The sequence below is a fragment of the Ziziphus jujuba genome, chromosome 9 (genome assembly GCF_031755915.1).
Source record: "Ziziphus jujuba cultivar Dongzao chromosome 9, ASM3175591v1".
Classification (NCBI taxonomy): domain Eukaryota; kingdom Viridiplantae; phylum Streptophyta; class Magnoliopsida; order Rosales; family Rhamnaceae; genus Ziziphus; species Ziziphus jujuba.
In genome coordinates, this window is record NC_083387.1 from 28,451,794 (window position 1) to 28,523,882 (window position 72,089).

The following is a 72,089-nucleotide window of genomic DNA, read 5'->3' on the forward strand; positions in this document are numbered from 1 at the left end:
CCATTTCCAATATGCCCAAACTATTGCTTCCTGAAACCAGAGATATCTCACTTTTCTGGTATATGTGTACAGCTTGGTTGACCTTGAAAACTTATCAAAATTGAATCTCCTCAGAGTACTCGGCATTTACCCCAAAAGTTTAACTTTGTAGAAAATAGACCCAACATTATATATCTTATATTTTTTCAATAACATAATTATGTTTGTCATCCTAAGTATTAAAGTGATTCCTAAAATAAAAGATCTGACGTAGGTGACGAATTAAAACTTCTCACTCTCATCGATATGTACAGTACAAATTCAGTTCTTAAAGTTGGTTTTTGTAGGGACATGTACAAAAACTTTTAAATCTTGACGTTTCTTGTTTCTTTTTAAATTATATATGTTTTCCATTGTAAACTATCTGATCAACAGTACTTGCTGGAAAGATCCAAAGTAGTAGAACTAAGACGTATATATATATATATATATATATACACATACTCCATCAAATTATGCTTAATTACTAATAATCATCACAAGTGAAGTTGGTTCAGTAGTTTGCCTCACATTCACTTCTTCTGGGTTGTGGTTAGAATCCCACCTCCTCATTTTGGATTATAAATTTATTATAATTCTGTCAAACAAGAAAAAAGAATTAACAAGTATAACTTTTAACTAATGGTTGATCACTAACAATGATCGTTGACGATAATTTTCAAGGTTCAAGATTTGTGTTAAAATCCCTGTACCTAATTTATTAAAGAAAAATAAAACTAATGGTTCACCAATCAAATTAATGAGAACCCATATGATGATGTACCATAACCATTCAATCTAGCCTTGCGGAACCACCAAAAAAAAAAAAAAAAAAAAAGAGAAAAAAGCTTAGCGTATTTTTTTTTTTTTTTAATCATCAAGGTTACTTAGACCTAGAATTTGATATATTAAAAAAAACAATATATATATATATATATATATATATATATATATGGATATTGACATAAGACTGTCCCACTAGAAACTTAATGGGTAATTAGGTTATGGAATTGTGTGTGTGTGTGTATATATATATATATATGTTTTTAAAAGAATTGTATAGTGTTTATTTTTTATTTTTCATAAATGTATACTGTTTTTATTTCAGTTAGATAGACTCACCATAATATTCTTGATAAATATATGGTCTGCATCTCTAATCGGTAATCATGAAACACAACAAAGGAGTATGTATTTACCCAAGAAAAGAAAAAAAGAAAAGAAAAGGGCATGTGTCAATCTATATAAAATTAAAAATTGAAAAATCAAAAACCAAATTAACAGTTAGGGTCTTGTTTGATGCATACTTCTAATTAAGTGTTTTGTTTTGGTCAAGTTGTTATGTATTACTTGAATATATACTTCTAATTTTTTTGATTAGACAAAAGACTTATTGATATAAAGAAGTTTTTTTTTTTTTTTTTCATTATATCGGTAAAGTTTACCACCATGATGTTAAAAAAGATAATATTACGGCCAAAATAAAAATTTTCAAATTTAGAAAACAATAGGTTGGAATGTAGTTTGACATATATAAATGTCAATGTTATTTTGATTTTTTTTTTTTGGTAAATCATTTTGAGATTCCTTTTAAAAAATACTATTTGGATTTGTAAAACAAAAATTTAACCTTAATTTCTATAAGAAAACTTAATTTAATTACCTTAAAGTTCTAAAATTCCTAGACCCAAAGAAAAAAAAAAAAAAGACTGAAATTCCAATTATAAATTTTTAAAAAAAATATTCTAAAATTTTTATTTTCTATCAAAAATCTAACTTCCAGTCCCTTAAAACTTTGGCATTTTCTAAGTAGATCCTTAATTAATTAATTTCTCAAGCAATGTCTATCACATAAATTGTCATGTAGCCTCAAGTATTTATAACGAATAATGAAACAACATTGCTTTTCATTGAATTACTCTCTCTCTCTCTCTCTCTCTCTCTCTCTCTCTCTCTCTCTCTCTCTCTATAGATATATATATTATCTCTATATGTAATAGGTCCCACCTCTCCAAATTACCGATAAGCAGAAAAACAGAAGATGGATTTATCCACACGAGCAGAAGAGTTTCCTGGTCAAACTCTGCATGCTAATATGGCAAGACATTTCAAAAGCATGTGGGAAATATAGGAGTACTAGGTTCTAGTACTACTGCTTCCATTACTGATAAAACTCTGTTTCTGCCATGAATGGCGGCGATGTTGAAGCTGCAGGATGTCATGACGACGAGAGGAAAGCTCTTTTGGAGTTCAAACATGGAGTCATGGATCTATCAGGCAGGCTTTCATCTTGGGTTGGACAAGATTGCTGTAAATGGAAAGGAGTAAGCTGTCACAACAGAACCGGACGCGTGGTTCACCTCGAACTTCGCAACCCCTGTCCGAACTGCGAATGGTATTGCAAGGGACATGAACTGCACATCTTGGGAGGTGACAAGATCAGTCCTTTGATTGTATTGAAAGATTTAAATTACTTGGACTTGAGCTGGAATGCATTCTTCGAAACCGAAATTCCTGCCTTCCTTGGTTCTCTGCGAAAACTGAGATATCTCAATCTTTCTAATTCAGGTCTTGATGGACCAATTCCTCACAATTTTGGAAACCTCTCGAGGTTGACTTATCTCGATCTCAGTACCCTTCAAGATGCCCTTCAAGATCCCCTCGTTATCATGGGAGATCGACATGACGTTGAATGGCTTTCCCGTCTTTCTTTTTTAAAGTATATTAACTTGGGTGGTTTGGGGTTTCCCTATAGGGCTGTGACCCAAACTCTTAATAACCTCCCATCACTAGAGGAATTGCACTTGCCTGAATGTGGCCTTTCAAGTGCCGATCTTAATCTTTCTTTTGTTAATTTCACATCTCTTAGGGTGCTTGACCTCTCAGGCAATAACTTGAACTCCACATTACCTCACTGGGTTTTCAATCTCAAAAATCTAGTTCACCTTGATCTAAGTGGCTCCAATCTCTCTGGACAATTTCCTGATGGAATTGTTGATTCTCTTGAACACCTGGATTTTTCAGACAATGGAATTGGAGGTCGTCTCTCAAGTAATTTGGGAAAGTTATGCAATCTGCGGACTTTGAAACTAAGTCATAACGCCATTAGTGGTGAAATAACAGATTTTGTCAACAAATTGTCTGCATGCTCCAACTACAGCTTAGAGACACTGGACTTGAGATTCAATGCATTCATGGGAAATCTGCCAGAAACTTTGGGATATATTAAGAGTCTAAAAGTTCTTCAGCTGCAGAATAACTCATTCCAAGGTAAAATTCCTGAATCCATTGGAAATTTATCGTCGTTGGAACAAGTTTCCCTGCGGAATAATCGAATAAGTTTCATCCCAAAAAGTCTCGGACAGCTCTGCAAGCTTGTTGTGTTGGATATCTCAAACAACCCATGGGAAGGCGTCATAACCGAAGCTCATCTCGTGAATCTTTCCAGCCTGGAGGAGTTTTCTATCGGTAATGAATCCCATAACATTTCAATGGTCTTCAGTATAAGCTCTAATTGGATACCTTCTTTTAACCTCCGACAACTCGACATCCAATCATGCCAATTGGGTCCTAAATTCCCAACTTGGCTTCAAAATCAAAATCAGCTCAACATACTGGAACTCAAGAATGCAAGCATTTCTGACACCATACCTGATTGGTTTTTCCAATTGGATTTGCAGCTTGATACACTAGATTTGGCTCATAATAACATTAGTGGCAGGCTGCCAAACAAATTAAGGTTTTTTGCTGATTCGACCATCAATTTGGGTTCAAACCAATTTGATGGCCCTCTCACACTGTTTTCATCAAACATTTCCTCATTGTTGTTAAATAACAATATGCTTTCTGGATCAATCCCTTCTGACATTGGCAAAGCAATGCCCATGTTGACACATTTAGATTTCTCTTGGAACTCACTCAATGGAGGCATTCCATTGTCCATAGGTAATCTAACTCAATTGGAATTCTTTATAATCTCTGATAATCATTTATCCGGTCAAGTTCCTGATGTGTGGAAAGATGTGATGGGGTTGAGAGCTTTGGATGTGTCAAACAACATGCTTTCTGGAACAATCCCCAAATCAATTAGTTTTCATCTAATGCTCAATCTTTTGCTTCTATCTAACAACAATTTTTCTGGAGAACTTCCTTCTTCCTTGCAATATTGCTCATTCCTTGTTAGTCTAGATCTTGGTGATAACAAATTTTCGGGGAAACTTCCGCCCTGGATAGGAGAAAACATGGGTCACTTGATGAATTTGCGATTAACGGCCAACTTCTTCAGTGGAAACATTCCTCCAGAATTTTGTGGCCTTTCCATGCTTCACATCTTAGATATTTCACGCAATAATTTGTCAGGTCATATTCCACATTGCCTTGGTAATTTGAATGAGATGAAATCTGGTCGGATAGATGTTGAAGAATTTCTAGCGTCATTAACTAATGGAAGTTTGAAGATAGTGACAAAAGGAAGGGAGATGGAATATAGCTACTCCAAACTCTACCTTGTTGATAGTATTGATCTATCCGACAATAACTTATCAGGGGAGATTCCTGCGGAGTTAACAAGTCTCATAGGACTGCAAACTTTGAATTTATCAGCAAATCGTTTGACAGGGAAGATCCCATCAAGCATAGGTAACTTGACATTGCTAGAAACTCTTGATCTCTCAAGAAACAAACTTTTTGGTCCAATTCCAGTCAGCATGACTTCTTTGACATTCCTGAATCATTTGAACCTCTCGTACAACAACTTGACAGGAAAAATCCCAACTGCTAACCAGTTCTTAACCTTTGATGATCCATCAATCTATCAAGGCAATGTCGGCCTATGTGGAAAGCCTTTGGACAATGATTGTTTGGGCAGCAGCCAATTTGGTACTCCAAGAGGAGAGAAAGAAGAGAAAGATGGTGACCTTGGGGATAAGACTGAGAAGGTCGGCTTCTACATCAGCATTGCACTAGGCTTCATTGTGGGGTTTTGGGGTGTTTTTGGCAGCTTGATCATTAACAAGTCTTGGAGATATACCTATTTTGGGTTTGTTCAGAGGGTGAGTGATACTTGTTTTGTACTGTTTCATAGAATGTTTAGAGGAAGAAATGTAGCGGAGTGAGTGATGCAGTGGCATCCGAGCTGTCATCCTAGATGGCATCAATAATCTGGTTTTACTTTTATTTTTATTTAGCTTTGTTATTTTTAAATTGCAATAATTGCCAAACGGTGTGTTTTGGCTTAGACACTTAGTTTTGCTGTTTTGCCCGTTTGTGGAATGTAAAGGTTATGAGCATATAGCTCAGCCTAGCATGGTTTCGATTTCAGACTGTTATTTTGCAATTTTCAGATGTGTAATCTCTGTGAGAGGATTTTACTCAATAGAATAAGGGCCTAGAAGTCCCCTGACTTCAGGTATCTTTAATTTTCCGGTCTTTCTTCATCATTGAGATTTGGAAACAAGCTCATTCACTTGCATTTTTCATGAATAATAATTTTTAGTGCAAGCGAGTCTTTTCTAGTAGAGTATAGAAAAATTCAATCCGGTACCAGAAAAATAGCACAGCAACTAATTAATCCCATGCACATGTGAGTAAATTGGATTTCAGTAGTTCGGGTATATTCTTATTTACATTAAATTTCCAAAATGCGCAATGTACAGTTCCCTTGTAGTAGACAATATTTTAAAAATTTTCTCTTTTTTTTTTTTCTACTTTATTCTTTTTATTAAAAGCCTCCGAGAAGTTGGTATATAGTTAACTTTAGAGTGCCTTGTTTTCTTCCACATGCAGAGTGAAGAAAACAGAGTATGTTAGATAGGTGAGAGTTTAGGGAAGTAAGAAACAACTCTTGTTATTTTAGTTTAATAAAACAGGGCACTCTCAAGTCTTGATGGGTCCATTGGCAAGAAATTAGGAAACAAACAAAGAAAACAAGAACATGGGGAAAAAAAGAAGGAAAATTCTTAAAGCGGAAAGACAAAAGTCTTCTTACCGCAACAAATCACTAGAAGATGCTTGGAAACAGAGGTCTAACAATGAATCTGTGGTCAAAGAAGTAGAAACCACAATGCTAGGATTTTCAAACACCATGCCTAATTGGTTTTGGCAGTTGAATTTGGAACTAGATGAACTAGAAGTTGATCATGCTAACATAAGTGCAGGGTGCCAATTAACTCATTATTAAGGTTCAACTAAGCGTGATTCTATTGTCAATTCAGCTCAAACTGCTTCGGTGGACCATGTCCTGTTTGAAAAATGATCGATTTTCTGTGCCAGTTCCTAATGAATTTGGCGAAATGATGCCATCGTTATCAATGTTAGACATCTTTTGGAACTCTCTAAAATGGAAGCATTCCATTGTTCACAAGTAAACTAACTCAGATGCCAACCTTGATTATCTCCAATAATGAATTCTATTTAGCAACGAAGTCTATTTTAATCTCAACTATAAAGTAAAGGAGGAAAAGTACAGATGTGACTAGTTGCATTACAACTCATCGATATTGCATTGACTTAGAAAGTCTTCTTAACACCGAAGGAAATACAATAGTCTTCTAAACACCAACAGAAGATCAATAGGAGATCGGTGGATAATAAACATACATTTCCGAGTATCAAGGCTGATTATCTGGTGTAATAACAAAAATAAAAGCAATAATGATTTTATTTTCCGTTTTCGGTTTCAAAGAAGAACCTTATTTAAATTTATCAAAGGTCCCGTTTATTTGGTTATTGGGTTTTGGGTGGAAACGCTTCCCACATTTTATTTTTTTTGGGTGTAATTCTTAGTGGAATTCTGTCCCTTAGTAAACTCTTATTTTGCACTCTCCCTCCCCAGTTATCAAAAACAAAAAAAAAAAACAAAAAAAAAAAAGGGATAAGAAAAGAAAAGTATTAATAGATGGTTTATGTGTTTGGAAGATATTACAAAGGTCCTTTCTTCTTTTTAGTTAGGATGAGTTAAATCTTGAATATAGCATTTAATTTTGTAAGGAAATAAGAACAGTCTGGACTTAAATTGTTAATCTTCTGGACATTTCATGATATATTATTACCATTATTTGTCAAGTATCGTAACTAATATCATTAAAATACCCAGCACAAAACGCTAAGAAAAAAAAATCAGTAAAAGAACTAAAAAGAAATAAAAATAAAACTAATACCCCTCATTTGATTGTAACATATACGTTTTCAGTTTTATGTTTTCGGCTTTCTGTGTTTGATTTTTGATTTTATTTTTTTTCCCTAAAACGTTTTCCTTCAATTGTGTTTAATTGGTTCAAGCTACAAGGTTTTAAGCTATAATTGTTTGGCTTTTTTTTTTTTTTTTTGGGTAAATTAAAAAAGGATCTCTTAGTGGTATCATAGATCCAAATCAAAAGTTTTGTATTATGCCAGATCTTAAGCATGAGACCATCCCATACAATAATGGAATTTGCCAAAACTTAAACCGTAACTCTGTGACTCAGACTCACAAGAGTAATGGTCAATCGGCTAACTTCCACTGGTACTAAGGTATAATTGGTTTGTGATCAAATGAATTGTCTATTGCAGGCAAAAAATAAAAATAAAAAAAGAATTGTATATTATTTACGATAAATATCAGATTTTATCATAAAACTTTTGATCTAAAAATAAAAAATAATCATAAAAGGTTGCTAAAAGTCATGTCTTCAGTGTTGCATGGGAGCAAATCAATAACTAGACAATTACAATAGAATTTATTCATAATTTTCCAACTATTGATAAAGAGTCATAATTAGATCATGCCATTAAAAAAAAAATATATATATATATATATATATATATATAAAAGAATAATTAAGACAATGTGACATCAATTATGGGTCTGAGACTGAGTCAAGCATTATAGTCACCATTTACCATTTTTGAGAATAACGTAATATCTTAGAAACTCGATGATGGGTCCCATAGTACGGAAATGTTTGAGCATCTAAGCTTCTAATATACTCCAATTTCTTCAATATATATTTATACAGTCCAATTTCCAAAACCAAATGCTTAGAGCAGCTTAATTATAAGTACTCTCTTCTGTCAATTGTTGATAGCCTTTATCTCTCTAACAATAACTTATCCGGAGAGATGCCAACAGAGCTAACAAATCTCATAAAATTGATCGCGCTGAATTTGTGGATGAATCATTTGACAGCAAAGATCCCAATGGATATTGGCTTGGAAAGGCTAGAAATTCTTGACCCTTCCATGAACAATTTTTCATTGTTCAATTCCACTGAGCATGCCTTCTTTAACGTTTCTGAATCATTACAATGTGTCATATCCCAACCGCTCCATCAATCTATCAAGGCAATCTTGGAGAGGTGCATATTTTCGTTTTGTTTAAAGGGTGAATAATACATTTTATTTTTTTCATAGAATGGTTGCACGTAGAAACGAACGGGGGTGACTTGGAAAACAAGTCAATGTTATTCTCTGCTCTCATCACACTTTAGCTTGCATTTTTAATTGGTAATAGTTTGCATTATGTATATATACATTGTAATTAATGGTCTATGCAATAAATTAAATATACCATGAAAGCTTTGCTTGTGTAACAAGCAACTCCTAATCAATTTTTGTCCGGGATGCCTACACGTAATCCCAGACAAAATTTGTCCGGAATTTCGGTATGAGAGATTGACTATAGCTACATGGGGTTAATTTTTTTTTCTTTGATTATTAACAATTTTTTAATCAAATTAGAAATATCAAATAAAATGAAAGGTGTATTAGGAATTAGAATTATATATCAAATAAAAGAAACTTAATGATGTTATAGAAAGGGTGAAATATTGAGATATATACAACTTTTGTGGATTTGGAAATAAGGAATTAATTGTATATGTAGATCTAAATAATAAATTTTATAGCAAGTATTTTGGTTTTTAATTGGAAAAAAGAAAAGACAAAATTGAAAAAAAAAAACTCAAATTTGAGGGATAATGTATGTCACCTGTGTAGCACATAACCATTTTTAACGGGGTTCTGTAGAGTGACATATATTTGGACTAAAGTGTTAAATTTTTTAAACTTACAGGCATCGGATGTTAAAATAATTTCACTGACCCCTAAACAAGAAATAGCAAATATATAATGTATTAAAGTGTAATTTTTCCATTATAATTACTATATATATTTTGGATTCTTTAAACCTCAATGTTGCACTATTTTTCCTACTTTTTTTCTTTAAATATATATATATAATATATATAGAAATTTTACGGTGTAGTCCGTTTGCATGTGGATCTGCATCAAAACTGATATTTTTTTTAAAAAAAAAATCGACTTTGCTATATATGTATATACAATAAAAATCTGTATTTTTTTTTCAATTTTGATACGGATCCACATGCGAATGTGCCATATCGTATCATTTTTCATATATATATATATATATATACATAAAATCTTTTTTCCTATTTTAAGAATAATGCAAGCTTTAACTAATCAATTCCCTCAGTTTCTTTTATTATTACTATTACTTTTTTTTTTTTCTTTCTTCGGAGTCAATCAAATTTAATTATTTAAGTTGAGATAAATATCCAAATAAATAATAAATGGGAAAAAAAAAATCAAATGAGGTTTGACTTTTACTACCTATTGGTTATCGCTTGCCAATTGAGGCTTAGCTAATAAGGACAAGCAGATATCCCCAACTTTGTGGCCATGAAAAAACAAATCGCTTTGCCTCTGACTCTCTCTGTTCTCTTTCAGTGGTTATTTCCCGTATCTCTCTCTCTCTCTCTCTCTCTCTCTGCGAACAAAAATGGATATCAGCGAAGAAGTTAGGACAGCTCACAAGCAAGACCTCATCAGATTCCTTGAAGAAACTGTATGTGTTTCCTACACTCTGAATCTGCATTTCTGTTTCTCTCTCACACACAGACACACTCTCACAATCACGCACTCTGAATCTGTGACTCTGAAAATGAAAAGGTGTAAAAGAATAAGATCAAGGACGTGATCGATCACAAGCGCCGACGACTCATTGTCAAAATGTCCGATCTCTACGCTTTCCAAGGCTTATGCCCGAGGTTTTAGTTATCTCTTATATATAGATATATATGCCTCCTTTTATAACCTCTGTATTTCTTTTCAAAGCCCTGATCAATTTTTAATTTAGTTTAATTTATTTTATTTTATATAGGAGTGTAAAGAATCCGAGGGAATAGATGCAGTCATTTTGTGATGCGGTTACAGCAGTGGCTTTGGAAATGGCTAAGGCAAATTCGATTACGACTCTAAATTACTTGAAGAAGGCAATTTCTTGTGGGATTTTTGAAAACCTTTTTGCTCGTCATTGTGTTGCTCCTACAGATTTGCTCTCGGAGTTCATAGCTCAATGGTACAAGTCCAGGGCATCGTCACCAAATGTATATATATATATATATGTATATATTCTCTCTCATATGGTCTTCTGTTTATTATTATTATTATTATTATTTTTTAAAAAAATTGATATTTGTTCTGGTTATTTTTGTTTTAAAAAATATGCATCAATATAATGTTGATGGTTTCCTTGAGTTGAAAAAATTTCACAAAGCTCTGGTGTTTTTTCCCCATACTTTCATAAATCGGCATGGTGAATGAGTTAGAATCATAGTAATTTGCATTTCTATAGGCCATTTGATTTTTTTTTTTTTTCCCTTCTTGGATAATTAGAATAAACTAGTTTACATGATCTACTTTAATAAGTTGATAGAACTGCATTATCTAGAGAGAAATATTTTTCCATTATATATTAATTAGTGCCCATATTATAAAAGCAAGTTGTATCAATATCCATGCCAGCTTGTTTCATTGCTTGTATTTTTAAATTTTATCAGCCAAATTTACATTTCTACGTGAGTGCATGATTGCTTGATTATTGCCTCATCACAGGAGTTTATATCGGAAATATTTCGTTGATTTTCTTATGCCAGGAACTAATTTGGTTTAAGTGAAAATTATTGATTCTCTTGTAAGGCCAAAAGTTGTTAAAAGTGTTCACTTCTGTCCTACCACTGGAAACTTCCTCACTCGTGAATACCGTGACATTTGTAAAAAGTAAGGGAGTCCTTGTAAAATAGGCTAGAGCGCCCATTAGCTTGCAAATCCGCTATAGATCGTCGTGGCATGAACTCATTTCCACGTTTTCCCCACCCCTGCCCAAAATCCAACTTTAATGGGCTTCCCTTACCCCTTTTTTTCTTCGACTTTTTATTAGTGCTGGTTCTCTGGTAAGACATGAAATCTTTCTATTTCCTTTATGTTCTCTGTCTTTTATAGCTTGATTCGATCCTACATTCAATATGGGTTTACCCACAGGAACCATATATCCCAAAAGGTTAATTTCAGTTTTTCCCTCCCCCACACCCCCGACACACCCCCATCCCCCCCCCAAAAAAAAAAAAAAAAAACTTTTAGACTATTATTGTATAAGTATTATCATGAAGAAAAAACAATACCATTTCAGGATGAAAATGGCAACTTATTGGTTACTGAATACGGGTTGTGCATGTACAAAAATCAACAAACCTTATCAATGCAAGAAAGTACCAGAGAATTCTGCTCCTGGTCAGCTTCCACAAACGGTGGATGTCATTGTTGAAGATGACCTGGTTGATGAGTGCAAATCTGGAGACCGTGTAGCTATTGTAGGGATTTACAAAGCTCTTCCAGGGAAAAGCAAAGGCATTGTGAATAGAATTTTTAGGTAGTTTCAATCTTGTAGATCCATTACGGTATTTACGGGTGAATCCTCTTATACTATGATGTTTTCCATTTTAAATGCTGAATTTGGTAAAAATTGTCATGCAGGATTGTTCTCATAGCTAACATTATCAACTCAAAAATAAGGCAATTACAGCAAATTGGACAGATGGTGACTGAAAGAAAATGGAGAGTTTTGTTAAGAGAGATGATGCATTTGATGTGCTCGGTAATTCACTTGCGCCTTCCATACATGGGTACTCATGAAAGCATTGATACTATTAATGCTTGGTGGAGTGGAAAAGAACCTAAAGAATGGCACCCATTTACGAGGGTGAGTTATGATGGCTCCATCTTTTTCCTTCTGGTATTGGCATATGATGTTACTGATCCACGTTGAATTGATCAAACCGTCATCCTCTTCTTCGTGGCGCTTACTTGCCTCCCTGCTTTCTTTTTATACTTCCCTTAAAAGCCAGGTCATTCCCAATGTCCGGTCATGAGATTAAACTTTTTCTTTAAAGACATTCCCAATTGTTGTGTCATTAGAACAACGATTTGAGTTACTCTGTTTTGTTCTGTTAGTGACATTAACATGATGATGGTTGGTGATCCTTCTGTTGCCAACTGTCACCTTCCAAGAGCAATTATGAATATTGCTCCCTTGGCAATATCAACCACCGGTCGAGGTTCTTCTGGTATTGGTTGGACAGCTGCTTTTAATTCAGATCTAGAAACAGGTATGTGCCTCGCCTGCAGGCTATAGGAGTTCAGCTTTATGATATTGTCTGACAAATTACAAATCTATCAGCAATCAGGAGAAAGAAGGCTAGAAGCAGGTGCAATGGTTCTTGCGGATTCTGGTATTGTGTGCAACGATGAATGCTTGGTGTAGTATGGTGGCTACAGTAAATCCTACTTATGGAACTGTAAGTGGCATAGTTAAATGGTTATCAATATCATAGGTTGCTGTTCTAAACTAACACTAAGTGCTTTCAGTTTGATGCTTTGGTTGCTTTATTTTGTTTACTTAGATTTCTTGATGTGTATTTTGAACAGTATGATCGTTCATTGACAACAACAAAGAATATTGGACTTCCAGACTCATTGCTTTCTCATTTTGATTTACTATTTATTGTATTGGATCAAATGGATCCTAATACTGACCTTCAAATATCACAATACGTTCTGTTAATGCATGGATATCAATCTGCGTTCTAGTATTTTACCTTTTCTCACACTCTAAAATGACCGAACAAAAAAGTTACTACTCCCCAGGTTCATCTCCCGGGATTGTCCAGTCGTCTATTGGTTTGGTCTGGTCTCCCTGATTCGTAGTCAACAGGAATACTTGAGAAGCAACCGATTGCTTCTTCTGTGACCGTCCCCTTCCCCTCACTTACTTCACTGCCTTCAGTCAATCTTTTTTGACCAACCAATAATTTTTACTTTGTCAACGCTTTGGACCTGTTTTTTTCATTCCCCTCCACAATGATACTTTTATGCACCTTATAGCATTCCAATGGATTTTTTTATATGTTTAATTTGAAAAATTGATATATAAAATCACTTTCCAATTTATTCTATATTTTAACTTTTTAAAATATAATTTGAAGAGCCAAAAACACTTTTCATTATTTAATGATGATCAAATTCCAAAACAACTCTAATATATTTTACTTGCTAAAAAACCAAAAAAATTGAAGGAAAAAAAACATAATAATAAATGTTTATTGAAAAAAAAAATAATAAATGAAAATAAAAAATATTGTTAGAGAAAATTTTAAAACTTAACTCTTTAAATATAAAAATGCTCTCTATTTGGCAAAAGATGCTCTTTACTTTTAGAGAATCCTTTGAGGATGCTCTGAATAACCTTATATTCCCTAGACAAAAGGAAATTTACAAAAAAAAAAAAAAAAAAAGAGTTTTCCTGTTTTAATTAGTAGGTAATATAGTTGTGCAATTTTTATTTGTTATATCATATTAGTAAGAGTTTTACATCTGTTTAGCATGGCTTTTAAATTTGAAAACATCTTTTGAAAGCATTCCAACAATCTCTATAAGAGTTTTTCATTAAAATCAGCAAAGTATGAAAATATTAAAGTTTTGAAAAAGTAAAAATAAAAGTTATCCCATATTTCTATTTATATTAGCATTAATAATGTGACCAACAATTTAGTTCATTATTAACATGATAATTACTAATTAAATACGATTGATTATGTTTTATTCTTAATTGAAAATCTATATGGTAAAAAAAAAATTATTTTGAATAGATAATTAAATTATCATATAACATATGATTCAAACTAACAATAATTATCATAATGGAGCATTTGGATAATAACAAAATTAGTGGAAATTTAAAATTTTCTCAGAAATTGTTTTTTGTTTGGATGATTTTTAAAAAGAAAAATTTATAGCCCCTAACAGAAAATAAATCTCACAACATAGGAAAGTAAAAAAAAAAAAAATTGTCCAAAAAATATATCATTCTAAAATTTTTTGAAAAGTTGATTTTACTAATTTTTTTAATACAATTTTACCTTTAATTTTAATTTATAAATTTATTTAATTATTTTTAAGTTCTATTTTCTTTTATAATTAACCAAACATTATAAAAAAAACTCAAAAAAACATATTTTTTAAAAACTGAATGCAAAAAAATTGATTTTTTCAATACTTTTCATTTTATCAAGCATCCCATAAGTAATAAATAATATTTTTTTATTAATAAATGATGGAAGTCACATTTTATACATATCAAATAATTGGTTAAAGCATTATAATATCAAGATTTTTTTGGTAATAATATCAAAATTTTAATACAAAATCTAATATTTCACCAAAAAAACAAAGTACAAAATCACACAAGTTATCAGATTTCTATTATATGTTGAATTACTATTCATCTGACAAATTTAAGAGGTTAGATAATGGACCCCATTATGCATAATATCAAAATGGTACCAAACACATATGAAAACGCATGCACATTTTTGGAACTTTCGATTTTAATATAGTGAGTAATATTAAATTATCAAATAATACACGTAACTTTTCTTGGTTCAAGCGCTGGCTCTGCCTCTTTTTGATAATGAATATATATATATATATATATATATTTTGGATATATATATATATATATATATTTTTGGAGGCAACTGGTCTTTACAGCGACCCATCTTTGGGTGCTTTAACATATGTAGTAGGCCGGCTACGGTCAGGTACGCTGACGTACTCCCCGTTTATTGTCACAATTAAAAGCATCACAATCGGTATTACTATACACGTGTCAATTGTCACCGGATGGGGAAAAAAAAAAAAATATATCAAATCCAATGGCTGATATAAAATACAGTACAAAACCAGTACGCATAGGATATCCAGTAGATCATATTGGCCCACCGATTCGAGCCCCGAACGCAGAGCCATCTAATTCTTTTGAGCTAACAATGAAGGAGCGGATTCCACGTCACGTCCTACGTGGCAGAAGGAAGTAGTTCTTACGGTACACGTGGAGGGCAATGGGAAATGTCGCGGCTGCATATAGACCGCCTCTGAAATTGTATGCTCACATTGTAACTTTCCCTTTTTCAGCTGTAGACGACAAAGTGAGGGGTTGATAAAGTAACATAGGGTTGATGGAAGATATTTCTAGAAGCTTTATTGGGAAGCCGGCACGTCGACATGAGGGAGAAAAAAAAAAAAAAAGGGGTATGACTTGCGTGGCTGTCAGGAATTTTGCCGGAATGTATGGACTGCTGCGCACCTATCTCTTACTTTAATTATTATTATTATTTTTCACAATGAGCAAGAGTTTCTTCCACTGATGAATCCAACAATGTCCTTGAAATTGATGACTTTTGCAAACTACCAACTAAACAAAACTAAAAGCTGGATTTTCAGGGGAAAAAAACTATTGAATCTGGAAGAAGGTGAGGCTCAGTTTTTTTTTATTTTTTCTTTAAAAAAATGATTAATTTTGATTACATCGGCGATAGCTTCAGTTTTTAGCATTAAAAGCACATACACATTTCCTTATTAGGTGGCAAGTTTAAAGGATCTCATTTTCAACTGTTTCTCGTATTTCCTTTTTCTTTTTTTTCTTTTTTCCTTAAGATTTTTGGCATCGATAAATTTTTAGCAGATTCGTAATTTGTATTTAATATTTAATATTTAATATTTATATTCTTTAAGATTTTCTTTTTTAAACAATAATATCTTCTTAATTTGATGGTGCTAAAATTGTTAAAAAAAAAAAAAACTATTTAGAGGATATTGCTATTAAAAAATTGCAAATTCAAAAACATAGATAATAAATATAATATATAGTTCATAAATTGCAAATCTATGTAAAGTTTAAGGGGCAACAATCTCGAATTTTTTTTTTTTTAACTATTTTACCATCAAGCTGGTTTTCCTTTGTGCGCATGATTTTTTTTTTTATTTTAATAAAACTTTTTTTACTGTGTATTGAGTTAGACAAAACGAAATATATCACAATGATACTGCAGTCTTTTGTTTATTATTTTTCTTTTTGCAATTATGCTTCTGTTATCTCATATAATTATTTGTTGGATTGATATATATTGAACTATATTTTTATTATATTACAACAATTAAAATACCTTTTTCTTTAAAAAAAAAAAAAATTCCTCTTGTATTGATAATGGTAGTAAGGTTCACAGTACAGATAAAAAGGAATGGGTGAGTGTAATTGACTCCCATGGCAAAAATTGAAACAAGCTCATATAGTGTGAATAAATAAAGAATAGACATTTTAAAAAAATATCTGTTTTTATTTTTATTTTTTATTTTTTTTTTTGTTTTTTAAATTATAAAACATTAAATAGGACAGAGGCGGTGTCTCCAAATATGCAACAGTTTGACCATATGATTCGATCCAGAATCCATTGCAACAATGGAGCAAACAAATAAATTAATTAATTAATAAAAGAAATAAAAAAAAATGAATAGTATGTGAAAAACGCTAAAACTGTGTTTGGGGGTGATGTGAAGGAAATAGACATGGAAGTTTTTTGGTGGGTTTTATTAAATGATATGCATGGGATGGGATGTTCATATGAACCTCTTTAATGCTCTCGTGGAACAAATTTGGACCATTTGACCACGTGCAACATCTCTCCCCGCTCTCTTCAGGTACCTCTCAGGTTTGTACAGACATGATTCATGCTTGCTTAATTTAATTCCCCATTTTTTTAAATACGAATTTAACTTCCATTTTACCTTTTTTTAAAATTTAGTTTGTTTGTATATTTGAAAAAAAAATGGAAAACAAAGGGGGATTAAAACTATCAGTCGGTTATCGCTAATCATTACCATCTAAGTATTTAAATAAACTTTATTCATACTAATTTATTCTAATATTATATGATATAATTATTTAAAATGTTAAAAATCAATCACCATCTATACTATTTAAATAAACTTTATTCATATCTATTTACTATAATGATATATGATATAATCATCTTATATATTGAAATCCAAAACAATACAACTGTATATAAAAGAGGGTAAAAAATTTGTATATGAACAATATTATCGATAAATGCATATAAGTTGACCACTTTTTTTTGGTTTTTTTTCCCCTAACTTCAATCAATTTGGCTTTTACATAGTTTGACGTGAGCATGCCATCGTGGCATGAAGCTTTTGTACTTTCAATAAAAGCTTTTGCAAACGGCAAATGAAGTATTTGTTGACTTCCAATTTGTTTTTAACTTTTTATTCAATAAAAGATTTCTGTTTTTTCTTCTTTTTTTTTTTTTTTTTTTTTTTTTTTTTTGTTGTTAGTGAATGAGATTTGAACCGAACAAACTTACTGAAATGGTCCCTATAATATATATCTTGTATTGCAAAGTGTTTAAATTTTGAATCGAAAATATTAAAAAATTTTTTTTTTGGGGTAAAATATTAAAGTTGTTTTGTTTAAACTATTTTCAAGAGGTTTTAACTTGTGAATTCAATTGGACCTGATACGGTGTTGGTCCACTGTCCTTCATGACAGGAAAAGGTTCATTCAAGCTGACTTCGGCTATTAGAACAAAATTGCATGTCACCCTTTGTGGAAACCCCTTTACTTGTTTACCAATTCAAGATATTTTTTTATTCCCTAATAAACAAACCGAAAAATTCAAATTGGTATTTGGTAGAGCCTAACAACCTTATGAAATCAGCCTCAAATTAAAACTAAGTTGGTCAAAAACCTTGGTCAAAAACCATGAATATATATATATATATATATACATTTTCTTTTTCTTTTTCAGAGTTTATTAGCCTCAGCATAACCAAAACCCAACCATCAGAATTTAAGTTGGATTCCCCCCAAGGTTTTCTACCCAAATGTGGTTTTTTTTTTTTTTTTTTTTTTTTTTTTTGGTTCGTAGGACCAATTTGTTATGCATCTTCATTTTGCCTACAAACACAAGCAAAATCTTCTTCACTTTTTGTGGACCTCATATCAATTTCCCCATCTTTCCGATACTCAATTTGCAACTTTCTCTTTTTTTTTTTTTTTTTTGGGTTGTTTTTTCAACCAAGACACATTTATAATCCTTATCCAAATGGCATCCCATAAGTGGTTCATTTTCTCCATCTCTAGCTCCTCTTGGAAGTAAGAGTTGTCTTGAAAGCATATTCGTTATTATTTAAACACGAACTAACTCAAATTCAAATTTTTTGCTTGTCCCTCAAAGTTCCCAAACCCAAGCATATTTGATTTATGTCTAATGGACTAATTAATAATTAGGAACATCTATTTCTTTCCTTTGATTGTATTCCCCTTTTTTTTTTTGTTTTTTTTTTTTTTGAGCCATTTGGTTTTACTTTAGTGAGAAAAAAGAGAAAGATGAATGCAACACTCAAATGTCATTTTGGCTCTCGACGTTAAGAAGGGGATGATTGAAGGAGCCAAAAATTGTTAATTATCCAAAGCATGGACAACATCAAAAGAGAAAGGGCTTGGCTTTGTGGAAACCTATGTTTGATAAAGAGACTGTGCAGTCCCTAAACAATTCCTTTGGTAGGGTTTGATTTTGTTCATATGAAACAGTAGCTTTTTCATATATGAATAATCATTCAATAAAGCTTAACGTGTAAAATTGAATTACATTTTGTTCTTATTTTATTTTATTTTTTAATTTTTTTTCTTTTAAATATTGTTGACAATTAATCTATACTATATATGCAATTTTGCACTTATATTTCCAAACTGTCAATATCATTAGAAGTTTAGCAATGATGACGACAAGAACGATAAACATCCCAACGACAAGACAATTCGTTGTGTTAAGTTTTGGTATCTTTTATTGCATTGAGAATAAGAAACAAATAATTATGTTTGTTAGTTTTTGGGGACAATTATTACCAATATTATAGTAATTGTAAGCATGAATACAAAAATAATATATCAACCATTTAAAAATTAACTATTCAATAAAAAGGTTATATATATTAATCTGTAATTATAACAATTACTGGTAAAAATCAACCATAATATATAGCTTTTGTGTAAATGAAAACTTTATTGTCTAAACTTATTATTATCATACTTGATTTTTATCTTCTAAGTAATAGATATCTTATCAATCTCTCTTATAACATCTAATATGCAATCTTTTCTTTTCCCTTCTTTTAGATAAAAATATGATTAATATTATAAAAAAATCTATTAACTTATTACAACTGACCTAAAAATAATTGAACGAAAATAGAGTGAAAAAATAAGATGAGTGTATAAAGTTGTTCAGGATGAGTGTACACAAAAGCTATCCTGGAATATTTTGATAGCAAATGAAGGCCCAAGCCAACTTACCCGGTCCGGTCTTTTTTCACATCTGCACAGGTAACAATCAGATACTCATTAGTTTTGCGGACCAAAAAAGGGGAATTTGGCCCAATACCCTCATAGGACCGAGGTTAATGATTTTTGCCCCCTCACTTGATATCTTTTTTGTTCTACCCCTCAATATCCATTGTAACCTTCAAATAAAAAAAAATTACTTACATATCCTATTATATTTTAAACCAAACAAAAATCAACTTTTTCTAAACGTTTTTACACGAACACACAAATACAAAAAACCAAACAAACGGCTTTACACGAACACACAAATACACGAAAATCCCAAAATTTCATAAAAATGTCTCAATTTTTGCAAAAAAATTGGATGACTGTTCACCCTCGGTAATTCCCGAGGAAATTGTCGGTAACCAACACATACTCTCTGGAAAAATTACCGACGGTTTCGTCGGTAATTCCCGAGGGTGTACAGTCTATAACATTTTACCAATTTTTTGGGCCCCACAAGTCCCATAACGTGTGTTGAATGCAAAAACATGGCAAATAGGGATTCTAAAATTATGCTAAGTAGAGAAAATCCCAAAATTTCATAAAAGTGTATCAAATTTTGCAAAAAATTTGGATGACTGTTCACCATCGGTAATTTCCGAGGAAATCGTCGGTAACCAACACATACCCTCTGGAAAAATTACCGACGATTTCGTCGGTAATTCCCGAGGGTGTACAGTCCATAACATTTTACCAATTTTTTGGGCCCCACAAGTCCCATAACGTGTGTTGAATGCAAAAACATGCAAAATAGGGATTCTAAAATTATACTAAGGAGATAAAATCCCAAAATTTCATAAAAGTGTCAAATTTTGCAAAAAAATTGGATGACTGTTCACCCTCGGTAATTCCCGAGAAAATCGTCGGTAACCAACAAATACCCTCTGGAAAAATTACCGACGGTTTCGTTGGTAATTCCCGAGGGTGTACAGTCTATAACATTTTACCAATTTTTTGGGCCCCACAAGTCCCATAACGTGTGTTGAATGCAAAAACATGACAAATAGGGATTCTAAAATTATGCTAAGTAGAGAAAATCCCAAAATTTCATAAAAGTGTATCAAATTTTGCAAAAAATTTGGATGACTGTTCACCCTCGGTAATTCCCGAGGAAATCATCGGTAACCAACACATACCCTCTGGAAGAATTACCGACGGTTTCGTCGGTAATTCCCGAGAGTGTACAGTCCATAACATTTTACCAATTTTTTGGGCCCCACAAGTCCCATAACGTGTGTTGAATGCAAAAACATGCAAAATAAGGATTCTAAAATTATACTAAGGAGAGAAAATTCCAAAATTTCATAAAAGTGTCTCAAATTTTGCAAAAAAATTGGATGACTGTTCACCCTCGGTAATTCCCGAGGAAATCGTCGATAACCAACAAATACTCTCTGGAAAAATTATCGACGGTTTCGTTGGTAATTCCCGACAAATGTTTGTGCCAATTTGAGAATTTTTTCTGAACTTTTGGGGTTTTTTCTCCTTATGATCATTGAAAAATGTATATTTTGCATATTGTTGAATTTAACACACATTAGGGGACTTGTCGAGGCCAAAAAATTGGTAAAATGTGATAACCATAGGGGTTTTGGTAATTATCGATGGAACCTACGGTAATTTTTCCAGCAATTGCAAATTGATTACCGCAGGTTTCATCGGTAATTACCGAAGGCCCTACGGTAATCAAATTTTTGTGTCAATTTGAGAACTTTTTGGGTTTTTTCTACTTAGGATCATTAAAAAATATATATTTTGCATGTTGTTGCATTTAACACACATTAGGGGACTTATAGGGGCAAAAAAATTGATAAAATATGATCATCATAAGGGTTTTGGTAATTACCAATGAAACCTATAGTAATTTTCAAGCAAGGACAAATTGTAATATCAATAGGGTTTCGGTAATTACCGATAAAACCGTTGGCATCAGTGATTACTGATGCATCATCGATAATCAACTTTATTTGAAATTTTTCCACTTTTTTTCATTTTTTTGTGGATTCTTTTGTTGAGGATCATTAATAAAGTTATATTTAATATCTCTGTAATAGTAAAAAACATACAAAATACTGAACACACAATGCTATTTTACCAAAACAATACGACAAATGACTTTTTCAACAAAACAATACATGAAACCAACGACTTTTTTACCAAATCACACATTAAGCACTTGAGCTATTAATTACATTCTTACAACATTGCATAACACACGCATACAACAACTAAAAGGATAACAAAATGTTCCTTTCAGCACTAAACAGAAATCTTTCAAAATTCTATTGGTAGTTACTTTCAGTTTTTGTACAAATTGAATGGGAAGATACAATAATAGTGGTTTTTCTTTGTTTCAAAGGCCAAAACAATGTCGTTTAAGACGGGTCCTCCAAGTAATGTTATTCTGTTCCCGTGCAGGATTCACAGGAGCTCGAGCAATTAAGTATTAACGCTGTAATGATCAATTGGTTAGGCACTTATTACTATTGTATGCTCCACGATAATTACAAATATAACTGCAACCATCTTCATTGGCTTCAAAATTTGGCCAATACCTTCCAAGGCTCTGACATTTATCCAAGCTTCTTCTTTTCCCAATCCCATCAAATCAACCACAACTGGATCAGTACCAAGAGAAGCTGAGAATGTTGACTGAAACAAATGCAAAAGAGAATGTTCTAAAATAATATTGAAATTTTGAAGTCACATTCTAGTTGGGAAAGAAAATTGATCTTGTTAATGAATATCAATATAATATACCTTGTACCAAACAAGCATCCTACTTGTTGGAAGACCAATGTCGTGCCATACATAACTAGCTGATTCAGAGGTTTGTGCATAAAGCTGCTTTACATAACTTGCCAACTCAACCTTATATATCCATTGATTCTTGGACAAGTACTCTGGATCTAAAGAAAATTTCCATTAAAAAAAAAAAAAATACTAAATATCACTGGTTAAAAAATATATATAGCAAAGAAAGGTCTCAATTTTTTATATATGAAGAATTTTAATGTGCTCACATGAATAGCATAAAATATATATATATATATATATATATACCTATATCTGATATAGAATCATGCTGATACAAACCAACAACACTAGCAAATAAATTCTCAGCGAACCAGTGGAAAGCACTCCTGCATGATCTGGTTAGATAAGCTCAGACTTGGCTACACGTATATTTAAATACATATATATAAATCATTCACTTTTTATTTATAATATGTATATTTTTTCTTCTGCAGTTCTAGAAGTCAATTTCAAGAACAACCAAATCAATTTATAGAAATATAATGAAGCAATAAAAATAAATGAAATACCCAAATAAACATCACCAGATTATGTATCATGTGATAATAAATTATGATTTTAACAATGTTTTCTAGTCTAAAATGAAATTGAGTATACATACACGGTTTTGTTTAATGGCACAAATTAGTGTCTTTCACTTCTAAGCTAGAACCGTTATTTGGCCTGGAGACAAAAGGGTGTAGAAAGTTGCTGAATTTGGGAGTTAAAACTTAGTATTCTCTCGTATTCAGGAACAGGATTCTTATCATGGGACTTTTTTAACTTCTATCATAACAGCTATTAATTGGTTTTCTCGAATTATCACAATTGTTGGAATATCTGTTGGATGTAGATGGTTTATCAAACAAGAAATGCTTCAACCAGCTCAAGTACTATTTCAATCATGTTCAACTGAGATCAAAGAATTAAGACCAACCTTCAAGAATTTGATGAGTTCCCACTCTGTCTCAGCTAGAACCACAAAAGCTGCAATCAAAACCTCATAACACCGAAATATCCCATCGAAAACCTATACTAAACAATCACAAAGATTAATTCCATAGCTACACGTTTATTTTTGTAAAAATATAACAAAGTGAGGAAAGAGAGAGAAAGAGAGAGAGTTACATCATATCCGTCCTTGAAAGATCGAATGGCGGAGAGAACAGTAACAGCAATACAGAGAACGACTGTAGAGGAGGTCAAGATGCTGAAGCACTTACACAACACCAAGAAAAGGTTCGACCTCCTTCTCAATCTGGTGGAGCCACCCGAATTCAAAGACACTCTCGTCACGCTCTCTCTTCGTCCTCGTCCTCCTCTTCCCCTTCTCTCGGTACACTGAAAAAATTTTCCTGCACTTTCTGGACCTCCCAAGAAAATCCTCTCAGCTTCGAGAAAATTTCCTTCTTTTGCAGCTATTAATGAAATCCATAAGTCCTTTGATAATGCAGCTAAGGGAACAATGTGAAGAAGAAGAAGAAGAAGAATAAGGCAGATTGAAGGAGAAGAAGAAAAACAAGTGCATCGAAGAAGAAGAACAGTAGACTTTGAATATAACTCACTGGGATTTTCAAATTGGAGAGCTGCGAAGAGATGATGTTCTGACGGGAGACCACGTTCCAGCGAGAGGAAGAGAGCTGCTTCGAAGGGAAAGAGAAAGAGCTGTCCTGGGACCGAAAGGGATAAATCGGGGAAAAACAAAAGAAACATAGAGAAATTGCAAGAAAATACCTCGAATCCATGAGATAATAGAGGTCGAATGCAAAATCTGATAGAAAATGAGAGAAAAATTTCTGTCAAGGTTTGAGCTTGGATGTGGGAGATTGAAGAAAAACAAATGGGGGTTTTTATGGAGCTGATTAAAAAAAAAAAATTAGAAAGGGCATGAATACCCACCGAAGCAGAGTCTCCATGGGAACAAAAGAGGAAGCTTCAACTGCTGTTTGCTGCAATGGAGTGTATATGGCCTCTGTTAGACTTTGTGTTCTGGGATAATTTAGGAGATAAGGGTATAGTTGGAATTATGTAAAAACGGTGGGTAGATGTAAAAAGTTTAAAAGGAAAGGGGTAGATTTCCTTAGGCTCTTTAAAAAAGGGGTATTGGATCAAATTCCCCACCAAAAAATTAATTAAAAAAAAAGAAAAAGAAAAAAATAGTCACAGAATTTGAAGAAGATTGACTCAGAGAGCACAGCAAGCCAAGAGCACACAGAAAATGGCCTCTGCCAAAACACAAGATGAGTCAAGTAATCCTTTTTCTCTCAGAAACTCCGAAAAAAGGTATTAGTTTTGGAACAATTAAACATTGCAAAATTATGGAGAAAAATTCTTTATCTTTTGAATGTCAATTTTGAGAACATTCAAATGCTTGATGGTTTTGAAAACCACTCACAATATATTGCATTGAAGGAAATTTTCAGTGAAACTAGGTTTTTTTTTTTTTTTTAATTCGAATTTCGTACTGAGTTTCGGCTATATATATATATATATATATATTTGTCATTTTTCAGGCTCTGCTAAAAGAGTAGCTGTTGTTGGTGCCGGTGTTAGGTAATGCTGGTTACTTTTGGGCATTTTAGCTTTTGCTGGGTTTTTGAGTGTTGGGTTTAAATATAGAAGTGTTCTGAATTATATGTGTGTCAAACACGGTGTTTGATCTCCATCAACTTTGTAAATTATCCTGTTCTGCTTTTTCTAAGTGATATTACTTGTGTGCGTGTGTGTGTATTTTTCTTCCTTTTTTTTTTTTTTTTTTTTTTTTTTTTTTTTTTTGGGCTTTGGTTAAAAAAATGGACTGAAAATACCCATCTACTATGTAAATGTCAATATTAAATTTATATATACAGAGTAATAATATTTTTAAAAAATTGTCGCATATTAAGAGAATTTGAAACTTTACATATCTTGATTTGCTCCTATGGTGTTCAAATTCAATGTTGTAGATTCTATTTAGTTAACCCCAGTAGTTGTCTGTTTAATATGCTTATAAGATGCTTAGTTGCTTGTTTCCCGTCAAATTTCTGATTGAAATTGTTGAACGTGTCATGCTATTGAAAAATATTGTTTTTTCGCATTATTATTTATTTTGTTATTCGGATAGTTAGTGTTTACCTTTCCAAAATTTTTCTGCCTTTATTTTTTGGTGGTTAAGCAGGCTCGCAGCGGCCTACAAATTGAAATCGCATGGTTTGAATGTCATGGTGTTTGAAACTGAGGGAAGAACTGGGGGGAAGTTGAGAAGTGTTTCTCATGATGGTCTAATTTGGGATGAAGGAGCCAATACAATGGCATATGTTGACAGTAAATATATCGTGAAAGAACCTTCAAGTTGAATTCATTCTGGGTACCATGAATCTTTTATTGTGATCTTTAAACTATTGCAGTGGTGCCTATGCTGATATCAAAAGTTGTGCCTTTTCCAGACTCAGAGTGAAATAGAAGTCCGAAATCTGCTTGATGATTCTTGGGCTTAGAGAAAAACAGCAATTTGTAAGGATTTATTCTTTTTTTATCTGGAAATATGAAAGATTGGAGATGTGGCTTGAGTCTCATCAGCCAGAGAGTGGGATTGTATCATTAGCTTATTTCACTCTAACTGAACTGCTAGATGGTGAACTATAAGCAATATGTTTTTTTACTGCGTGTTAGTTTACAAATTTATGCAGGCCAGTCTTTGTTATCTTGTAGTACTTCCATGAATTAATTAGTTTTTTTCTCCTTTTGTTATAGCCAATTTCACAGAATAAACGGTATATCGTAAGAGATGGATCACCGGTGCTGGTATGTCCTTTTGCTGCTGTTATATTAGTACTTGAGTTTGCATTTTGTAGCATTAATTTAGACGCATAAAATAGTTTCTCGTGTTTATGTTTGATTTCCTTGCTGTCTACGTCTGACTGTGACTTCTACCTATTTTCAATTTTTCACTTTAAATACCTACAAATGCGCTTGCATTGATCAAGAGCAACATTCTTTCCACAAAATCCAAGGTTGTTCTTAATATATCAGGGCATTATGGCTATTATACTTTTCAATGTTCTTTTATTATATTTTGTTGTTTTCTTAATTTTGTTTTATAATTTTTTTTTATACCTTGTGAATATTATCCAAATGGACTTCATATCTGGGTTTGCAGTTTCAGATCATTCTGGAGCCATTTTTGTGGAAGAAAAGGAGCTCCTCAGATGTTTCTGATCATAGTCAAGAAAGGTGGTAAGCATGATTTTTGTAGTTCTTCACAATTTACAATCTTTGCACTTTTGGTTTTTCTTTTTCTGTTATTTGTTGAAAACTTGTTTTCCTTAACTTGCTAGCTTTCTACTTGATTTTATGCAGCGTGGGTGGGTTCTTTCAACATCATTTTGGGAAAGAGGTATGCACGGCTTCAGATTAGCTTGACCATAAAAATATGCATGCTAATTTTTTGGATGTTTCTGATGACTTGATTATGCACATCTATGGGCAAAATCATTGGAATTGTTGATGACAAAGTACCTGCCTGTTTATTCTCACTGTATTATCATCGCTGTTGACATGTTGTTGTTATTAATATTATTCTTCATGTGTAAGGTTGTTGATTATCTCATTGACCCTTTTGTTGAGGGCACAAACACTGGAGATCCTGAATCTCTCTCTGTGAGTAATTTTTCAATCTTTGGATGTTAAATTTAAACTTAGTTGTAAGCAACAGTTTTTCAGTTCATCAATGTTAACTGACACTGGCAATGGTACCTTATGCTTATGCATACGTCTTTTCTTTTCATCTGGTTGAGGTTGAGATGAATGAAAACCTAAATTATGCTTTGACAAACTGTTATGTTAGCTATGGAAGTGTCAAGGCACTTTGGTGCTAATTTTTATCTTTGTATGTCCTGCAATAATTTATTTTTATTTTTTATGTGTTACCATCTTTTGTAACAGATGCGTTATTCTTTTCCCGATTTATGGAATCTAGAGGAAAGGTATGTTACCAAAGTTTCCTTTTCATGTTTGTGCTTTTCTTTTCTACGTACAAAATATTGTATTGTTACGTCCCTCAATTGCTTGCATGTTGTTCTATAGTCATTGAATAGGGTGTTGCTAGTGTCAGTTGTTCTGTCCAAAATTTACCCTTTTTCCAATCCTACGTTTAGAATATCATGGACAAAATAGCAGTGTTTCCTGTATTAGCTTGTTGGAAGATCAGGACTGAAACATTATGTTTCATTTAACTTCAATATCTTTTTATTTATCTGAACTAGTTGTGCGTTGTGAACATATTTGGTGTTGCTGAAATGTTAAAGGTCAGCAGCAACTCTTGTAAAGCTTTTGTTGTTGCATTATCAGTTGTCTTTATTCGATAAATTTTCAGCAGTTTGAACCCCTTAAATCTCTTAACATTTCTCACGTTAAATAATAAGTCATTTGGTATTTCTCATAGGTTTCCTTTTGTTTAAAACTTACATGAATGCCACTTTCATTATATCTGTTCCTCACTAATTCCTGCTTGTAACCACTTTATATATTTATAATAGAGAAGGAAATTTGTTTTCTCCTACAATTGCTGCTATTTGTGGTGATGTAATTAACAGTGAATGAGCTGTGAGCTGTTCTAGTTTTCTATGTGTAGCCCGTTGATGGTTGTGTCATAATTGGCATTAGTTGATAATTTCCAAATCATCTACTCTTTCAGGTTCGGTTCTTTTATTGCTGGGGCAATTCAATCGAAGTTATCTTCCAGAAAGGAGAAAAGTGGAGAAAAAAGGGGTTCCTTGAAAAAAACAAAGCATCAACGTGGTTTATTTTTTCCTTCAAGGGTGGAATGCAGGTAGCCGGTTTTAGGTTATAATTGTTCCTCACTATGTAATGTGCTCCTCTTATTTGTTGAATATGGATATATTTTTCCATTTTGATATTAATTACTTGCTGTTTTTGTTATCCTTGTTTTCTGGTCTATCTTTTGCAGACACTTGCTGATACATTGAGCAAAGGAATTGGTGTGGATGAGATTAAGTTAAACTCGTAGGTTTTATCATTATCTTATTGTCCTGATGGGAAGTCTGCAAGGGAAAACTGGTCAGTTTCTTTTGCTGCAAAACATGTCAACCACTCACAAGCTTTATCTGTAGATGCTGTAAATCTCTTAACATGCCTGCTGTTCAACAGATTCTGAATTCATTAAAAGAAAATGAGACAAGAAAGAAAGAAAGTACCAGCTAGACTATCTTATCTCTCTTCCATAATCAATTAGCATATAAAGAAAGAAGTAATCTTTTGGGGCAGGTTTGCCCCGCGACACTTTAATCTGTTCAGAAATTTGGAATACTCCTGGACACACAATTGTATCTTTCCTAACATGTACCATTTACATATGTTGGATTGCATAGTGCATACCCTTTGTCGCTTGTAACTCAGTAAATAGTAAATACCATCCTTACAATATTTTCTATTTACTAATTACAATTGTGAAGGAAACTTGTATTAATTTGGATGAATTTGTCTACCATAGGCTCCACTATGTAATGTCAAAGAAATGAAGATTGCGAAAAGAGGAAACCCCTTCCTACTCAATTTTCTTCCTGTGGTACTATTATTTTATTTCACCTGAATATCTATGGCATTTCTTATATACTGATTTTTGCATACTATATAAATTTTCCTTTTTGTCTATGGTTGGAATGCTATGACAATATTCCATTGTAATGTTTTATAAGGTGTCACATCCTTTAGTCCTTATACCTTTATGAACTTTGGAAGTGAGCCTTGTATGGTTGTTAAAAAATTCACCTCAAAAACGAAGGATTTTTGTGTGTGGATAATTTCTCAATTTATACTAAGCCTGAAGCATTATTGTTTGTCCATATTGCAGTTGAGTTATATGCCACTATCAGTTATAATCACCACCTTCAAGAAGGAGAATGTTAAGAGACCCCTTGAGGGATTTGGAGTTCTTGTTCCTTCTAAAGAGCAGAATAATGGCTCAAAGACCCTTGGTAATGCTTGCTATCGTCTTTATGATGGAAAAACTTGTTTAATATTACGTATATACTCTACTCATTCTGCTGCACAGGTACTCTCTTTTCCTCCATGATGTTTCCGGATCGTGCACCTAATGACCTATACCTCTATACAACCTTTGTTGGGGGAAGTCGAAACAAGGAACTAGCTAATTCTTCAACGTATGGAAGCTCCAATGCTTTTTGCTTTGATTAAGCTTTTATTAGTAGTTATTTTCTTTCCTATTAAAATTGTCAGGTTCTATATTTGTATGTCTTATGCAACTCATTTCTTTACTTCTAATTGCTATTGATATAGTGACGAGTTGAAGCAAGTTGTCATCTCTGACCTTATGCAGTTATTAGGAGCAGAGGGAGAACCCAAGTTTGTGAAGTACTTTTTCTTTCCCTTCTGGCTATTAATACTGGAAACAAATACATTAGAAGCGATATATCTAGAATATTTGAATAGTTATCGTTTCAAGTATATGAATGCAGTCATTTTTATTGGAAGAAAGCATTTCCTCTGTACGGGTATAATTATGATTCAGTGATAGCAGGAATCGAGAAAATGGAGAAAACCTTCCTGGGTTCTTCTATGCAGGTATGTTCTTACCGACTTAACGTATGGGATATATTCTTGTAATGGCGATTAGTGGTAGTTTTTAAATCTTGAGATCTAAGGGTTGGTAGATCATTTAACTAAGAATATAATAAAATTTCAAAGAACTTCGGCTAAAAGTATCCTGTTTGGCATATCAACAGCTAACCAAAGGGGTGGACTGCCTGTTGGCAAAGCAATAGCATCCGAGTGCAAGGCAGCTGAACTTGTAATCTCATATTTGGAATCTTCTTCAGACGGCAAGTAACTTGGGGAAGGAGCCTTTGTGCAGAGGTAACCAGTGCTCCTACTTATCTTGTATCATGTCTCGTAGTTACTCTCCTTTTATTATTATTATTATTATTATTCTAAAGAAAAAAGTATATTTATTCTGGTTGGTTTATTGGACTTGAGGAGGGATGTAGAATAGATTTATACCAGAAAAATCTAAAATGTTCATCTTTCTAGAAGAGTAAGCTAAAAAATCAAAATTTTTAGAGAAAATAAAATCAGAAACTGTTCTCTAATCACATGGTATCCAATGAAATAACTTACTTCCATAATTAATTAAACATGAATCCTAATAAATATTTCTCTATGCAGACTACACATAACCTTAATTTATCCCTTTAGTTTTTTGCTATGCAAATATATATATATATATATATATATATATATATTTATATCATATATAGCTATAAATCCATATTAATATTCTAAAGTTGAAGGAATTAAAACAAAGTTACCTTCACAAGTTTAAAGCTGATAAAAAAATTTAAAAATAGTAAAAATTTTATAGCATTGTCCTGTTTGATTTGAAGTAAATGCCTTATATTTATAAAACTATAGTTTCCTTAATACAAAAACTTAATATTTGTCAAACATCAGAATTTGATTCAAACACACTTTTAAAGTACATGGAAGCAAAAATGGAACCAAAAAAAAAAAAAAAAAGTATAAATTACTAGAGTCAACTGCTCGTAAAAAACTACATACTCCCATAATACCAGAAATTTACTCCAAGTGCTCTATCTCTTCATTATTGGACCAAGGGACACCTTCCATCTGAAACGTATATACCTGCAAAGGATGTACAATCCACCGTGGACAATTCATTATTTTCTCTTATAATTTGATATTTGGCAAATGATGCGCTAATATAAGTTTGGCATATACATTAATAAGAACAAATTGACTATTATTAATTAATTTCCTAGCTATAACTAATTATAATATTATGTTAATAGATGCTTTTTTAAATAGAAAACAGTAAATATATATATATATATATTTAGTTATTTATTTTGTAATGAGGAAATAATTATATTAGTTTGATATATAAATATTTTAAGGCAGTGAAGGTGTGTTAAGATGAGGAAAACACTAGACAGGTACATATTGTCATGCATCATAGAGAATTGAAGGTGATAAAATAGCTCCCATTAATTATATTTTTATTTTTGAACATTGCAATTATTCCCTGCATATTTTTATTTATTTCATTTAATCCCAATGTCAAGACAAGAAGTAATAAAAGAGTGAAATTATCAAAGAGTATAAGTTCCTAAGCAAATGAATAACATTCTAAAGACATAATGTTAGAAGCAATACCTTATAGAAGATGACACAATTCATTGATTGTTGTAACAACTTGTTATCGTTTCACGGAACCATCTCAGCTTTAGGACTGAAGCCACATAGATCTGGTCTTTGATGCAGTCGAGAATCCTGAAATAACTATGTCTCCATGTCCGATTGAAAATAAGGGAACCACAAACTCCCCAAAAACCTACAATGAATCCAACAGCCATGCCAATGTAAAACCATGACATTTCATGGTCGTCTTCTTTTCTATTCTTTTCAACAACAGTGACTTCACCATTTGTGCTGCAGTTTGGAGTGAGCGGAGGACCACATAGTTTGTTGCCGACAAAGCTGGATGAATTGAAGCTTTGAAGTTGAGTGCCTGTTGGGATCTTTCCACTGAGGTTGTTGTAGGACAAATTCAAATAGCTCAAGAAATTCAAACTCGACATACTTTGAGGGATTTCACCAGAAAGTTTGTTCTTAGAAAAATCAATGGACTCCAGTTCTCGCATATTACCTATTTTCACAAGAATCTCTCCATCTAAAAGGTTGTTTGACAAATTCAATGAGAGCAGATTTGAGAGATTTGTAATTTCTAAAGGAATGTGTCCTGACAAAGAGTTACCAGACAAGTCCATGATATTTACAAATGCTAGTGTCTTATTGTATTCAATCGACTTGCCTTTAATCAGGAGTAATGCAGCCTCTACATAAGAAGTGATTCTACCGTCAGACACATTGTACAAAAAGTTAGGAGATTTAGCCCTTTTTATTGCCATAATAGAGAAATTGTTAAAACATTTTGGTATTGGGCCGAACAGATTGTTGTTTGAAAGGTCCAAGATTTGAAGGGAATTGAGAGCACATAATTGCTCAGGTATATGACCATGGAACTCATTGAAGCCAGCAATAAGAAACCTCAGACTTGTTCTAAGCCAAGTAGGAATGTTTCCCTCAAATTTATTCTGCCTAAGATCCAGAGTAACTAAATTAGTACAATTCTGTAAAGAAGAAAGAGATAATATTCCAGATAGGTTGTTACTACGGAGATGCAATGATTGAAGGAAAATCAACGAGCCAAAGGATGAAGGAATACCACCATTAAAGCCATTGTTATTTAAATTTAAGACCTGTGTATTGTTCCACTTACTCCAACAGTTGGGTAATTTTCCTGACAATTGATTATTGGCAAGATAGAGAGCGGCCATATTCATTGGCTCACTTGGTGAGCTACACAAGAATTGAGAAATGGATCCTGAAAGTCGATTATCAGAAAGATCTAGTTTACTCACCTTGGAAGATACGAAAGGCAATGGCCCCTCGAAGTGGTTTTGGCTCAGGTCGATTGTTGAGTACCGCTGCGTCCCCACATTCATCAGATTAGGAATCCTTCCATGCATTTGATTTTGAGAAAGATCTAAGTATTGTAATTCTAAAGAGAAGTTGAAAATCCAAGCAGGAAGAACATCTGCAAGACTTGTGTTGGATAAACCCAAAGAAGAAAGGCTCTTTTGTGACCGTACCCACATTGGAAATTTTGGGCCCAAATGGCAGGAGCCCATAGATAAATCTTCAAGTTGAAAAGGAGGAACCCAATCCTGACCTAATTTCAAAGTGAGTGGGTTATCCGATATAAAAAGAAATTTCAGTCTTGTTGTATTAGCAAAGTGAGCCTCCGAAATTATACCTTCCATCTGATTATTGCTAATGTCTAACGATTGCAAATTAACAAGCTGCCGCAAAGATTCAGGTATTAGACCAGAAATTGAATTATTGCATAGATCAAGATCGATCAGAGATCTGAACTGCCCAATTTTAGTGGTTAAATGACCATATATTTTACCATCCCTGATATTCAGGACTTGTAGGCTATCAGAAAGACATCCTGAACAAATATCTAGGATTTGGGATATGGATCGATTCCATGTGTTGCCTGACAGATCAATTTCTTTTAATTTGCAAAGTTGAGCCATGGATGATGTGGGCAAGTCTCCTTGTAACTCATTCCATGACAGGTCAAGTGTAATGATAGATGTCATATTTTTTATTTCACTTGATATTGTACCTGTCAATTGATTATCAGCAAGGTTGAGAACCTCCAAATGGCTTAAACTATATAACCAGCTGGGTATTGAGGTATTAAAAGAGTTCTCAGAAAGATCAAGTTGCACAAGGGAAGTTAAGTTTTGAATATCTTCAGGGATGGGACCTGTAAATCCATTACTGCCAAGGTCGAGAACCTCCAAATGGCTTAAACTATATAACCAGCTGGGTATTGAGGTATTAAAAGAGTTCCAAGAAAGATCAAGGTGCACAAGGGAAGTTAAGTTTTGAATATCTTCAGGGATGGGACCTCCATTTCCAAACGTAATATTACGTAGGGAAAGAGAAGTCAAGCTTCTCAAATTGGAAACCCATAGTGGAATATTGTTCCCTAAATAGTTTCCCGAAAGATCAAGAAGGGATAGAGATGAAAAATTGACATGAGATATTGGACGAAAAATGAAGTTCAAATTGCAGTAGCTTAAGCGCAGGACTTCCAAAGAAGGGAGAGAATTTGTTACCTCCAACCAATCAGATGCTTTTTTAAGATCAGCCCAACCCATGTCTAGGTACCGCAACGAAGAAAGTTGAGAAAGCCATTGAAGATTCTTAGCATATGGACTGTTGTAAGTGCCATTGAATTCTCCGTAAATAGAGTGAAGATCAAGAGAGTGTAAATTTGTGAGATTACCAAGTTGATGAGGAATCATTCCATTGAAACTAGTATAAGAGAGATTAAGATATCTTAAACTCCCTAAAGATCCAAGGAATTTTGGAATTCGAGCGCCTCCAATATCACTGTAGCTAAGATCCAAGTGTCGTAGATGCTTCAAATCCACCAAAGAAGGGTTTATCTCACCACTCAACGGCTTCTCAACAAATTGTTCGCCAGGATCACCAAGAAGGAGCTTGTGAACATGATGAGGAGTGAGTTTGGAGCAGACAACGCCAGACCAGTCACAACAGTCGTCACCAACCCAGGAGGCCAAGCGGAGGGAAGGATCATGGAGATCATGCTTGAAGCTGAGAAGAGCTTGTCTCTCGCTTGGGATGCAACTGAAATTAGAAGAGGTGGCATTGCAGAATATAGAATGATTATGGAGGATGAAAAATCCAAAGAAAATAATAAAAGCAGGAGCAGCAGCAGCAGGAGGAGGTATTGTGAAGAAATGCATGGCTTGCAAGAACTAACAAAAAAGCAGGGGAATGGAAATGGAAATGATAATGGAATGGATGATGGGATTGTGGGTTGTTTTTGATAATAAATATATCATCAAATTACACTGCTCTGTCCCCACACGGAAAATATTCACGGCACGTATTTGGCACGCCTTACAAAGGGGGGACAGGACTGAATACTGATGCATGTTATTATTTTTCCTTTTCTCTTTTTTTATTTTTATTTTTATTTTTCGTCTGCCAGCGTGGACATGGAGAATATTGAAAAGTCTTTGTGAAAATTCAAAGCATGTGCAATTGGGACGCCTGAGTAAGGGAGAGTGGACATATAAGTTAGTCATAGCTTCTGTGTTTTGTGTTTGATGTGGCATTCTGCTTTTTTGAAAATATATCATTACACTCCTCTGCGGGCACACCGAGAATGTTCACGCCACGTGTTCGGCACGCCTCACAAAAGGGGGACTGGACTGATGCTTTGCTATTCCTTTTCTCTTTTTTTATTTTTATTTTTTCTTATCCCTAAAATCTTTTTTTTTTTTTTAATTTTTCAACAAAATTCTGAATTCTATTTATTTAAATAAATAAAAATAATAATAAATATGCTCATACCTGGGCGTTCTTTTTTTTTTTTTTTTTTTTTAATTTTTTCAACAAAATATTCACGGCACGCATTTGGCACGCCTTACAAAGGGGGGACATGACTGAATAATGATGCATGTTTTAGTTCTCCTTTTCTCTTTTTTTTTTTTAATTTTTTATATCCGTAAAATCTTTTATTTCTCTTTATTGTTATTTTTATTTTTTTAAATTTTATAACAAAATTCTGAATCCTATTTCTTTGAAAAAATAATAATAAACATGTTCATAGCTGTTTTTTTTTTCCCTAAATAATTATATTTTTATTTTATCTTTGTCTTCCTCCTTTTTGCAGCATGAGTTTTCTGACTTTTTTTTCTCCCTTTTGTTTTTTTTTTTTTTTTTTTTTTGTGTTCGTTCATTTTCTTTTCTTTTCTGGTTTTTTAGTCTTTCTTATCTTCCTTTATTTTATTTTTTTGGGTGTCATTTTTTAGTTTTAGATTTTTTTTTCTCTTCTTCTTTTCATTTTCTTTCTTTCGTTTTTTTCATTTCTTTTTTCTTATCTTTTTTAATTTATTTTTCTTTATTTATTTTTATCTTTTTGTTTCCCTCTAAATTATTGTTTTCTTTTTTTCCCTTTATATTTGTTTTTTCTCCTCTTTTAATTTCTTTTTATTTTTTCCCCTTTTTTTGTCTCATTTATTTATTTTTATCTTTCTGATGCGACTATTGCTTTTTGCTACTTCAATATCATGTGTTACATGTTTAGTCCAGTGTGTTGCTCTAGATTTTTAGTCATATTATTTTTTTCAATATACATAAATCAAAATGGATTAAAAAACAAAAAAGGAAATTTCACTCTGAATGATTTTTTCATTGTATATATATATATATATATTTTTTAACTATACAATATATGTTTTTTCATTGTTAAGTCATATCAGAGCAAAGCAAATGGGTTTTTGATTAGTCTTATGAATATTATTCAGCACTCTTTTGTTGCTTGATTTTAATCTGAAAATATGAGTTTTAATCCAATATCAAGTCCCCACTACTCTGAATGTTCTTTGAATTAAAAAAAAAAAAAAAAAACAAGGAGGAAAACAGAGCAAAATGAATATATAAAAAGTTTTGTGAACATGTAATTTATTTTTTAATTTGCAACGAAAAAGATGTATGGAACTGTGATAGTTAATTTGTTATCTATATAAAAGTAAATACTGAAAAATTCATGCATAACATACTAAAATATTATAGACTTTTTAGTTTAATTGAAAGTTTTTTTACTTATAATATAAGTGTTTTAAACAATTAATTAAAGTTGCAATCAAAATTCATTATATAAACTGATTGTTAAATTTAATATTTAAATCTAAAATTTTGTGGAACAGATTAATTGTTTATATAGTTTTTCAATTTAATACTTCTTCAGATGCCATGCCTCTAATTTCTATATAGTTTTTCAATTTAGTTTACATTAATATATGCTAGACCACCTTTTATTTCTTATAACAAGTACCAAAAAAAAAAAAATTATATGGGTGGTCAAAATCTATAACTTATAAAGGGCATTGCCAATCAAGAAGTGAAAAAATAAAAAATCTTCAAATATATTCCTATATGCATACGTTGTAGGCTAAAATCATCATGATCAATGCAAATCAATTTAGCATCATGCTAGTCAAACAAAGTTAATTTTTATATAGCACACACAAAATTTTCAGCGCCTCTTATTTTCTACTTTACATGCCATATGAAAGGCATATACAGCTATATATTCAAATTATTAAGCTAAATCAAATTAGATTTGAACTAAATCAAAATTATATACCTTCAGAAAGCATGATAAACATAAAAGAACGTAAAACTATTTTAGCTAGTAAGTAGCTCTCTTATCCAACTTAAACCAACTCTATATAATACTTTTTTGTTTTTAGATCATTTACAACCTATAGGAGTGATAAATATACCAATTGAGCTAACTTTACTTGACAACCAATCAAATATGATACTATATTCAACAATATTAATCTGTCTGGTTACTTAGCTCATTTTATGATGCATGATAATGATATAGTGCAAACTGAAGAGTAATGCTAAACAAACCAAGTTTGTTAATCAAAATTTGGTAAATAATGGTCTGATAGTGTATAAGTGATTGATAAATTATTGATGTCCTACTATTATAGGAGGAAAAACTAGTTATATAATACCAACTCATTGTTTATCAAAATTTTAATTAATAAATTTGATAAGTGTAGAATTACTGTATGGGCAAAAAAATGCATAAAAAGTTTCATTTATTTTTCTAGTAATTGACTTGTTCAAGCTGAAGGAACTGCCTTATATTTACAAATATAAAGTTCCCTAACTAATTTATTTGGTATAATAATTTTCCAAAAATAAGAATTTGATCCCAATACACTTTTGAAGAAGAAGCAAAGAAAAAACATAGAAAATTCTTCAATCATAGACCAAAGGTAAGCTTCCATCCGAAGTATACATAGATTTACTCATAACCTGCAAGGAAAATATCATCTACATTATCAACTTTTAAGTGCTGAACAATTAATCAAAGTTTGATGCTTCAAGTGGACATGAATGGTCCATGAATTAATCCAAGTCCTTTTAGGAAGAAATTTCCTCTGATGCTGACGTCGCAGTACCTTTCATGACTTGATATGTTATGAATATACATGATTCTCAATTTTTATATGGTTGTAAGTTCATTTTTTTTTTCATATTATTTTTCCAATAAAACTCATGGTGATTTTGTTTCGATAAACTTTTTATGTACATCTGATTTTAAATAACTTTGTCAAAGTAGTTGGGTTGTTTCTTAATGATATCTCTATTATAGATACATGTTTTCTTCTTCTCAAATGAAATCAAAGCACACTTCCCAAAGTAGGAAAAAAACAAAGAAAACTATGCTATCATGACAGAGCTCGTAACCACAAATGTAAAATCTTCTATATGCACTTGTGATAAAAAAAATTTATGGCATTAAATTTTGTAGCTAATTAAAAAAAAAACGTAATTACTTTTGTTTTATTTTTGACGAATCAAGTCAATGAGTACTTGTGCAATAAATATAGTGACAAATAGCTACAAACATATTTTATTATCAAAATTATATTGTTGCCACTAAAATAAGTCTATAAGGAATTTGAGTGATCTGAATTAAGTTATACGGTTATAAATATATTATGGATGATTATGACAATTGGAAGGAATCCAAGTCTTTGATGCTTAATGTGGACATGAATGGTCCACCCATGGATCTGTCATGGGCACAAATGTGTGTTGTCCGTTCATAAACTTGCATGAAGAAGTTATCTTTTTTTTTTTTTTTAACATAATTTTCAAAAATTTCTTAAGGTCATATTTCCATGTTACATTAAGTATAGGATCATTAATTTTATCAAAATCTTCACAAATTTTGGAGTTGTTATACTGCTATAAAATTTTCAATTCACATTACAGCTGCCATTGCTGAACATATGGAACTATTAATGGATAGGAGCATGAAAACACCAAGAAAAAGATAGGTAAACGTGCACATTGTGTTTGCTTTTGAAGAGTGTTGTCCATTTCCCAACTCCAAAGTCTTCTGAATTAAGTTATACGTTAGAAATTTGTATACACATTTTGGATGATTATGAAGATTTATAGAGAATTTGACCAAGTCTTTGATGGTTAAGACAATTTATAAAGAATCTAACCAAATCTTTCACGGTTAAATTGTGGACATAAACGTTTGATGGATTTGTCTTGGTCATGCATATTGTCCAATATCTAACAACTTAATGTTAGATTCTAAAGCACAAATTAATTAATTTTGTTGGACTATTGACCATTCCATACCTTTCAAACTTTGCAATTGTATTGATTGTCAGATCACGTTAAGTTTATTGTCTTTTTTAATTTATGTTCTATGTTTATGTTGTGTGTTTTTATGCTTGCAATTGAAATCTCTGATTTTATTACATCTCAAGATCTTAAACGAATTAGGAGAAGTGCATAATTCAACGCTCGAATCAAGAAGTTTTCATTTTTTTTTTTTGGTGCATCTTGAAATAATGATTTTGGTTGTGGCAGTTGCTTCTCATTTCTTTGATATATCATGAGTTCCATTTATCAATATTTAGATTGACATCATTTTAATGATTGGGATGATATGGAAAAATTAACCATTTTATGACCAGTGTGTTATTTAATTCAATATGGATGATGAAAAATCCAAAGAAACTAATGGCAGCAGCAAATATTGTAAAATCCATAGCTTGCAACAAAAAGGAGGGGAATGGGAATTATGGAATGGATCGCATTCTGCTTTTTTGGGAAGGGAGACAGGACATAAATCAGTCATAGCTTGTGTTTTTGATTGTTAGCTTGTGTTTGATGTAGCATTTTCATGGGATATATGTAGAAAAATCTCATTTATTTTAGCAAATAAAATAAAATAAAATCCCATTTGAATTGATTGCGCCAAACAGACCGGAAAACATTTTCTTCCTTTCATTTTTTCAATTTCTTTTTTGTTTTTTTAATTAATTAATTATTTTTTATTTTCCTCTAAATTTTTTTTCTTTTTTCCCTTTATATTTGTTTTTTCTCCTTTTTTTAATTTCTATTTTTTTCCCCTTCTTTATTTTGTCTTTATGATGCGACTATTGCTTTTTACTACTTTGATATCATGTGTTACATGTTTAGTCAAATGTGTCACTCTAGTTTTTTGATCATATTATTTTTTCCAACATACATAAATCAAAATGAATTTAAAAAGAAAATTCACTCTGAATGATTAGTTTTTTTTTTTTTTTTTTTTGGGTAACTTTGCAGTATATGTTTTCTTACTGTTAAGTCACATCAAAGTAAAGCAAGTGGGCTTTTAGTTAATCTTATGAATATTATTCAGCATCTTTTGGTGCTTGATTTTAATATGAAAATATGAGTTTTCCCTCATTGAGTCCCCACAACTTTGAATATTCCCTTGGGGAAAAAAAAAAAAAAACAAAAAAACACCAAGATGAATATATGAAAAGTTTTGTGAATATGTGATTTATTTTTTAATTTGTCGAATAATAGCTTTGTAATGTGTGAATGAAATATGCATCGAGTTGCAATAGTTAATTCGTTATTAATATAAAAAAAAATCATGATAAATTCCTGCATACATACTAAAATATGATAGACTTTTTAGCTTATTGAAAGTTTTTTTGTTATAAATATAAGAATTTTTAAAAATTAATTAAAGTTGTAATAAAAAATTTATTATATAAAGTGGTTGTCAAATTCAATATTTAAAACTAAAATTTTGTGAAACAAATTAATTGTTTATAAACTTCTTCAGATGCCCTGCCTCTAATTCTATATAGTTTTTCAATTTAGTTTAGATTCATATATGCTAGACCACCTTTTATTTCGTATAACAAGTACTCCCAAAAAAAAAAAAAAAATCAAATACTTTATATAGGTGGTCAAAATCTATAACTTATAAAGAGCATCAGCCAATCAAAAAGTGAACAAACAAAAACTTGTAAAATATATTTGTTTACGCATACGTAGTAGGCTAAAATCATCATGATCAATGCAAATCAATTTAGCATCATGCTACTTAAACAAAGTTAATTTATATGTACATATATATAGCATATATAAAATATTTAGTTCCTCTAATTTTCTATTTCACATGCCATATGAAGGGCAAACATAGCTATAGTAAGTAGTTGTCTTGTCCAACTTAAACCAATTATACATTATGCTTTTTTGGTTTCAGATCATTTACAACCTTATACGCAAGAGTGGGAGCTATACCAACTGAGCCAACTTTATTTCGGCAATTAACTATATATGATACAATATTTAACAATGTTGATCTAGCATGTTGCTTAGCTTATCTTATTGTGCATGATAATAATATGACACTATATGCTAAAGAGCAATGCTACACATATTAATTTTTTTAATTAAAATTTTGGCAAATAATGGTGTGCCAATATATAAGTGGTTGATAGATTATTGATGTCCTTCTATTATGAGAGGAAAAATCAATTATATATGCCAACTCATTGTTCACTAAATTTTGGTTAACAAATTTAGTAAGTGTATAATTACTGTATATTAAATGGCTGCAAAAAAAATGCATAAATTTTCATTTAAAAGAAAAATCCAATGTGATTTACATAGTATATGATAATTTAATTAACTGTCAATAATAAATTTACATAGTACATGACAATTTAATTAACTGTCAATAATGAGTTTGTTTTCCTATACTAAGTTTTTATAGTACTAAAAAATAAAAAAATTAATATTACCATCTATGATTTATCAATAATACTTGTACATAGCCAACCACAAGATGAGTTAGCCACTAAATTATAAGTGCAATATTTAATTATTACATATAATTCGTATATTTAATATTATATTGCAGAAAACAATTGTTAATACAATATCAGAATTTGATCCACTACACTACACTTTTAAAATGTCTAAGCTGTTCATAATATGTGTGTGTTTTCCATCCGGATCATGCAATTTCTATCAAATTTCCAATACGAACACTTTTTTGGAGAGAGAGAGAGAGAGAGGGAGAGAGAGAGACAAGTTTAATACATACATACATATTTATATTTATATATATATATATATATATATTAGTTTTGTGGTTATCTATTTTTTTTCCCTGAATAATAGCTTGGTTCAAAAAGAAATTTAATTAACCTTATCACTATAAAAGTAAATCCAAATAAATTCCTGCATGCATACTTAAATTTATAGGCTAGCTTTTTAGCTAAGTGGAAGTTAGTTTATGAGCAGGGAATACTGGATTTGAGAGAATCCTGCTGTTGGAGAGTGCTGTTCATTTTCCCTGCAAGAAAATCAGGGAATCTCCTGCTTGCATGGAGATTCAAAAATCTTCTTCGTAAGTGGAAATTCAAAAAGTCTATGAAGACTTATTTGAGTGCACCAAAATAACGTGTACCTAAAGGTCTTCAATCTGTTTTTAGGGGGAGGGTGTGATTTGAGGGGTTGATTTTCTTCTGATTTTGATGTGACAGTTGTTTTCCATTACTTTCCTATCATATTCGCCATCCATCAATAATTTACTTATTAATTTTTACTATTTAATTAATTAATTAGAGAATGGAGAAATGACACCATGTTATATCCAAGGTCTCAATCCCGTGTGTTATTCTAATTCAAAATTGGTTACATATTAATTATTATGGGAAAAAAAAAAAATACTAAAAGAGCTTGCCTCTTGCTCTGCTCTGATGCAACTCGAATTTGAGGTGCCACTGCAAGATAGGAGTATCAAGAACCTGAAGAAAATAGTACTTGAAATTGTAATATGATCATAGAACCATCCATGGCCATGCAAAATTTTAAAAGTAGCTAGCCTTGCAAGAAAGCAGGAATTAATGAATAAGTGAGTTTGTATGATTTTGGAGAGTGTTGTCCATATAAACTCCAAATTAGTCTCCTGCATAGAGACTAAAAAGTATTCTATGAAGAATGTGAGACCAAATTATACGGTAAAAATTTATATGCATATATTTTGAAAAACGATTAAAAATTATTGATAGAGAGTCCAAATTTATTATTTATGTGGATATAAAATGGTCCATGGATTTGTGGCGTGGTCAATGGTAATGCAAGTTGTCCATCCCCTCATCAACTTGTATGAAAGGAGTTTCTAAGTCTTCTTTGTTTCTTTTGGGTGTCTCCGAATAAATTTCTTCTGATTTTAATGTGTTCCAACCTCCAACCATTAAATTTGGATGACAGAAAAAATTAACCAGTTTTCTTTTAATTTTGTGGGACATGATTCAGCACCTGTTAAGGGCTTGATTTTGGTCAGAAAATGTATGTGAGCAGTAAACGACCTCTGTGTTTTCGTGCAGTGCATTGGTGTATGGTGTACTATTGATGTGAGTAGGCTGTACTATAAAGAAAATTGGTTATTGACCTCACATGTTTCTATTTATATTTGGTATCACACTTTCAAGCAAGATACTGTTAATGTTCCCTTTCCATTCAGAATTTCAAATAAAATTGATGATTAAAAATCTCATAAAACACCAAAGTGTTATCGTTGAAGTTCTATTACTAATTGTATCTCAGCAAACATGTAAACTTTAATGAATTAAGTTATGTTTCTTTTATTTTGATCATATGAATTAAATTATGTTGAAATTAAATATATTGATGTAACAAATATTGAGAATATTATTAAGAGATAAACTATGTTATAGCATGGAGCGTTTTTTATTTTTATATTCATATATATCCTTTTATACTTTTTGTTTTTATTTTTTCTTATCCCTAAAATCTTTTATTTTTATTTTTTAATTTTTCAACAAAATTCTGAATCCTATTTATTTAAATAAATAAAAATAATAATAAATATGCTCAGTTCATTTTTTTTTAATTTATTTATTTTTTTAAGGTTTTCAACAAAATTCTTAATTCTACTTCTTAAAAAAATACAAAAATAATAATAAATATGCTCATACCTGGGCGTTTCTTTTTTAAATTTTTTTCTTTATTTTTTGTTTGGTTTTTCAACAAAATTCTGAATCCTATTTCTTTAAAAAAAATAAAAATAATAATAAATATTCTCATAGTTATTTTATTTTATTTTATTTATGCCTTCCTCTTTTTTACAGCGTCATTTTTTTGTTTTTGGCGTTCTTCTATTTTCTTTCCAGTCTTTCTTATTTTCCTTTATTTTTTTTCGTCACTTTTTATTTTTAGGTTTTTTTTCTTTTATTTTCATTTTTTTTAATTTCTTTTTTCTTATCTTTTTTTAATTTCTTCATTTCTTTATTTACTTTTATTTGTTTGTTTTCCTCTAAATTATTGTTTTTATTTTTTCCATTTATATTTGTTTTTTCTCCTCTTTTAATTTCTTTTTTTTTTTCTCGTTTCTTTCTAACCCTTACATACATGCTTGAATTGTTTTATTTTTTCTTAATTTTTCATGACAGTATAAACAAAAATTATATATTGGAAATTTTCTTGATGTCTAGTACATACAATTTTGATAATTTATATCAATAAAGTATTATTAATATGTCTTAAAGAACTTTAACAGCTACCTTCTTTACCATGTTTGAGCTATGAATGCCTAATCATAGCATAACTACATGCAGCATGGCACTCGAAAAAAAAACCTATATGCAGCATATAATAAGCAGGAATGTCTATTTTACAACAACGAGGCAGTCATTTAATTTAGAAGTTTGATGACTGCTTTTCTTTGAAAGGGGTTCATGTCCTAGATTTTTCTTTTATGCACTTTTTTCTGGTTTTATCCTTTTTAATGTGGTTCATCTCCTAGTTTTGCATTTGATTATGTTGTTAGTAGCTGATTGAGGCATTTCAACTTGTTTTGTAACTAGAATTCATGCATATTGTATAGTGGATGTAGTTTCAGTTATTATGCATAATCTGCTAATGTCATTAATTTTATAAATATGTTTATATTTATGTATGATTTTCTGGTTTATATTTAGGATACAAAATTTTATCACTTCTTCATTTTTTTTAGATATGGAGAACTTGTACATTTTTTTTACTTGAGTAACAGTTAGTTATTTTTACGTATTATATTTTGCCAATTTGATTAACATATTAATGAATTTTATGTTGAATTGATTCTAATATTTTGTTCATATAAGTTTTATATGTTGTTTTATACAATAATAAATTTTTTGAAAAGGAAATTGTTAGCTATAAAAATAATTTTAGCCATGAACATTATCTGTAACTAAAAGAACATTTGGTCACGGACTATAATTGTGACTTTTATTATTTTGGTCATGGAACTCATACTTTTCATGACTAAAACTTTTTAATCATGTGGTTTTGGTTACAGCTTCATAACGGCCAATCTTTGTGACTAAAACCTTTAGTTATGAACTTTTGCCATGAACAAAAAAGCTTTTTCTGGTAGTGGCATAGGTTAATTAGATAAACCTTTTAATTAGTTTGCTAGTTTAAATCAATTTGCTCAATTAAAAAATAAATATTTTATGTGGTAAATTTTGCAAGTGTTAATTAGTAGTACTTAAAATTTGTTAGAGATGTCAAATAATCACAAAGAAAAGAAAGAAAGACAAAATAAAATAAAAAAACCAAAAGCGAAAACAACCAAAAAAAAAAAAAAAAAAAAGGAGGGGAGGCGGGGGGGAGGAACAATACAATTTAAAACTACGTATAATTTGGTATTTATATTTTGTTGTTATTTTTTTGATTTTATCATTTATTTTTATCCTTTAAATTTGTAGTTAATTGTGATATCGGACAAACTCTAACAATCATTAACTCAAACTCTAACTATCATTAACTCATACTAACAAATATTCGAGTTAAACAAATTATACACAACAAGCTAGAGGAAAAAAAAAAAAAAAAAAAAAAAAAAGAGGAACCACATTACTAGAGGATACTTACATTTCTAATATTTGGAAGTTTGTTCTGGTCTACGTTGAAAACTTCCCCATACTATAAGGTGCGTTTAGCAGGTACAATCCTAGCCGCATTGTACTAAAAGACACAATACAATATTTGACATAGAAATATCCTGCACAAACGCGCATTTTTTATGCTGGCCATGGTGTATAATTTATAGACGGCTGAAACAAATGTGTGCCTGGCTTTTATTTTATTTTTTTATTTTTATTTTTATTTGTTGTTGGCAGTAGGGCTTGTCTTCAACAACTCCCTAGATTGTTTAATGGGAATGTCCATGGGTAAGAACCCATAGAAAAGAGCACTAGCTATTGTAATATGAATAGATGATATAAGCACATTCTACTTTTGGAGAGTGGTGTCCATATACACTTCTAAAGTCTACTGATTCAAAAGTCTTGGTGGGGATCCAAAAAGTAGAAATTTATATGCATATTTTGGATGATTATTAATTATTGATGAAGAATCAAAGTTTTTGATGCTTCAAGTATTAAATTAGCAATGATCCCAAAAGGCCATGAATAATCCTAGAAGAAGTTGCTTCGAAAATGCTTTCAAGACTTTTCTTTTTATTTCGATCTGGCAGTTGCTTTTCATTAATTTCCATCCATCAATAAGTTACATCATTCTCAATATTTGTTTAATGGTTGTTGTGGCCATGAATTTCTATCAGATGAAAATTAAGTTTTAAAATATCTAATTAAATTTACAATATGAATACTTTTTCTGAAAAAAAAGAAGAAGAAAAAACTAGGTAAACTTTAATATAAATAGTTCTATAGATCTGTAATTTATTTTTTACTTTTCTGAATGACGGTTTCGTAAATGTTTGGGTGTATAGGGTTTTAATTAACCGGGAAATCTAGAACTATATATAAGCTAAATTCAGATCGATTATCAATTTGGCATCTTGCTTGATAGCTACTTGACCGAGTAAATTAATTATTATATACATTTTTAGGTAACACATTAATTTACCTTTAATTTTTACTTTACCTGCCACAAGAAGGCATACATATATATGTATATATAGAGCAATACATCCAGATCAATTAAAGTTAAAATAGACAACTAAATTAGAGTATCCTTATAAATTTAAGCCAGAAAAAAAATAAAAATATAGAACTTCAATTTTTCACTTTACAGAGAGAGAGAGAGAGAGAAAGATTTAGATTAACTAAAATTAAAATAAACCACTAAATCAGAGATAACTTGATAAAATTAAACAAGGTATTAACTAAAAATAAAGTAAAATTTTCTAGCAATTGACTTGTTCAAGCTAAAGCAACTGCCTTACATTTATAAATATATAGTTCCCTAACTAATTTATGCGGTATAATAATTTTCTAAAAATAAGAATTTGATCCCACTACATTTTGAAAAGAAGCAAAGAAAAAATTCTTCAGTCATAGACCAAAGGTCACCTTCCATCTGAAGCATACATACATTTATTCATAACCTGCAATGAAAATACCATCTACCCTATCAACTTTTTAGTATTGAACAATTAATCAAAATTTTTGATGCTTCAAGTGGATATGAATGGTCCATGGGTTGAACAACTTTCATTTTTTTGTGGTCCATGAATTAATCCAAGTTTTTTAGGAAGAAATTTCCTTTGATGTTGATGTGGCAGTGCTTTTCATTACTTAATATGTTATCAATATGCATGACTCTTAATGTTTAAATGGTTGTATGTTCAATATTTTTTCTTTTCATATTATTTATTTCAATAAAACTCATATTGATTGGATTTTTTTCGAGAAACGTTTTATGTACATCTAATTTTAAATAACTTCGTCGAAGCAGTTTGGGTTGTTTCTTAATGATATCTCTATTATAATATATATGTTACATGTTTTCTTCTTCTTAATTGAAATCAGAGCACACTTCCCAAAGGAAAAAAAAAAAAAAACTGTGCTACCATGACAAAGCTTCTAACTACAAATGTAAAATCTTCTATATGCACTTGTGATAAATTTTTTTATGGCACTAAATTTTGTAGCTAATAAAAAAAATGTCATTCAAATCATATGAGAACTTCTGTTTTGTTTTTGGTGAATCAAGTCAATAAGAACTTGTGCAATAAATATAGTGAAAAATAGCTAAAAACATATTTTATGATCAAAATTATATAGTTGCTGCTAAAATAAATCTATGAAGGATTTGAGTGTCCTGAATTAAATATATGGTTATAAACATATTGTGGATGATTATGAAATTTGGTAAGGAATCCAAGTCTTTGATGCTTAATGTGGATATGAATGGTCCATCCATGGATATGTCGTGGTCATGAATGTGTGCTTTCCATTCATAAACTTGCATGAACAGGTTATCTTCTTTTCCTTGCTTTTTTTTATTTTTATTTTGTCTTAAAATATAAATTTCAAAAAATTTTTAAGGTCCATGTTACATTAAGTATAGGATCATTAATTTATCAACATCTTCACAGAATTTGGAAATGTTATACTGCTATAAATTTGTCAACTCACATTAGAGCCGCCACTGCAGAACATATGGAATTATTAACGGATAGGGGTATGAAAAGAACCAAGAAAAAGATAGGTAAACTGCGCGTTGTGTTTGAAGAGTGTTGTCCATATCCCAACTCTAAAGTCTTTTGAATTAAGTTAAATTCCAAAGTCTTCTGAATTAAGTTATACTTCAAAGTCTTCTGAATTAAGTTATATGCTAGAAATTTGTATACACATTTTGGATGATTATGAAAATCTGACCTTGTCTTTGATGGTTAAGTTGTGGGCACAAATGTTCGATGGATTTATCTTGGTCATGCATACTCTCCAATATCTAACAACTTTATGTTGGATTGTGAAAGCAAAACTTAATTAATTTTGTTGGACTATTTACCATTGCATACCTTTCAACCTTCCAAATTGTATTGGCTGTCAGATCACGTTAAATTTATTGCCTCTTTTTATGTTTGTAATTGATATCTCTTATTTTATTACATCTTAAGATCTTAAACGAATTAGGAGTAGTGCATAATTCAACACTCGGATCAAGAAGTTTTAATCTTCTTCTTCTTCTTCTTTTTATTTTTTTTATTTTATATATATATATATATATATCTTGAAATAATGATTTTGGATGTGGCAGTTGCTTTTGATATATCATGAGTTCCATTAATCAATATTTAGATTTATATCATTTTAATGATTGGGATGATATAGAAAAATTAACCATGTTCTGACCCATGTATTGTTCTAATTCAATATGGGTCTAGTATTTTGGTCATAAATATATGTTGATCACTTATTGCAAAATATATTAATTAAAATGGAAAAATTGAACAAACTCATAGTGATTAATTTTTTTTGGAGAAACTTTTTCGTACCTTTTATCTTAACCTGGTGAAAGCAGTTTCGCCATGTATTATATGTTTGCTTCTTTTTACTTTAAATTAATATCAGATCAAAGTAAATGGGTTTCTAGTACTGTTGGATATTATTCAACACCTTTTTGATACTTTAATTTTTGTCAGAGTTTAAATGTATCTGGAAAGGGATCATCATGATATATAAAATGCAACATACTAATGGAGAAAATGCAATTGACCCATTAATTTGCTCTTTTTTAAAAAGTTAATTTGTCAAACCAAATTGTTTTTAAATAATCGCTAAGACATCCCAGCTTTGCTTTGAATCCTAATTATATACGCGCTTCTTACTGCCAACACAAGATGGGTTTTGCTCATAAAGTTTACAAATAATCTATCCAATACATATATTAATTAAAATGTATAAAGACAAAAACAAGTTCATACCGAATTAAGAATAAAAATATTTATATAAATTGAAGCTAGTATACATAGAGAAAACTGAATTAAGACACTGCTTCCATGTATATTATCTTTTGTCACATGTATTTCTCTTATCAAATGGTATCCAATGAAATAACTTACTTCCATATACTAAATTAAACATGAATCCTAATAAACATTTCTCTATGCAAACTATACATAACCTTAATTTTTCCCTTTAATTTTCTACTAAATATATATATATATATATACACACATCGTCTGTATAGCCATGCAAAACTTTAGATTAATAAACTAAAACTGCAACAAAGAACTAAGACATAGTTACCGTCATAAATTTACACCAGATCAATAGTGAAAAGATAGTAAAAACTTTCTAGTAATTGTTCTATTCAATATGAAGCAAAAATATAATACATGGGATTTTACAAAATTTCTAGAAGCACATGAGGTTGGATTAACATGGTGCATGAATGCCAACTTATGGTTGTTTAGTTTCTCTGAGAAACCAAATTAGCATTTTCTGAATTGGAATGTACACTTTACTTGGTCTGACAGCAATTCAAATTATAATTCAATTTGGCTTCTGCTTCAGGATGGATATTTAAATAACACTATTCTTTGGCAGTCATTTAAATAATACTTGTATTCCTGTTCTCCATCACCATGGAATTTAAAATACTGTGTTCACAGGCTCAGCAGCTCAGCAGCTTTTTCGGACAAGCTTTAGAATCTAGCACACATCCAAACACAGCTTAACCAGGTTCCATCCAATTTCAATTGCTTGTATGGTCAGTATGTCATATGAGTATTTTCCCAAAAAGTGTTCTGACTTTCTAGCACATAACTAAGATATATACCAAATCTACATGAATTATTTTTCCATTCAATATTTTGCCTCACCTAAGACACAGGGCAGCAACATAGTTTGCTGTTGTAAATGATTGAAAAAGTACTGCCATGCGAATAAGAGTATCATATGTTAACCTTGAACCTTTCGTGCAACCAAAAAAATAGACAGACAAATATATATATCTACAGATATACACAAATATATTTATTTATATACGTACATATATATATACAGTAATTATTTGTCGGCAACACGACGGATTCAATGAACATTCCCATCTGCACAGTTTGGATTCAACAAACACGCTGTCTCAGATCCAATCGAAACAACATGAGCATTTTGCATTCCCTTCAAGCCAGGTACAACAATTTCTACAATCTTGAAAAATTATAATAAAGAAATTGTACTGTCTCAGCCTAGCATAAGCATATTGAATCTCTTTTTGAAACATATAGTTTTTACTTTTTTAATTATAAACAATGATGGATTTACAATACATGAAGAATATGATAATAACAAGACTTATACTTCACAACAATGGGTTTTTGACAAAAGATCAACAGCATCCTCACATTTTTCAGAAATATCAGTTGAATATACATCATTAAACCACTGCAGGAGAATGAGAATATACGTTTATGCTTTTATAAAACATGTCAGTTGATATGTAAGACAAATTTGAGTTTAATCTACTTCCCTAAGAAGTGGCTATTACAGCTGAATACTTCCTTTCAGTCGCATGGATCCCAAAATGTTTGAATTGTCAAAGATAAATTTGGAGCACAAGATGGGCCCTACAAAAGGTGAACAATGATTGCTTTGGCACATAGGCGAGAAGAGACAAATTAATTAATTAATTATTATGGATTAAAAGCTGGACAAAATTCCAAATAAATCTATTTCCATGCATGACTAGATTTAAATGAGGATAATTATCAACATTATAGAGTCATTAAATCCTAAATCAGAATATCAGATAATTACTCATATATTCTGTAAATGCAATTATCTTTCTTCATGTACTTTTCTTTTGTTCCGTTCTTGTGGCCAACAAGGTCACATTATAGAAGTAATATCTTGATAATGCAGTTTTTTTCAAAGTTTCTTGGCGAGTACTCAATGGTGTAAGGTTTTCAAAAAATACCGGTTTCAAACTAATTCTATCCGCAAGAGAGGAGCACACGATTGCCGATTACCTGATAAATTACAAGTTGAATCAGAAGATACTCAAAAATAAAAAAGCGACTATCAGAAGATACTCAAAAATAAAAGGTAACTATTGGAAAAACCATCTAATGAGAAACTCTGCAACTCAAAGTAAAGGAAAGCTTGCTTACAAGGATGATTTATCAAAAACTACTTGATTAGAATCTCAAAGACAAATAATATATATATGTTTAAATATATATATATATATACATATATATATATATATATATATAAAATGATTAGAAGCTCAAATTAAATGAAACTCAAAATAATGGATAAACAGTTACAAGCATGATTTTCTTGCACTAGCATTATATCCTCCACAGTCGATGCACTTGTTCCAATAATTTCTAGAGTACCAGAACATAATGACCTGGGAAAGAAAAGAAAGAATCACAATAAATCAAAAACTCTGGCTTTGGTAAAATCTCGCTACAATATCATATTTATATATTTATATATACATAAACACAAAGATGAACAAAATAAAATATTCAATTTAATCACTACGAACTTTTTGAACTCTCCATATTAATTTGAGACTATGTTGCAAAGATTCTAGCCTTCTAGGGGTAAGCACAAAGTAGCAGTTAAACATGATATATCCCAAACTCAACCAGATTTTTGACAGTAAGCATTTTGATTTACCAAAATACATGTTTTAGAGATGATGTCCCAAATATAGGTTCTACTTGACATAAAATTATTAATAGTTGTTCTGTTTATCAGTGTAAAATTCATTATAAAAATTGGAGTGCATGTACTCCAATTGGCTAGCCGGTGTCGGACAATAAAACCAAAGTGACTATCAAACTAATAGCCATTGCACGCACCTTTCTGTTTACCATAGCATGAAAGGCCAATAAAAGGCTTGCAGGCAAATAATTAGAAGTTTCTTTTGTATATTGTACTGAATAAAAACGAATGGCCCATTTTTGACTTAGTAAATACTGATATATAAAGATCAATTCAGTGATTCTGCACAAAACATCTCCAATAAAAAATAAATAAATAAATAAATAAATAAAGCCATAAAGAAATATCAAAATCTGGAGAACAATATCTGGTCCCTATTATACCATCATGTTCCATTTGCAAAGCAATGCATCAGAAAAGGAACTAGTGGATTATTTTCATCTTTAAACTAATAGTGAAAGAGTACCCTTCCATATCAGTGCATCCAAATGTTGTCTTCAAGCACACTGCCCCACAAAGGGAAGAAGGTATACGCACTGAACCTGCTCATTCACAATAGAAAAAGCATAACTAATACTAAATTTAAATATATAAGAAATAATAGTGTAACCCTTTCATATTAAGTTTTCACAACCTCTACCATCTGTTCCAAGCGCTGCAGGGCATATTCCAGAAGCTACAATTGCTGCTGAGGCTGAGGAAGATCCGCCTGTATACCTTTCTGGTGTATGAGGATTTCTTGTTGCTCTTCACCCAACAATTATCCAATTAAACTTAGTACATAAGGATCGGAGTCAGATAGTATAGCAAATTATGTCACAGATATAAATCAATATGATTTGTATTTATCTCCCAAAAGAAACCCATGGTGCAAAAGCATATCGGATAAATTCAGCAATCAAGATACCTTCGCAATTGTTAAACTGGAAACGTTTCTACTGAAAAGAAAAAGAGGATAAAGTTAATGGAGAAAAAGTAAATAAAAGATCTTTAGAAGTTAATTCCAAAATAGCAGGTAGGCATGTGACAATATCAATGACCTCTCTGTATTGTTCATTTATCCCTGACAATAACAATCCTGTTAGAGGTAAAGTAGTGTTGCTTATTTTATAAATGCAATAAATGAATTTTAGTGGCTCTTCTAGTCTTGAAGTTTTCAGATAAAATAATCGTGTTTCTTTTGTTTTCCTGCTTATATTCTTGAGTTTGGGTATGCTGCTAGGTAGTACTTTTGTATTTTATTGGTAACTTAACTGGAATTTTTCTCTTTTCAGTTGCTGCAAAGTGATAAGATAGTTTCGGTAAATAATGAAAAGGATGCATATGATTATCTGTATGAATGCCCATCTCCAATGGCTAAATCTGGGAGATGTATTTTAAGTTGTATATACTTTTTATTGTCATCCAGACATGGCTTAGATGCATTCGTTGCTAAACTGAACTCTTTGAGCAAAACTGTTGCATACTACATTTTTGCATCTTTCTCTGTTTACTTTTGTCTTTTCAGTTTGACACAAATTTGCATGCGCTGTGGGTATCAAAGTACTCATAAACTTTAGAACCGTTTTTGATATGGTAAACATTGACAGACAACTTTTCCGAATATTATCCTCTGCATGCTTTGGAGAAGTCATGTACATTCTAAGACTCGTTTGGCATGCATAACTATACTATTTTATTTATATTTAATGCACTGTACTCAATGATTCTAAGAACGCAAGAAAGTTAGTCATAAAATGCATATATTTTGGTTGATTTTTCACAACAATTAAACAAACACCTTAAAAAAAAAATTATGCATTTCCATAAATTTAGCATGAACCAAATGAAGTCAAACGAACAAATAGAGACTTTAAAATCCTCGGTTGGAAGTGCTTCCTAGACAACACTTTTCCATGGCTTGTACGTCAAGCATCAAGAACTTAAACATACAATATTGGGGTATTGGGGTTTTTCAGCCATAAGATTTGAAGAATCTCAAAGGAAAACAAACAGAAATACGTCGAGATCAAGTAATTAAACATAAAATTGGACGTTTTGCTGCTCAATACATAAAATTAGTTAAACGAATGGGAATAAAATAGTTTGTTATGAAATTCCCCAATACGCCAACAAGAAAGAAAGAAAGAAAAAGTCTCGTCTATTTTTCTAATATTCATTACACACCTCAAATCAAAGCAACTTCTTAAAGTAGAAATACAAGAAGTCTTCTTCATTGACTGCAAGTCATCGCCAGATTACAAATTAACACAAAAAAATAAAAAAAATTAAAAGAAATATATATATATATATATATATATATAATTTTTTTTTTCCCTAAAAGGCAAATCGAAAACAAATTAGAGAGAGAGAAAAGCCAAATAAAATCATACTTATCAAGGGGAATAAAAATGTGCTTTTTTTTTTTTTTTGACAGAATAAAAATGTGCTTTAGCATGAAGAAATGAATAGCGCAAAACATTATAGAAGTAGTTAAGTACCCCATTTTGGATTTATTTATTAAAACTTTGCTACATATCCAAGGGCATTGAGTTGTCATGTGGCAAACTAATAATATTCTTCCCCTTCAAACCTGTAATATTTATCTCTATTGCATCATGCCTGACTAAATTTTTGAAAAGTTACATGCAATTAAATAATGGATTACTATAATTTAAAATAAAAAGAAAGTCTTGTGCTGGGTCCCATCAAATAATAGACTCCTCTTATAAAAAAATAATAATAAAAAGAAAAGGAAATTCTTTTACTAGGTCTCATCAAACAAAAACAAAAAACAAAAAAGTATTGGGTCCATATATATTAATTTTGGAAAATTTTTAGTCCTGTCTATACTCCTCTTAACATCTAATCACGTTTTCTACATTAATCTGAATCTCTATAATTCATTACATCTCATATCAAAACATCTTATTAACAAGTCTTCCATACTTATTGAATGCAAGTCATCGCAAGAATAAGAAAGTAAACCAATAATAATAATAATAATAATAAAAGAGTTCTAGAAGGGGAAAAAAAAAATGAACATATGAAAGTTAGGGGAAAATAAAAAATATTTTTCAAACATCAAGAATCAAAGCCCAATTGTTTTTCTACCGTAAATTCAAATCTCCATCTCCAATATGAAAAAAAGAAGAAGAAAAAAATAACATCGAGAAATAGATAGCAAGAAATAAAGCTTAATTATAGGCCTTGCTGTGTCTAAATATCAGAGTTGGTCACAGAATTATGGTTATACCATCATATAACAGTTATTAAAAATATCATATCTTCTATGGTGCATGGGATTAATATATAATTTATTCATAACTGTTAATAAAGATTCATTACTAGTTTAATTCCATTATAAGGCCAAATTAAAGAAAGGGACAATGTAGATAACATTTGCTAATAGATTTAAAGAATAAACACATGCCTAATAGATTTCAATGGTTTGTTGATATTAGTTAATGATAATTAACATTTGTTAAATATATCAATTAACTACAAATGTTAAAAAAGAAAAAAAAAAAAAAACTAAAAAAAGCACAATTTTAAGTTGTGTTTTATTTTTTATTTTTTTCATCAAGGAGAAAAAGGTAGAGAAAAAGAACATGAAATCCAACGCATAAAGATGAAATACTCAAAACAAAGCTTCAAAAATTTAATTAATATATTATTATGAAAGGGTTTTGAAATATATCATGCCGTGTGGACTCGGCCCCTTAATGATAATGAATATTGAAATCGTGGCGTCCAAGCTACGTACCGTCCAACATAAAGCCAGCCATGACCACAGATTTTATTTTTTATTTTTTTGGAAAAGGATCCCTGACTTGAAATTATTGTACATACATACAACATTTTTGAGGTGGTTTTCCATCTTAATTTTGCCGTAGAAAAAGTCGAATTAACATATTTTTAAAATTTTAAATTTATGAAAGGTATGCTATCATTTTTTTGTTCATTTTCACTAAGATTATAACTTTTATTCTTTTTCTATAACATTTAATGTTTTATCAAACTCATATAGTCTATCAAAATATCTTTGAATTTTAAATATTAAAGCAATTCAAAATCTAATAATAAAAGTTTTACAGCAAAACTATCGAAACGTCCTAATGAATGATGAATATGCATCTAATGCAATTGCATTTGAGATCTTTTAAATCTCTTCCTCAATTCTAAAATACAAAAAGATTTTAAAAGAAATTCTAAATTACAAAAAAAGGAAAACAAGCTTTAGATTTTACTAGGCAAATACTCTTAGCCAAATTTTAATAGATATATTAAGCAGTTAATCACTCCTTTATTTGAATTTGCTCACAAATTTTGATAATTTTAAAATGTTTTTAGATAACTATAAAAACCAAAAATCATTTCATTTTATCTTTCCCAAAAAAAAAAAAAAATCCTTTCATTGAAAAAAAAAAAATCGTTTCATTTTATCTTTGAACTTAACGTTGCAGATAATTATATATGTCATGGACTCCAAGTAATCGCAAACGATCAGTTTCGATATAACAGCCCAGACCACCCACATGAGATATTGTCCTCTTTAGGCCTAGGGAATCCTCTTACAACCCAGCTCTCAAGGTTTTAAAAGGCCTCTCAAAGGAAAGGTATTCACACCCACTTATATGGAGTGTTTCATTCCCCTTTCCAACCGATGTGGGATCTCACAATCCTCCCCCCTTGGGGTCCAGCGTCCTCGCTGGCACACCTGTAACACCCCATCCCAAACCACATCAAAATTCTTGCACGTTGACCGAGGTTGACCGTTGACCGAGTGATTCAAAAGTTGACTTTTTGTTCCAGTTGAAATATCTAGTTGACCATGGTACCGTAGCAAAGTAAATGATGCTTCGAGTTCGTAGACTAGTAGCACGTTGAAAATGGAGCTACGGTTTGAAAGTTATGGGCAAAACAAGTTGAGATTCAAACTGTCCAAAAGATGCTGGGAGTTAACTTTTTATGGTTGTAGAATTTTGTTTTGACTTTCATATGGTTGTAAAGTACTCGTCGATACGAGTTCATAAACTAACGGTACGCTTAAATTGGACGCCTGGTTAAAAAGTTATGGACATGTGAAGTTTTCCGAATACCGTAATATTTTATTATATCTGGCTTAAGTGAATAGTGATGCCACGTGTCAACATCTGAGAGGTCCACGTGGGTGAACAATGTCACCCACGGTGGCTTTTATTTTGGCAAAATGGGGGGGGGGGGGAGGAGAGAGAAAGAGAGAGAGGAGAGAGAGAAGGAAAGAGAAAACCACTGGCCGCCGGAGTTGCCAACTTTTCCGACCGGATCTTGTCACACGCGCTGGCCAGGCAGGAGCGCCTCTCCATTCCCGGCCAACCCCCAAAATTTCACGGCCAACCAGCCGGCGACGGGCCCGGACTGGGGCTTTTTCCGGCGGCGGCGCCGATTTCTTCAACCGCCGAGATCTCCATATTCTGGCCTCCTTTATTGTCACCGCCGGTCCCGTTGAGACCCTCTCCCTTCAATCTACAAAACCCCCAAAAATCTCAGCCACCAGCCACCGCACGCGCTGCCGGCGGCGACGGTTGCCGGTGACCGCGATGGCTCGCTGAAAAAATCACTATTCCCATGAGTACCCAGTTGCACCGCCGGTCCCTCCCTACTAATTTCGACCCCTTGAATCCAAATCCGGGGTCCTTTTCCTCCAATTTGCGACGGTTTGAGAGAATCGAAGAGTTGAATCCAAAAAGCTTTCCGATGAGATTCTGGTCACCTCGGGTCCGATCTCCGGGAAGTAAGGCCGGATTCGTAATCCTCGTCACTCAAGCTTCGATTCGGTATATTACTCGTCAATTTTGGTTGTCGTTTGTGTTCGCTCCCCGGGTACCCATTTGGGTGTTACCCGATTAAAATATTAAAATAATTGGCTTGGTGTATTGTGGATGTTTTAGGTGCACATGTGGGTGGTGGAGTTGATCCTGCAGAGGATCTTGATTGATATACATGCTTAAGGTGAGAGACCCATCTTTAAAACTATTTTGGGGTGATTAATTATATTTATTTGGTACTAATTTGGTATCTGGAATTATGCTCATGCGGTGGAAGTTAAATATAATTGAGGAAAAAATATTATTTTATATATATATATATACCCATTGATGCTAAACGGAATTTTGGGTTATTAAGAAATTCCCGATTATTATTATTGTGATTTAATTGTATTTATTACGCATGAGCAATGTCAGGACCCGTCCAAAGTTCCCCACCGGAACCCTAGACAAGCCCTGATCCCAGGGAAACCCTACCGAACCCTCCTGTGGAAAATCCGGCAGAACCTCCCCTAAGGGATGGACTTACCACAAAATTCCCTGCACTGAAAACACACTTCTATAATTGTCCCCTTATTCCTTCCACAGTACTACAAATTGGTTCCACAAATTTCAGCACTTCAAAAATAAATACAGTAATCCAGTGCAATATAAATACATAAGTGTCCCATACAGTATACAGAGCTTTATGACATACTACAAAGTATAGAATACAGCAAGAGTGAAAGAAATATTACAACTGCAGTAAAAGAAGAACAAGGTACTGCACGAACTAATACAGCGAGGAAGATCAAGTCCGCTCCGAGTGAACACAGACAACCTGGTACCCAGAGGAACGGAATTTAAGAGTGTGAGATGCTAATCATCTCAGTGAGCGACCCTACTACTATACAATATAATACCACGGTAATAGGTATATAAATAATAATTATTTGGAAATAATATTTTCTCTCAAAACCCTTACAGTTCTCTCAGTTGGAAAGGTTCCCTTTTTAAAACATTTTCACAAAACCCTTTATTCATATTCCCCTAAAACCAAGACATCAAATAAATACCAGAAATGGTAATAATTAATTTTAATTCCAACACAGCTTTAAAACATTTTATTTTTAAAACACAGTTCCGAAAATCAGTTGATGCACCCACTATATACCAGTGGCGCCAACAGTACCCAGCGTCCCAAGGTACCGCCAGACAGGAGGTTATAGAAAGAAACCGGCATACGGTCGCGTGGCGTCCCACTGTGCCGCTGCTAACCTGGTGTCCCGGCCATGGGGGGTGGCCACCCTCATCCGATGGCAACCACAGGACACCTCATAATATCACCTGCGCGCTACTCACACCCACCTGCGCGCTAATCATATCCGTGTGCACAATATCCATATCACATATACCATATCACATATAATCAGAACACCAGTACGTGCACGGTGCATCTAAAAATCATAAAATCCATAAATTTAAATTATAAAACAAATTTCACATTTTTCATAAACATAGCGGGCATAATCCATCCGCTTGAACCGGGAAATTCTCCACAATTTCTTTATAATCAATACCATAAATCCCATGATTTTCAAATCCATCAACTCCCAAAATCCATCAATTCAAATATCCACATTTTTCCAAGCATAAATAATTTCTCGAAATATCATAATCAAATCTCATAATATTCTATGGGCATATTTTATAAAAATTGAAATCACCAACATAACCAAATATTTTCTTTGAAATATTTGAAAATCAAATCGTGCCCATTTTACTATTAAAACCACACCAATTTCAAAATCCTCAAATCCATAAAATAATTTCACATGGCATAATTTTATAAAATGCACATTTTCTTAAATCCAATAAATTCATAAATAATTCCACAATAAATTGAATAAATATTTGGCACATAGAATTTAAATTCCAAATATTTAAATCACACATAATATATTCACCAATTAAATTCCCCAAAATAAATTTGAAGGTGGGTCACTCACCTTATGCACGTATCTCAATCAAGATCCTCCGTAGGATCGACTCCGCTACTCGCACGTGCACCTAAAACATCCACAGTACCAAACCACAAATATTAATATTATATTCAGGTAATTCCCAAATGGGTACCCGGGGAGTGAACACCAAACGATAACTAAATTTATGAATTATATACCGAATCGAAGCTCGAGTGATGCTAATCACAGATCCGGTCTTAATTTCGGATGATCGTACTCGACGGGGTCGGAATTTTGTCGGGAAGCTTTTCGGGTTTCGGCTTCGCAATTCTCCCAAACCGTCGCGAATTGGCGGAAATGAATGCCGGATTCGGGTTCAGGAGGTCGAACACAGCGGACTGGAGCTGGCCGGAAAACTGGGTACTCGCCGGAACAGTACTTTCCGGGGAGCCGCCGCGGTCACCGGCAACCGTCGCCGGCGGTGGCCGTTGGTCGTGAAATTTTGCAGACTTGTAGATCGTGAGAAGAGCAACCTAACGGGACCGGCGGTGAGCAAAACGGAGGTCGGACGGCGGAGAAATCACTGTTTGAGGATTTCCGACCCCTCGCCGGAAAACGCTCCGATCCCGGCGCGTCGGTGGTCCGATGGCCGTGATTTTTGGTGGGTCGGCCGGACTTGAGGAGAGGATGATGGGTGTATGGCGCGTGTGGCTGGAAAATGGCCGGAAGTGGGTCAATTTGCGGTGGCCGGCGGTGGAGGGGAAAAACTCGCCGCCGAACTTCGGACGTCCGATCCGGGCGCGTCCGGCGGCCGTTCGCCATGAAATTTGGAGGTTTTGCCGGAAATGAGGAGGGCAACCTTGCTGGCCGGTGCGTGTACAGTAACTCAGCCGGAAAGTTTGAAAATCTCCGGTGGCCGATGACTCTCTCTCCTCTCTCTCTTTCTCTCTCTTCCCTAAGAGTTTTAACAAATAAAAACCCCTGTGTGACACTGTTCATGCCACATGGACCAATCAGAAGCTGACACATGGCGTTACTGTGCACTTAAGCCAGATATATTAAAATAATACGGTATCCGGCGAATTTCAAACGTCCGTAACTTTTTAACCAAATGTCCGATTTAAGCGTGCCGCTAGTCTATGAACTTGTATCGACGAGTACTTTACAACCATACAAGAGTCAACTCAAAATTACATCACAAGAAAAAGTCAACTCCCGGCACCTTTTGGACAGTTTGCACTTCAACTTGTTTCGCCCATAACTTTCAAACCGTAGCTCCATTTTTGACGTGCTACTAGTCTACGAACTCAGGGCGTCATGCACTTCGCCACGGTACCCTGGTCACTCGAAATTCCAACTAGAGCAAAAAGTCAACTTTTGACCCTCTCGGTCAACGGTCAACCTCGGTCAACGTGCACGGATTCCGGTGCGATTTGGGACGGGGTGTTACAAGCAAGGTATTTTCATTCATTAATTAATTGTAAGGATTTTAATATTATTTTTGGGCATGATTGGTTTAAATCGGTGGTTTTGTATCGGAAATGTTAAAGAAAAATGTGGGAGGTTGAGTTTGAAAAATGATATAATTCCCATGGTAAATTTTTGGAAAATTTGGTTATTTATTTTAGACGCACTCTTACAGTATTGACGTTCTGGCTGTATATGTGGATTAGCGCGCAAGTTATAATGTCTCCCGTGAGTTGCCATTGGACCGAGGGCAGGCAAGTTTGATATTGGCCATAGCCGCCCCCCTCCGTGGCCGGGATGACGGTTTCAGCAGCTGCGCTGTTGGGACGCCGAAGCGCCGTATGCAAGTTTCTCTCTTTAACCTCCTCGCTAGTCGGTGCTTGGGATGCTGGGTATCGGAGGGCCATCACTGGTATATGGTGTGGTGCGTCAAGTATAAATTTTCAGATAGAAATTTCAAACCCTAAATTGTTCTAAAATTATTTATTATATTTTATTACATTTTATTTATGTTTGGATTATTTAATTATTATTTATTAAATTAATTGATTCCTTGGTTTTCGGAGAATACGAATAACGGGTTTTGCGAAAATGTTTTAAAAGGGGAACATTTCCAACGGAGTGAATAGTGAGGGTTTTATGAGAAATTATTACTTTCAAATGTTTATTATTATTTATTTATTTAACTGTTTGGTATTGATTAATTAAATCCCTTTATTTGTTATATTATTAATATTAAAAGTGTACAGTAGATAAGGTCACTCACTGAGATGATTAGCATATCATATTTTTAAATTCCGTTCCCTTAGGTGCAAGGGGTGGTAGACGTTCTCCTAGAGCGAACCTAATCTCCGTCACTGTCATAGTTCGAGAAGTTACCTTTGTCTTCATTTATTTCAATTGTAATATTTCTTCATCCTTGTTGTATAATTTCTATACTTAATAGTACTTCATGAAGCTCTGTATACTGTCCTAGACATTTATGTATTAATTATGCACTGGATTACTGTTATTCATTTGGAGTGCTGTAAATTTGTGGAATCAAATTGTAGTATTGTGGAAGGAAGAAGGGGATGAATATAGAAGTGTGTTTTCAGTGCAGGAAATTTGTGGTAAGTCCAACCCTTAGGGGAGGTTCTGCCAGATTTTCCATTGGAGGGTCCGGTAGAGTTTCCCTGGGATCAGGGCTTGTCCAGGGTTCCGATGAGGAATTTTGGACGGGTCCTGACACACCAATCTGGGTACTGGCTCTGATACCATCTTTAAAAGCCTAGACCACCCGCATGAGATATTGTCCGCTTTGGGCCCAACCCGCACGGTTTTAAAAACCCTCTCAAGGGAAAGGTATCCACACCCACTTATATGGAGTGTTTCGTTCCCCTTTCCAACCGATGTGGGATCTCACAATCCTCTCCCTTTGGGGCCCAACGTCCTCGCTGGCACACTGATCTGGGTATTGGCTCTGATACCATCTGTACACAGCCTAAACCACCCGCATGAGATATTGTCCTCTTTGGGCCTGAGGAATCCTCTTACAACCCAGCCCTCAAGGTTTTAAAAGGCCTTTCAAGGGAAAGGTATCCACACCCACTTATATAAAGTGTTTTGTTTCCTTTTCCAACCGATGTGGGATCTCACATTCGAACATTGAAAATGATAAGTAAACCAGTAGAAACAAAAACTTGAAAACAAAAGCATAAAGATGAAATATACAAAACAAGGATATTGTTATTGCATGCTAACTTGTTAGATACTACATGTATGGGTTTGGTCCAACTCTATACAGTAAAAACGAAGAAGCAGTACCATTTTAGAATAGCACCTTAATTAAAGTAGTACCATTTTGAAATGTTTCTTCATATTTCTTCCCCAAAAAAAAAAAAAAAAAATAGAACCTGCAGTTGAAGGATTTGAATAAAAAGTCATTTCATACAAGAATATTTTCAAACATATTTGATTGGAAAATTAGATTAGTAAATAAAAAAATTATGCATTGAAGGTATGTAATATGGAATTTGGAACACCAAATTGAAAATTCCAACAAAAGTCCAGAAAAAGGGTTAAAAATTATTAAATCCTATACGACATTGAGTCAATATTCATGCTAAATGTCCCAAATTACCATGTGTATTAATATGACATTATTTGCTACAGCGTTCACATCTTGCTGTATACAAGATGGGAAGAATATTCTTACTACATTAAACGAGAATAAAAACATTACGATCTAAACCTAGTATACAGAAATATACTTTAAAATTACTGTAAGCCTATTAAGCCCTGAGTCTCATTTCCAAACAGCTACAAAACCAAATCATGATCAATTTTTTATAATTATATAGCAACATCAGTAACAACTTTCCATATTATTCATTTTGCCTTACAGCCAAAAAGAAAAAAGAAAGGGAAAAAAAAGGGGCTAATTTACATCCTTGTTTGACAACCATGAAATACAGCATCACTTTCATTAACAAAATGCAGTTTCTGCATTGGTGACCTTGATGTAGCATGCATAGATTGACAAGATCCATCTCAGAAACCCTCCCAGGATCTCCCGGGTGGTCCCGCTTAGTGAAGTCCCACCGGACAATCCCTAAGAATATCCAATGGAACTCCACCTGAAACGTGGACAACGAACACCAGCAATATCAATAATACCTCAATATCTGAATATAAAATAATTTCACAACAGCACAAGTCCACAACCAGCCTATTATACGATAGGCCATAGCTACACACATATATAGTAGGATATCTAGTGAGTCCAAAATCTAAATCAGAGCATTCTAAGAGTGTCAACAAAGTCTAAGAGTACACGTAAGAAATAAATAAGTCTAGAAGATAATTATGAGTAAAGAAAGGATAGATACGGCTGTTGTCGTGGAAAAAACAAGGTGATAAGCTGTGCGTGAGGTAGACTGCTACTAGCTGCCTGGGCTTAGGAGAACGAATTTAAAACAATAAAACTTGAGATAAGGAAATCTCGGTGAGTAGTATAGTACAATAAAAAACTAATAATTTATTTCTGAAAAATCTTTCTCTCAAGACCTCTCGTTCCACTCGTTTGAAAAATTCCCCGTTTAAAAACCATTTTGCAAAATCCAAACTTATACTCCAAATTAATATCATAAGACCGATGCTCAAAAGTATCAAGTGCATGATCATTGTAATATTATAAAATATCTTAATCAAGATATAAATATTGAGTATGATATAAAATGAATGCAGTTCCACAAAATATTTATGAAAATACAGTAATAATCACAAGATTTAAAAATCAATAATGTACTTAGAATGTATACAATGTACCATTTGATGTATCAAACTGTAAATCGTAGAATACCCCCACCTCATGACCCTTAATATCCGAAAGATATCGTGGAAATAGTAAACCGTCTGGACATACCGAACCTCACGGTCCGTGGCAATAATATCCTATAGGCCAAGCCCAACCTCACAGTACCGTGGCAATAATAACCTGTGGGATAAACCCAACCTCACGATCTGTGGCAATAATATCCTGTGGACTGAGCCCAACCTCACGGTACTGTGGCAATAATAATAAACTGTAGGATAAACTCAACCTCACGGTCCATGGCAATAATATTGTGTGGGCTGAGCCCAACCTCATGATACTGTGGCAAAAACCTAGCACGCTGTAATGTAATATAATATAATACTGATCCAAAATATTGGCATTATATGGTATATTAATTTAAAAATAACCAATACAGAATCTTTAAAACAATCTTGTAAGATCAATTATACTTTTCCCAATCGATACTGTATCCTAAATCATAATTTAATATTTAAATTCCACCGCTTATTCAAATATTTCAAAAATTTCAAATTATTATTTCATATAAAAACCAAAAATATCATAGTGAAATATATTCACCATAAACCGATTTTAAACACCTAAGAATTTATAAAATATTTGAACATGCTTAAAATCATATAATTTTCAATATGCTTTCTCAAATCAATTATTTTCCAAAGTGATTTAAAACCTCAATTCAAATACCAAAATATTTAAATACCACAAGTTCATTCATGAACTCATTAGAATTGCCAAACATTTAAAATATTGACAAAAATCATATAAAATGATAACACATGTATGTAGAAGCAGATCCTCATATATCCATAAAATGAACATTCAAATCAAACGATAGGTATAAGTAAAATACTTAAACCACATATATATTATACTATATACCCAAAATATTTTTTAAAATTATAACCACTGATAGTACTGCAGATGCTCACTCCTGCTTCCCTGCAGGATCACCTTCAGGCTTAACTCGAGTGCCTGTAATATAATAAAATATTCCTCACGCTCCAAATAACTAAACCAAAGACACTTGTATGATCTAAATGTCTCAAATTGATTTATACTACTATAAAATTATATAAATTGAACACCGGGAGATCCAATTATACCGCGTTCCCTTTGGATCTGGTACCCAAAATTGGAGATTTTCACTTGAAGCCTAATCTTTCAAAATTTAACCTCCTAATGGGTCTTAATAAAATCCAATTTTACCAATCTAACTCCAATTTTAACCAATTTGATCAATGCTATACAATCACAGTCCGAATTTATCCGAAAATTAACTAATTGACCCAAAAATGGAAAAATCATCAAACGACCTCCAAAATTCACAAATTTCATATTGATGGAAAGCCCAAGAGACAAGGAACCCATCAGTATGCTCACGTTGGTCCAAAGATTTCTTCGGTGGCCGAAAAACTCAGTTGAATCTTTGGCCAAAATTAAAGTCATTGTATCTCTCAAATGGTGAGGAATCTGGGAAAAATAACCACGAGAATGAGTTTACAGGGGTTGAAAATAATGGAAAAGGTGTATGGGTTGGCCTGAAATGGCCAAAATCAAGAAAATCCGGCGACCTACCTCGCCGGCCGCCGCAGACTTTGCTGCCCCGATCTGGGCGCGTCCAGCCGCCTTTCACCATGAAATTTCACTAGCAAACTCTCCTCGATGTGGGATTCCTCCCTGACCAGTGCATGTGATAGTTTGGTGGCCAAAATTTGGCAAAATGGCGATGACCCGGTTAGGCCAAAAAGGGGTTCGAAATGACCCAGTTCAAGTCCGTGCATCTGAAGAGAAATTCTTGTGTTTGGGTGACAAAATGGGTATTTTGGAACTTGTTTCTTGCTAGGCATGCTTTCCCACATTTATATAAAGCCTTGGGTCACTAACAGACGAAAACTAGGGACTAGTTTGGATACTGATATAAAACTTATGCTTAAAACTTCTCAGAACCATAACTTTTTATCCGTAATTAAGAATTTAATATGCCACCAGTCTATGAACTCGTATCAATGAGATCCACACAATGGTACCTCTATCAAACCAAAAATATTGGCTATCGAAAAGGTCAACTTGGACCCACCTTGTCAGGACCCGTCCAGAATTCCTTCCCCGGAACCCTAGACAGCCCTGATCCCAGGGAAATACCACCGAACCTTCCAACGGAAAATCCGGCAGCACCTCCCCTAAGGGATTTACTTGCCACAAATTTACCTGCACTGAAAACACACTTCAAAAATATCCCCTTATTCCTTCCACAAACTACAAACTGGTTCCACAAATTTCAGCACTTCAAAACAAAAATACAGTAATCCAGTGCAAGATAAATACAACAAGAGTGAAAGAAATAGTACAACTGCAATAAAGAAGAACAGGGTACAGTACGAACTAAAACAGCGAGGAAGATCAAGTCCGCTCCGAGTGAACGCCGACAACCTGGTACCTAGAGGAACGGAATTTAAGAGTGTGAGATGCTAATCATCTCAGTGAGCGACCCTACTACTATACCATATAATATCACAGTAATAAGTATATAAATAATAATTATTTGGAAATAATATTTTCTCTCAAAACCCTTACAATTCTCTCAGTTGGAAAGGTTCCCCTTTTAAAACCTTTTCACAAAACCCTTTATTCATATTCCTCGAAAACCAAGACATCAAATAAATATCCGAACAGTAATAATTATATTTTTAATTCCAATACAGTTTCCAAACATTTTATTTTTAAAACACAGTTCTGAAAATCATTTGATGCACCCACTATATACCAGTGGCGCCAACAGTACCCAGCGTCCCAAGGTACCGCCAGACAGGAGGTTATAGAAAGAAACCGGCATACGGTCGCGTGGCGTCCCACTGCGCCGCTGCTAACCTGGTGTCCCGGCCAATGGGGGGTGGCCGCCCTCTCCGATGGCATCCACAGGACACCCTCATAATATCAACCGCGCGCTACTCACACCCACCTGCGCGCTAATCACAACCGTGTGCACACTAACCATATCACATATACCATATCACATAATCAGAACACCAGTACGTGCACGGTGCATCTAAAAATCATAAAATCCACAATTTAAATTATAAAACAAATTTCACATTTTTCATAAACATAGCGGGCATAATCCATCCGCTTGAACCGGGAATTTTCCCACAATTTCTTTGTAATCAATGCCATAAATTTCATGATTTTCAAATCCACCAACTTCCAAATCCATCAATTCAAATATCCACATTTTCCCAATAGCATAAATAATTTCTCGAAATATCATAATCAAATCTCATAATATTCCATGGGCATATTTTATAAAAATTGAAATCACCAATATAACCAAATATTTTCCTTGAAATATTTGAAAATCAAATCGTGCCCAATTTACCATTAAAACCACACCAATTTCAAAATCCTCAAAACCATAAAATAATTCCACATGGCATAAATTTGTAGAATTCGCATTTTCTTAAATCCAATAAATTCATAAATAATTCTACAATAAATCCAATAAATATTTGGCACATAGAAATTAAATTCCAAATATTTAATTCACACATAATATATTCATCAATTAAATTTCCCAAAATTAATTTGAAGGTGGGTCACTCACCTGGAGCACGCAATTAACCCATGATCCACTACGGGATCAATTCTACGACTCACCGGTGCTCCTAGAACAAAATTCACAGACAGTCAAATAAATTAATATTTTATTCGGGTAAATAATACCCGGTACCCGGGGGCTCAAAACACAAACGATAACTAAAATTTACGAATCATATACCGAATCGAAGCTCGAGTGATGCTAATCACAGATCCGGTCTTAATTTCCGATGATCGTACCCGACGGGGTTTGAATTTCGTCGGGAAGCTTTTCGGGTTTCGGCTCCGCAATTCTCCCAAACCGTCGCGAATTGGTGGAAACGGAAGTCGGATTTGGGTTCAGGAGGTCGAACACTGCGGACTGGAGCTGGCCGGAATTTTCGGGGTACTCGCCGGAACAGTAATTTCCGGCGGGCCGCCACGTCACCGGCAACCGTCGCCGGAACAGTAATTTCCGACGGTGGCCGTTTGCTGTGAAATTTTGCAGATTTGTAGATCGTGAGGAGAGCAATCCAACGGGACCGACGGTGAGCAAAACGGAGGTCGGACGGCGGAGAAATCACCGTTTGAAGATTTTCGACCCCTCGCCGGAAAACGCTCCGATCCCGGCGCGTCGGTGGTCCGATGGCCGTGATTTTTGGTGGGTAGGCCGGACTTGAGGAGAGGATCAAGGCTGTCAGGCGCGTGTGGCCGGAAAGTGGCCGGAACAGTGCCGATTCGCGGTGGCCGGCGGTGGAGGGGAAAAATCGCCGCCAAACTTCGGACGTCCGATCCGGGCGCGTCCGGCGGCCGTTCGCCGTGAAATTTGGAGGTTTTGCCGGAAATGAGGTGGGCAATCTGGCTGGCCGGCGCGTGTACAGTAACTAGGCCGGAAAACGTGAAAATGGCCGGCGGCCGGCGGGTCCTCTCTCTCTCTTTCTCTCTCCTCTCTCTCTTTCTCTCTCTTCTCCCTCTTTCTCTCTCTTCCCCGAGAGTTTTTTCAAAATTAAAACCCTGTGTGACACTGTTCATGCCACGTGGACCACTCAGAAGCTGACACGTGGCATTTCACTGTTCACGACCCAAAAACATTAAAATAATACGGTATCCGGTAAACTTCAAACGTCCATAACTTTTTAACCACATGTCCGATTTAAGCGTGCCGCTAGTTTATGAACTCGTATCGACGAGTACTTTACAACCATACAAGAGTCAACTCACAATTACATCACAAGAAAAAGTCAACTACCGGCACCTTTTAGACAGTTTACACTTCAACTTGTTTTGCCCATAACTTTCAAACCGTAGCTCCGTTTTCGACGTGCTACCAGTCTACGAACACGTGGCATCGTGCACTTCGCCACGGTACCCTAGTCAACTCAAAATTCCCACCGAGTCAAAAAGTCAACTTTTGACCCCTTTGGTCAACGGTCAACAGTCAACCTCGATCAACGTGCACGGATTCCGGTGCGATTTGGGACGGGGTGTTACAGCCTTCCCCCCTTACAAAAATTTCGTCCTCGAAATTTCCGCGCGTCACTAGAACAGATAAGGGTTCTGATCACGCACTTGCGCTTCGGGCTCCTACGTCGCTTCCTCGACTAAGTGGTTCCTTACCAACCAATCCATGCCCAAACTTACTTCAAGTCCGAATAGATCCAACAGGATCAGATCCGCTTCCATCACTTGATCTTCGATGCAGAAGAAACATTCCTTGATTAACTGGCTAGGCCACAAGGATTCTCCTACAGGAGTGGCTATTTCTAGCAGACATTCTAAAGGAGTAGGGGTCATACCGACCCGAACGACAGACTCTCTTGAGATGAACGAATGTGTTGCTCCCGGGTCTATAAGTACACATGTGTCATTACCAAAAATATTCAAAGTACCTGTGAAATCGTCGGGCGTAGTCCTGGCTCCCTGCTGCGTCATAGCAAACACCCGGCCTTGACTTGTCTGCTGGGGTCTCCTTCCTCTACCTCGACTCGATCCTGCAGACGGCTGGACTGATCCCGAAGAAACTCCTACTGGCTGACTCCCCTGGGAACTCTGTCCTGGAAATACTCCCGTATGCTGTGTCCGTCGACCTGCTCCTAGCACACTGCCGCTACCATAAGGGCAATCCCTCCTTATGTGGCCTGGCTGCCCACACCGAAAGCATAAACCATCCATCTGACACTGCCCAGAATGATTCCCCCTACAAAGTGGACAAATCCGCGGAGAACCAATGCGTGACTGCTGATACGAGCTTGCATCCACATTGATCGAATGGCGAGCTGGCTGGGGCATGCGATAACTATCTCTCCTCTGGAATCTGCCTCGTGGGCTTAACCCATCATTGTCTGAGCCTGAACTATGGCTTCTTTTAGTTGCCCCCTGTTGAGGTACTACGCTATACGATCCTTCGAATGATCTGCGCCTCGAGGGTCTGTGTATCTCCTCCTGTCTCTCTAGCTCGAGCGCTGCATCCCTGGCGGACTGATAGGTGGGATGTACTGATCCAGAAAGGGTGTAGCCGATGCTCTCTTTCAATCCGTCTATGAACCTCACCTTCTTCGTGTGATCGTCGGGAATCAGGTGCATGCAGAATCCTGATAGTTCTCGGAATCTCCTCTCGTACTCGGTCACTGTCATGTTCCCCTGTCGCAGTTCCTCGAACTCTCTCCTTCTCGCCTCACGGTACGCAGGAGGACAAAACTCTATCAATGGCGGTTGTTCATCCTAGCTACCACGAAACTGCATAATGCAAGACCTTAGCAGGTCTTCTAATGTCTGAATTGTGCACTCTGCTTGTCCATCAGATTGCGGGTGAAAAGCGGTGCTGTAGTTAAGTCTTGCTCCTAGTGCATCAGCCAACGTCCGCCATAGTCGTGAAGTAAAGCGCGGATCTCGATCGGAGACGATGGCTAACGGTACTCCATGAAGACTTACAATGCGTTGCACGAACAACTAAGCTAACTTCTCGGGTGAAAAATGTTCTCGTACCGGTAGGAAGTGTGCCGACTTGGTGAGACGATCAATGATTACCCAAATGCCGTCGTACCTTCTAGGTGTGGAAGGAAGCTTGAATACGAAGTCCATGTTGAGTTCTTCCCACTTCCGCACGGGAATCGGTAAAGATTGGAGTAGTCCCAAAGGCTTCTGTCTTTCTGCTTTCACTTGTTGACAAATCAAACACTTTGATACGAAGTCTGCCACTTCTCTCTTCATACCAATCCACCAATAATACTTAACAAGCGTCCGGTACATCTTGGTACTTCCCGGATGCATCGCATACATCGAGCTGTGCGCCTCCTCCAAAATCTCCTGCTTGAGTCCTGGGATATCCGGAACGCAAAGTCGTCCTTTATACACGAGGGCTCCATCCCTCCTTATGGAAAATTCCGGATCAAGACCTTCTTGTACCTTGCCCTTAATTGTCCTCAACTTAGGATCTTCCATTTGGGTCTCTACTATACGATCCACCAACACCGGTCGTACCTGGAAGCTAGCCATGAGAACTCCTGAAGGATGCATATGCATTAACACCCCCATCTTCTTCAACTCCACCATGAGAGGTAGTTGGATGACTTGGATGTGAGCAAGGGATCCAGT

General features: G+C 33.4%; 3 protein-coding genes, 1 long non-coding RNA gene and 2 pseudogenes across 17 annotated transcripts; 3 read left to right on the top strand and 3 right to left on the bottom strand.

Moving 5' to 3' along the window:
- The first annotated feature begins 2,204 nt into the window (after positions 1 to 2,204).
- LOC107405061 (receptor-like protein EIX2) lies at positions 2,205 to 5,226 on the top strand. Its single transcript, XM_016012072.3, has one exon. The coding sequence runs from the start codon at positions 2,205 to 2,207 to the stop codon at positions 5,130 to 5,132; it is 2,928 nt and encodes a 975-aa protein (XP_015867558.3). The 3' UTR covers positions 5,133 to 5,226.
- A 4,451-nt stretch (positions 5,227 to 9,677) lies between these two features.
- Positions 9,678 to 12,942, top strand: LOC132799371 (DNA replication licensing factor MCM3-like; annotated as a pseudogene).
- An 8,790-nt stretch (positions 12,943 to 21,732) lies between these two features.
- Positions 21,733 to 24,402, bottom strand: LOC132799364 (uncharacterized). 13 transcript variants are annotated; one of them, XM_060820437.1, is made up of 7 exons: positions 24,296 to 24,402; positions 23,962 to 24,167; positions 23,525 to 23,850; positions 23,334 to 23,426; positions 22,361 to 22,509; positions 22,156 to 22,185; positions 21,733 to 22,052 (listed from the first exon to the last, which is right to left on the bottom strand). In XM_060820437.1, exons 1-5 carry the CDS (start codon positions 24,310 to 24,312, stop codon positions 22,450 to 22,452), a joined length of 702 nt encoding a protein of 233 aa, XP_060676420.1. In that variant the 5' UTR covers positions 24,313 to 24,402; the 3' UTR covers positions 21,733 to 22,052; positions 22,156 to 22,185; positions 22,361 to 22,449. The 13 variants fall into 13 exon arrangements, with proteins under 13 accessions (XP_060676420.1, XP_060676419.1, XP_060676416.1 ...); XM_060820436.1 differs by having other exon boundaries at positions 22,156 to 22,218; XM_060820433.1 differs by having other exon boundaries at positions 22,156 to 22,252.
- Positions 24,403 to 24,539: 137 nt separating this feature from the next.
- Positions 24,540 to 30,366, top strand: LOC132799448 (protoporphyrinogen oxidase, mitochondrial-like; annotated as a pseudogene).
- A 1,239-nt stretch (positions 30,367 to 31,605) lies between these two features.
- Positions 31,606 to 34,779, bottom strand: LOC132799449 (receptor-like protein EIX2). The gene has a single exon (XM_060811275.1). The coding sequence runs from the start codon at positions 34,777 to 34,779 to the stop codon at positions 31,606 to 31,608; it is 3,174 nt and encodes a 1,057-aa protein (XP_060667258.1).
- Positions 34,780 to 50,726: 15,947 nt separating this feature from the next.
- On the bottom strand, positions 50,727 to 53,395 carry LOC112489281 (uncharacterized). 2 transcript variants are annotated; one of them, XR_009634169.1, is made up of 3 exons: positions 52,853 to 53,395; positions 51,978 to 52,063; positions 50,727 to 51,677 (listed from the first exon to the last, which is right to left on the bottom strand). It is a non-coding gene; the product is annotated as an uncharacterized LOC112489281 (long non-coding RNA). The 2 variants fall into 2 exon arrangements; XR_009634168.1 differs by having other exon boundaries at positions 50,727 to 51,275; positions 51,626 to 52,063.
- Positions 53,396 to 72,089: the final 18,694 nt, after the last annotated feature.

Coding starts and splice junctions, on each gene's coding strand:
- LOC107405061 (XM_016012072.3), top strand. CDS start 2,205: ATGAATGGCGGCGATGTTGAAGCTGCAGGATGTCATGACGACGAGAGG.
- LOC132799364 (XM_060820437.1), bottom strand. Junction 23,427..23,524: donor CTTTCAAGGACGGATATGAT/GTAACTCTCTCT, acceptor TGTTTAGTATAG/GTTTTCGATGGGATATTTCG. Junction 22,510..23,333: donor AACTCATCAAATTCTTGAAG/GTTGGTCTTAAT, acceptor AATTTTCTTTAG/ATCCAGAGTACTTGTCCAAG.
- LOC132799449 (XM_060811275.1), bottom strand. CDS start 34,779: ATGCATTTCTTCACAATACCTCCTCCTGCTGCTGCTGCTCCTGCTTTT.